Raw genomic sequence first — 72089 nt, forward strand, 5'->3', positions numbered from 1 at the left:
GGCTCCTCAGTAACCACCTGAGCCACTGGTCACGTCTTAGTTGCCCACATATACCCATACCTTATGCCCCTTCTCAATCTATACAAAGTGAACCTCCAAGTATACAGGTCTCAGCTTTGCCTCCTAGGAGAATTTCCCTTCTCCAATGGTCTGAGTTGTGCCAGAGTTCACTAATGGCTAATACCAACACAGTGTTCAATTTAGGATCTGAGAACTAAACTCAATTGTCTCCCATTCTTTTAATTCATCATAGGTTGTCATCCAGAAATAGGATATCCTTAAACCCCAGGTTGCCTGCAATATTTCTAGTATAGGCCAGGTATCCCAAAGTAACTATTAATAATTGTGGATATAATAAAACTCAAGTCATGATAAGAAACTGCAGTTGTATGGTCATTTGGTTTTCCATGGTCAGGCACTCAGTCTTTACCAAGGCCCAGTGGTATGCCAGAAGCTATTTTCAAAATGGTGAGTAGTTCTCTCCTGCAGGAGAAAAGACCTTGGTCTAGATTTCTAAAAGACTATGATGCATCTCTCTTTGGGGGATAGCTAGAGATACCACAAGCTTTCCTTCCTATCATGGAAATTCCTAATACCATAGATATTCTAGGGTACAAAACCTGTTCTCCTTACTCCGGGCCCCACTCTAACTTGGCAATCTTCTAAGTCACTGAAAAAGTGGGAATGAGCATTACTGCCAAGTGCAGTATATCCTGTCACTTTATTAGTGGAAAGTAGTAGGGATGATCTTCCAAGCTGCAGACTTCATTGTTATGACTGGTCCTTGAATCCTCATGGGGTTTATTACCCAGCCTTTCAAATGCATGCAACTTCCTAATACTTCTAGAATACTTCTAGATTACTTGCCACCTCAGGCTACCTGGTCTAATTAGCACAATGCCATCAACATAGTTTACCAGCATGATGTTCTACAGAATATCAAGATGGTAAAGGTCCCTGCAAGCTTTGTTAAGACATAAATCAGGGAGAATTAACAGCCAAAAGCAAGAGAACATGTGTCTCTCGCTTCTCTTCTCATGTAAGTGTAAATTATTCTTGATCCATCTTATGGGAATTGAGAAAAATATATTTAACACATGAATAGCACATTCCAAATGCCAGAGCATTTGCAAGTTTGTTTTAGTAAAAATATCAGGTCGAGTATAGCCTCTGGGATTGGAACTAGAACTCCTTGGATCAATTTATAGGCATCCACCATCATCTACTAGGGTTCATCTAGTATGGGGCTAGGGGGCAAGTAGGTGAATTAAAAGGGCATATATTGGGAACCACTACTCTTATATCCTTTAAGTCTTTGGAGATTAGGATAATCTCTTGAAATCCTGGGTGAAATGTGATATTGCTTCAGACAATTCTTTGAAAGGATGGAAAGTTTTCCATTTGGCCATTCTTACTTGGCCTTTATTGGCTATTACTTCTTAAGTCAGTGAAAAAATGTAAGGCTTCTTTCAGTTACTAAGTCAGTGTGTGTATCCCTATTTTCCTATACACAGGTGCTAACTAGAACCACTTTAAGATGAATTTGTCCCAAAACTCCAACACCTCCAGAGCTTCCTTTCTAATTGGAGAACCATGATGGTGTTTCAGATCTTCTGGTAGCAGTGTTAGCTCAGAAGTCATAGTTGAGAAACCCTTAACAAGCTGAATATTCCCCTTATTCCAGTGCACAGTTAACCTGGTAAATGGCTGTACATTCCTTTGGGAATGGATCAGAAGAATGTTTATCATATGTACTTGTTGTGGCTTTGCAAGGTCCTACCAGGAGGATCTTCAATCAGCAGGGTCTGGGTCAGTGAATGGCTTTGCTTTGGAAACTGAGTGAAGAACTGTGATTTTTCTATTGCAGTAGTTGACATCAGCCTTCTGCTTGCTAAGATTTCATCTAGGGGAAGAAAGGGTCATACAAGCCAAGGCACATCCAAATTAGTCATTTCTCCCTCACCATTCATTTACGTCCACTTTGCCTCAGATAGTTTTAGGCCACCACCTAGCCTCAGCTACTCCTGACCAACATCATTCTCTTCATGTACCCCTGATAGTCAACCCAGGCTGCAGAGGAAAGCCATCACCAAAGTTTTCATAGATGCTGATTTCTCAGACAGACATTCCACTGCCTAAATGAATCAAATCTGTACAATGGAAAAAATGAGAAAGATGGCGGAAGAGTAAGACGCGGAGATCACCTTCCTCCCCACAGATACATCAGAAATACAGTTACACGTGTAAATGCTCCTATAGAACACCCACTGAACGCTGGCAAAAGACCTCAGACCTCCCAAAATTCAAGAAACTCCCCACGTACCTGGGTAGGGCAAAAGAAAAAAGAATAAAGAGACAAAAGAATAGGGACTGGACCTGCACCAGTGGGAGGGAGCTGTGAAGGAGGAAAGGGTTCCACACACTAGGAAGCCCCTTCGCGGGCGGAGACCGCAGGTGGCGGAGGGGGAAGCTTCGGGGCCGCGGAGGAGAGCACAGCAACAGGGGTGCGGAGGTCAATGCGGAGAGATTCCTGCACAGAGGATGGGTGCCAACCGGCACTCACCAGACCGAGAGGCTTGTCTGCTCACCCGCCGGGGCAGGCGGGGGCTGGGGCCTGAGGCTTGGGCTTCGGTCAGATCCCAGGGAGAGGACTGGGGTTGGCAGCGTGAACACAGCCTGCAGGGGGTTAGTGCACCACGGCTAGATGAGAGGGAGTCCGGGAAAAAGTCTGGACCTGCCGAAGAGGCAAGAGACTTTTTCTTCCCTCTTTGTTTCCTGGTGCGCGAGGAGAGGGGATTAAGAGCGCTCCTTACAGGAGCTCCAGAGACGGGCACAAGCTGCAGCTAACAGCGCGGACCCCAGAGACGGGCATCAGACACTAAGGCTGCTGCTGCTGCCACCAAGAAGCCTGTGTGCGAGCACAGGTGACTATTCACACCTCCCTTCCGGGGAGCCTGTGCAGCCCGCCACTGCCAGGGTCCCAGGATCCAGGGACAACTTCCCTGGGAGAACGCACGGCGCGCCTCAGGCTGGCGCAACGTCACGCCGGCCTCTGCCGCCACAGGCTCCCCCACATCCATACCCCTCCCTCCCCCCCGGCCTGAGTGAGCCAGAGCCCCCGAATCAGTGGCTCCTTTAACCCCGTCCTGTCTGAGCGAAAAACAGACGCCCTCCGGGGACCTACACTAAGAGGCGGTGCCAAATCCAAAGCTGAGCCCCGGGAGCTGTGCGAACAAAGAAGAGAAAGGGAAATCTCTCCCAGCAGCCTCAGGAGCAGCGGATTATATCTTCACAATCAACTTGATGTACCCTGCATCTGTGGAACACCTGAATAGACAACGAATCATCCCAAATTGAGGAGGTGGACTTTGAGAGCAATATTTATTATTTTTCCCCTTTTCCTCTTTTTGTGTGTATGTGTATGCCTCTGTGTGAGATTTTGTCTGTAAAGCTTTGCTTTCAACATTTGTCCTAGGGTTCTATCCGTCCTATTTTTTTTTAACTTTAAAAAATTTTATTTTTCTTAATAATTATTTATTTTAATAACTTAATTTTATCTTCATTTTATTTTCTATTATCCTCTTTCTTTCCTTCTTTCTCTCTCTCTCTCTTTCTTTCTTTCTACTTTTTCTCCCTTTTATTCTGAGCCATGTGGATGAAAGGCTCTTGGTGCTGCAGCCAGGAGTCAGTGCTGTGCCTCTGAGGTGGGAGAGCCAACTTCAGGACATGCTCCACAAGAGACCTCCCAGCTCCACGTAATATCAAACGTCGAAAATCTCCCAGAGACCTCCATCTCAAAACCAACATCCAGCTTCACTCAACGACCAGCAAGCTACAGTGCTGGACACCCTATGCCAAACAACTAACAAGACAGGGACACAGCCCCACCCATTAACAGAGAGGCTGCCTAAAATCATAATAAGTCCACAGACACCCCAAAACACACCACCAGACGTAGACCTGCCCACCAGAAAGACAAGATCCAGCCTCATCCACCAGAACACAGGCAATAGTCCCCTCCACCAGGAAGCCTACACAACCCACTGAACCAACTTTAGACACTGGGGACAGACACCAAAAACAACGGGAACTATGAACCTGCAGCCTGCAAAAAGGAGACCCCAAACACAGTAAGATAAGCAAAATGAGAAGACAGAAAAACACACAGCAGATGAAGGAGCAAGATAAAAACCCACCAGACCTAACAAATGAAGAGGAAATAGGCAGTCTACCTGAAAAAGAATTCAGAATAATGATAGTAAAGATGACCCAAAATCTTGGAAATAGAATAGAGAAAATGCAAGTAACATTTAACAAGGACCTAGAAGAACTAAAGATGAAACAAGCAACGATGAACAATACAATAAATTAAATTAAAAATACTCTAAAAGGGATCAATAGCAGAATAACTGAGGCAGAAGAACAGATAAGTGACCTGGAAGATAAAATAGTGGAAATAACTACTGCAGAGCGGAATAAAGAAAAAAGAATGAAAAGAACTGAGGACAGTCTCAGAGAACTCTGGGACAACATTAAACGCAGCAACATTTGAATTATAGGGGTCCCAGAAGAAGAAGAGAAAAAGAAAGGGACTGAGAAAATATTTGAAGAGATTATAGTCGAAAACTTCGTTAATATGGGAAAGGAAATAGTTAATCAAGTCCAGGAAGAACAGAGAGTCCCATACAGGATAAATCCAAGGAAAAACACGCCAAGACACATATTAATCAAACTGTCAAAAATTAAATACAAAGAAAACATATTAAAAGCAGAAAGGAAAAAACAACAAATAACACACAAGGGAATCTCCATAAGGTTAACAGCTGATCTTTCAGCAGAAACCCTGCAGGCCAGAAAGGACTGGCAGGACATATTTAAAGTGATGAAGCAGAAAAAACTACAACCAAGATTACTCTAGGCAGCAAGGATCTCATTTAGATTTGATGAAGAAATTAAAACCTTTACAGACAAGCAAAAGCTGAGAGAGTTCAGCACCACCAAACCAGCTTTACAACAAATGCTAAAGGAACTTCTCTAGGCAAGAAACACAAGAGAAGGAAAAGACCTACAATAACAAACCCAAAACAATTAAGAAAATCGTAATAGGAACATACATATTGATAATTACCTTAAATGTAAATGGATTAAATGCTCCCACCAAAAGACAGACTGGCTGAATGGATACAAAAACTAGACCCATTTATATGCTGTCTACAAGAGACCCACTTCTAGACCTAGAGACACATACAGAGTGAAAGTGAGGGGATGAAAAAAGATATTCCATGCAAATGGAAACCAAAAGAAAGCTGGAGTAGCAATTCTCATATCAGACAAAATAGAGTTTAAAATAAAGACCATTAGAACAGACAAAGAAGGACACTACATAATGATCAAGGGATTGATCCAAGAAGAAGATACAACAATTGTAAATATTTATGCACCCAACCCAGGAGCACCTCAATACATAAGGCAAATACTAACAGCCATAAAAGGGGAAATCGACAGTAACACATTCATACTAGGGGACTTTAACACTCCACTTTCACCAATGGACAGATCATCCAAAATGAAAACAAATAAGGAAACAAAAGCTTTAAATGATACATTAAACAAGATGGACTTAATTGATATTTATAGGACATTCTATCCAAAAACAACAGAATACACATTTTTCTCAAGTGCTCATGGAACATTCTCCAGGATAGATCATATCTTGGGTCACAAAACAAGCCTTGGTAAATTTAAGAAAATTGAAATTGTATCAAGTATCTTTTCTGACCACAACGCTATGAGACTAGTATCAATTACAAGAAAAGATCTGTAAAAAATACAAACACATGGAGGGTAAACAATACACGACTTAATAACTAAGTGATCACTGAAGAAATCAAAGAGGAAATCAAAAAATACCTAGAAACAAATGACAATGGAGACACAATGACCCAAAACCTATGGGTTGCAGCAAAAGCAGTTCTAAGAGAGAAGTTTATAGCAATACAGTCCTACCTTAAGAAACAGGAAACATCTCGAATAAACAACCTAACCTTGCACCTAAAGCAATTAGAGAAAGAAGAACAAAAAAACCCCAAAGTTAGCAGAAGGAAAGAAATCATAAAAATCAGATCAGAAATAAATGGAAAAAAACAGGAGGAAGCGATAGGAAAGATCAATAAAACTAAAAGCCGCTCCTTTGAGAAGATAAACAAAATTGATAAACCATTAGCCAGACTCATCAAGAAAAAAGGGAGAAGTCTCAAATCAATAGAATCAGAAATGAAAAAGGAGAAGTAACAACTGATACTGCAGAAATACAAGAGATCATGAGAGATTACTACGAGCAACTCTATGTCAATAAAATGGACAACCTGGAAGAAATGGACAAATTCTTAGAAATGCACAACGTGCCAAGACTGAATCAGGAATACAAAATATGAACAGACCAACCACAAGCACTGAAATTGAAATTGTGATGAAAAATCTTCAAACAAACAAAAGCCCAGGACCAGATGGCTTCACAGGCGAATTCTATCAAACATTTAGAGAAGAGCTAACACCTAACCTTCTCAAACTCTTCCAAAATATAGCAGAGGGAGGAACACTCCCAAACTCATTCTACGAGGGCACCATCACCCTGATACCAAAACCAGACAAGGATGTCACAAAGAAAGAAAACTACAGGCCAATATCACTGATGAACACAGATGCAAAAATCCTCAACAAAATACTAGCAAACAGAATCCAACAGCACATAAAAGGATCATACACCATCATCAAGTGGGGTTTATTCCAGGAATGCAAGGATTCTTCAATATATACAAATCAATCAATGTGATACACCATATTAACAAACTGAAGGAGAAAAAACATATGGTCATCTCAATAGATGCAGAGAAAGCTTTTGACAAAATTCAACACCCATTTATGATAAAAAACCTGCAGAAAGTAGGCATAGAGGGAACTTTCCTCAACATAACAAAGGCCATATATGACAAACCCACAGACAACATCATCCTCAATGGTGAAAAACTGAAAGCATTTCCACTAAGATCAGGAACAAGACAAGGTTGCCCACTCTCACCACTCTTATTCAACATAGTTTTGGAAGTTTTAGCCACACCAATCAGAGAAGAAAAGGAAATAAAACAAATTCATATCGGAAAAGAAGTAAAGCTGTCACTGTTTGCAGATGACCTGATACTATACATAGAGAATCCTAAAGATGCTACCAGAAAACTACTAGAGCTAATCAATGAATTTGGTAAAGTAGCAGGATACACAATTAATGCACAGAAATCTCTGGCATTCCTATACACTAATGATGAAAAATCTGTAAGTGAAATCAAGAAAACACTCCCATTTACCACTGCAACAAAAAGAAAAAAATATCTAGGAATAATCTACCCTAAGGAGACAGAAGACCTGTATGCAGAAAATTATAAGACACTGATGAGGGCTTCCCTAGTGGCGCAGTGGTTGAGAGCCCGCCTGCCGATGCAGGGGACACGGGTTCGTGCCCCGGGCTGGGGAGATCCCACATGCCGCGGAGCGGCTAGGCCCGTGAGCCATGGCCGCTGAGCCTGCGCATCAGGAGCCTGTGCTCCGCAACGGGAGAGGCCACAACAGTGAGAGGCCCGCGTACCACAAAAAAAAAAAAAAAAGACACTGATGAAAGAAATTAAAGATTATACAAATAGGTGGAGAGATATACCATGTTCTTGGATTGGAAGAATCAACATTGTGAAAATGACTACTACCCAAAGCAATCTACAGATTGAATGCAATCCCTATCAAAGTACCACTGGCATTTTTCACAGAGCTAGAACAAAAAATTTCACAATTTGTATGGAAACACAAAAGACCCCGAATAGCCAAAGCAATCTTGAGAACGAAAAACGGAGCTGGAGGAATCAGGCTCCCTGACTTCAGACTATGGTACTGGCACAAAAATAGAAAGATAGATCAATGGAACAGGATAGAAAGCCCAGAGATAAACCCACACACATATGGTCACCTTATCTTTGATAAAGGAGACAGGAATGTACACTGGAGAAAGGACAGCCTCTTCAATAAGTGGTGATGGGAAAACTGGACAGCTACATGTAAAAGTATGAGATTAGAACACTCCCTAACACCATACACAAAGATAAGCTCAAAATGGATTAAAGACCTAAATGTAAGGCCAGAAACTATCAAACTCTTAGAGGAAAACATAGGCAGAACACTCTATGACATAAATCACAGCAAGATCCTTTTTGACCCGCCTCCTAGAGAAATGGAAATGAAAACAAAAATAAACAAATGGGACCTAATGAAACTTCAAATCTTTTGCAGAGCAAAGGAAACATTAACAAGACCAAAAGACAACCCTCAGAATGGGAGAAAATATTTGCACATGAAGCAACTGACAAAGGATTAATCTCCAAAATTTACAAGCAGCTCATGTAGCTCAGTAACAAAAAAACAAACAACCCAATCCAAAAATGGGCAGAAGACCTAAATAGACATTTCTCCAAAGAAGATATATAGAGTGCCAACAAACACATGAAAGAATGCTCAACATCATTAATCATTAGAGAAATGCAAATCAAAGCTACAATGAGATATCACCTCACACCAGTCAGAATGGCCATCATCAAAAAATCTAGAAACAATAAATGCTGGAGAGGGTGTGGAGAAAAGGGAACACTCTTGTACTGCTGGTGGGAATGTGAATTGGTACAGCCACTATGGAGAAGAGTATGGAGGTTCCTTAAAAAACTACAAATAGAACTACCATATGACCCAGCAATCCCACTACTGGGCATATATCCTGAGAAAACCATAATTCAGAAAGAGTCATGTACCAAAATGTTCATTGCAGCTCTACAATAGCCAGGAGATGGAAACAACCTAAGTGTCCATCATCGGATGAATAGATAAAGAAGATGTGGCACATATATACAATGGAATATTACTCAGCCATAAAAAGAAACGAAATTGAGTTATTTGTAGTGAGGTGGATGGACCTAGAGTCTGTCATACAGAGTGAAGTAAGTCCGAAAGAGAAAGACAAATACCGTATGCTAACACATATATATGGAATCTAAGAAAAAAAAAATGTCATGAAGAACTTAGGGGTAAGACAGGAATAAAGACACAGACCTACTAGAGAATGGACTTGAGGATATGGGGAGGGGGAAGGGTAAGCTGTGACAAAGCGAGAGAGAGGCATGGACATATATACACTACCAAACGTAAAATAGATAGCTAGTGGGAAGCAGCTGCATAGCACAGGGAGATCAGCTCGGTGCTTTGTGACCACCTAGAGCAGTGGGATAGGGAGGATGGGAGGGAAGGAGATGCAAGAGGGAAGAGATATGGGAACATATGTATAACTGATTCACTTTGTTATAAAGCAGAAACTAACACACCATTGTAAAGAAATTATACTCCAATAAAGATGTAAAAGAAAAAATCTGTACAATGAACTACAATGGAGGAGCTTGGGCTTTTTCATTTTATGGGGTCATGTTTCAATACTGGCTCAGGTATTAACTAACTGTGATATTAACTTTCCCAAGCTTAAGTTTTCTCAACTGCAAATATGAAGATAAAAATATCTACCTTGCACAGTTGCTTTTACAGTTGAACAAAACTCTAGCACAATGCCTATGACATATATGCACTCAATGTTTCTTAGTTTCTTCCCCTCTTCCTGGTCATAAGGGAAACCATAAAATATCCTCACTTTACATACCCACCTTTTACCACTTACACACGATTCACTCACTGTGTTCACAAGTTTTAACCATCATTTTCAAAAACAACAAAGGCATTAAGTTATGTCAGTGATTCCTTCCCTTCTTTTCCTGATGCTTTTTCTAGGTTTCCCCACCCCAATTTCCACTGAGAATACAGGCACACAGTATACCAAACTTGAAGTGAAAGCTTGGCCTACAATTTTAACAAACTAAAGTAAGGATATTAAGATACTGTTAGAATTTGCACAATTTGCACAATTTGTATATATATAATACATATTCTAGAAAATCTTATTTTTTCTAAGAAGTAGGCAAATTTTAAATTAAGAGTTTTATCTTCTTGCAAGTATTCCTTCCAATGGAGATTTTTTTCCTAAGTAATATATTCATATAGATTTTTAGAAGTCACACTAATTTAGCATCAAGAATAGAAAAGTATACAATGCGAAATATGCCTAAAACACTGAACTACCCAATTCTCTGTTTCTTTCACTTAAGTCTCTATTTAAGGTTTTAAAACATAGATCAGGGTGGGCAAACTACAATCTGCTGGGAAAATCTGGCCCACCATCTGTTTTCGTCAAGTTTATTATCACATTCATTTATTCCCTTGTCTATGGCTGCTCTTGGGCTACAACAGCAGAGGTGTGTAGTTGTGACAGAGACCACCTAGTCCATCCAGAAAGCCTAAAATATTTACTAGCTGTTTTTTTATGGAAAAAGATTGCTGATCTCTAACAAACACTGTGAAGGATGCCGTAGATGACTTTGTTCAAGTTCACATCACAAATAGTCAAAACAACAGAAGCAGAAATTAGGCACTGCTAAATAAACCTGAATTCACTCAAAGAAAGCCTAGACTTAAAATGTTCATAATTCTTATTTTCTTTTACTTGTAACATTTTGAATCTGTGTAGATGAACAGTCATCTTTCTAAAGGTGACCCAAATATTAAGTGAATTCTCTAAAATCTGTAATTACGAATGTTATAGATGATGTCTTCCAACAGACTAAGAAGTTATCTGAAACATTGCTTTGCTATCCTAAATACTGTATGTGAAAACTATAAATAAATGGCCAATTTTATGTAAAATTTCTAAAGCATACTCAACGAAAGCACCAGAACACAACTTTCTTTTTTAGGATTGTCACAAGCAAACTGTGTAACCTTACCTTAAAAAATCTACTAAGTAGGCTTCAAGGTTTCAACCTTCTGCATTCCCAGCAAAAGTCCTGTAATGGAACCTAAGACATGAGGCAAGCAGTATTAAAGTTTCGGCACTGCAAGAATAAAGCACAGAAGCTGACCACACATACTGTTTCTCTACAACAGAACTTGAGTAATTTATGGCAAATGCTTATCCCCATTCTCATCAATCATGCCTTGAAACTTACTGGTAAGATTCCCATTTTGTTAAGAATGACTAAAAATGCTGAAGCAGCACTCTGTCACTTTGATTTTCCCGGCTGAACTTGGCTTCTAGTGATTTTTTTTTTTTTTTTTTTTTTGGTAGGGAGTGGGTTTTCCTTCTTGTCACTGTCATTTGGTTGTCAATCTTTTGGAAATTCCAAGTTCCAGTTTGATTTCTATCTGCATCATCTCCCTGGTTTTAATCTCATTTTCTTAAAGTACTTTTCTTGGAACACACGCCCCTACTGAGTCCAAAACACAGCTGCTCTTGGCATGGTTTATTAGGTCTTTTCCTACCACTCTTAGTTCTTCATTCCCTCTCCTTCCTGCCTACCCTCCCTCACTTGTTCATTGAAATATTACTTGGAACAGATAGCAACTGTGAATAGAAGAAATTATTACTGAACGAGTGAAAACCCTCATCAAATACCAAGTATAGAAAATGTTCTGGTTTTCATTTGTACACTGACCAGTGAATAAACTGATTCACTGATAAACTTGCAAGCTTAAATTGTTTAGAGAATGCTCCCTCACCTGTGTGGCAGAGAGCTCTGTGTTTCAAGGGGGAATTTTTGCCCCTAGAGCCCATCCCCATTCCACCTTACAGGGTCGGTAAGAGCTTTGCCTACTGCTGTCCACTGCTAGGATTCCTGGAACACAGTGACCCACTATGACCTTCCTCCCTCCTCCAAGCCCCCACCACTCTCATCCACTGCACACAATCATCCTTCTTTTCATCCATCTAAATCCTACCTGTTCCTCAAACCTCAGCTGGCTGGCCTAACACTATCTCGAACTCCTCCCGTCTGTACATTTTCTCCACGAAAGCCCTATGGCACGATCTTTTCCACTCCCAGACACTACACGTGGTACATTATAACATTAGTTCTCTTTTTCTCTATGTTGTCCTATCTACCCCAACCAGATTAAAAGTTCTTGGAAGGAAAGGAACAGGCCTTTTATTCCCTTCCATTCATCAATTGTAGCTCATATAATTTGCTGCCCATACTCTACGCTCAGTAAGTGATGGCTGATTAATTCCTGTGTATAAATTTATCCCATGCACTTATTGTGGGATAAACACCCCCTGATTTTGTCTGTTTTCAGATGAAGGAAAGATATCTAAGCAACTTTTCCTGGATGTTTTGACACTGGGGTTGAATTACAAGTATTATAGACAATGTCTCCCAACAGACTAAGAAGCGATCTTAAACACTGGTTTGCTACCCTAAATACTATATATGAAAACTATGAATGAATGTCCAATTGTACATAAAATGTTTAAAGCATATTTACTCAAAATGCTAAAATAATGGCTATTAGAACAAAGAAAATTACAGTCTGTCTCTGCCTTGTGTAAAATTTAGGTATAGAAAAGGTGATGGTAGTATTCAAGACTTTCTCCAAAAGGCTAAAGAAAATAAGTCCTGAAAATCCAGTTTTTAGGATTAAAAATGACTTAGGAAAAATATTCCCAATTACATGCTTTTTTTTTTCAATAAAAAGACAGAATATACCTCCTATCAAACATGGAATCATAGCCCCAAACTAATAAGAATATCTGGAACTTAAGGAAACAGTGGGAGGAAAAAGGGAGGGAGGTATATAAAAATGGTAGCTTACTGGAACCAAATCTTTTATAAAGAAGGGACAAAGATATGATGACAGAAATCTGAGAAAATTAACAATTTGTGTTTTAGAAAAGGGAATTTGAGGATTATAGTGGTATTAGCTTGTTGGAGAAAATGGAGCATTATATTATCAAAAGCCTTAAACATGTCAACAGTGTTTGGTCAACAATTACAAATCTCCTAAGGAAATAAGGTATGGTAAAATTTTAAGTGTATAGGTGGTCTTAAAAATTTTTTAAATAATAGAATATTTAAAGCAATCTAAATATCCAGGAATAAGAGATTTGTGTGTTTAGTGTAAGAGAAATACTACAATGTATTTATTTTTAAGACCAGCATGAGGAAATGTTTCTGGAAACAGAAACTGCCCCAACTCTGTGCCAGCAGCGAATGAAGCACCGTTCAGGCATGATCTCATTTAATCTTCAGATTTCCACCTTGGGAGGTAGAAATCATTACCTGCTATTATAGATAAAGAGACTGTCACTAGAAGGGTTACTCAACTTGCCCAAGATAACAAAGCAACTAAATGCCAAAACTACAAAACTCTATACCAGACTTCACTACCTGTTACTCTGTACTGTTAAGTGGGGGGGGGGGGGGGGGGAGATATAAAACTGTGTAGTTATTATGTTCTCAACTGTAAAAATGCATTAAATTAGATATGAAAGAAAGAAAGCAACATATAAACAGGAATTCCTAAACAGTAGGATGGTAGGGATATCTTATTTCCTTCTTTGCACCTTTATGTAATTTCTAACACAAGCATTTTCATCTTTCATGATGCGGGAACTTCAGGTGAGGAGAAAAGAATCAATCAGAAACCTCAGTGCACTGGATATTATCACTGCGGATCTGCTCAGTTCTTCCTCTTGTTTATTTAACTACTGACTCCATTTCATTCTCATTCCCTGCTACCATTCCCCTGTCCTTCATAAACAACTATTCTAATGTGTTTATGGTGTGTCTTAGTTTCGGTGTGCTCTAAAAACTGTATTGTTTAATTAGTCTATGCTATTGGGTTATGTATTTCATACTGTTGTCCTTTTTCCCTTGAGCATCATGCTTTACGGTGCACCCATACAGCCCTGTGTGTGTATATATATTCTACTGCTTCTAACTGTTGCACAACTCTCCATTATTTACATCCACCCATTGCAGCTACCCATGCCCCCAGTGGGTCTCCAGTCTCCCACCCCAACAGGTAGCACCACATTAAACATTCTCACTCATGTTCTCTTAGGAGCCCAGGAGACAGTGTCTTTGGGACATATGCCTAGAACAGATTTGCTGACAAAGTGGTCCCAGATTTCGGTCAGAATGGCTGCCTGTTCTGTCTACACCTCCTCTAACAAAGTAGTAAGTTCCTGTATTCCACAACCACAAATTCCTTTTTTCTGTTTTCTAACATGAGCAGGTATTATTTGATAATAAGAAACATCGGCTTTAAAATAAGTGTCTCATGACATTGAGGGTTTTAATGATTTAAACTCATCTTGAATTTAAACAGTGCAAAACGTAAAAATAAGTTACAAAGAGTTAAAGTTGGTTTTTGTAAGTCTGGGAGAAAATGAAAAATGGATTCTCAAATTCTTATCAATCAAACAAGTTAGAGTGCTATGAGACTTAATATGGCTTTCTACTTACACTCTGTTTACACTCAAACATATATCATTTGTTTGGAATGATAAACAGCTGGTATTTTTCAACTACTACATATTAATAATGTAAGATACTGAAAGAGGAATATATTGGAATAACATACTACCTCAATATACTTATTCATGTGGTATCTAGGGGCTTCCGTCATGTTTTCTAGATGAACCTGAATAATAGGAAAAGAGAAGCACTGAACTTTCTCATGCCCTGAAATATCTGCCCTATAGTACCCAAAATGTTTCATTTCCCTTTGTTGCACCATCTGGTGAATCAGTCATCCACATGGTAACTTATATTAATTTGATCTGGGTAATTTACCCTCAGGTTATAGTATCTGGGAGAACACGGAAGCTTTGATCAAGTGAGGGAAGGGAAGACAGTTCACAGGAAAAGTGATTTGAAAGGCTGTGATATTTGAGAGGAGAATGTTTCTTTACTTCAGTTAAAGACATCAGTATCCATTTATTTGCACAAAGTTAGAATCCTAACAATTATTTTTGAAACCTCTTTCTCCCATCCTTCATTGCCATTCAGCCCACCACCAAATATGGTGGATTTTATCTTATAAATCTTTTGCAAATCTATCTTCTTCCCCATCTAGCCCATCTCTACCATGGCTAACATCATCCCCCTCCCCACCCCCAATCCAAGGCACCATCCACTTTTTTCCTGAACTTGTGAAAGCGTTCACTGGCTCTAGTTCTGGAGACAATGCCCATTGCGTTGTTTTTTGTTTTTGTTTCCCCTCACCACAGAGTCATCTTTTCAATATGCAAAGCGACATGTTACCCTAGAAACTTCAGCAATCTCCTTTTTTTCAAGATAAACCAAGATAAACCAAAACACTGCTCAACATGGAGTAAAACACTTCAGTCTTTCCCAGGTTCACCTGGCACCGTGAAGCACCCGCCACCGACCATCCATCCTGCCACCTTTGTATTCTTTGAGTCCCTAATATGTGAGTGTACACTTCCCTGGGTCTTTGAACACGCTCTTCTCTCTACCTCAAATACTCCTCCAGTCTCTCTTCCCCCCAATTCCTCCCATGCTTTCTTCAGTTTGCAGCCCAAGGGTTACATCCTCATAGATACCTTCCCTGCCTGTTCTCCCACATTTCTGATACTTAGAGAGCTCCTAGAGTCTCCACGATGCTTGTTGAGCTGGAATTTTATGTGTGCTTGTGTTGTGTTTCCCTATGAGACTGTTACCGCATGAGGGAAAGGTTCATATCTATTAACTACTTTATTTCTAATATGTAGCATAAAATAAGTTCTCAATAAATATGAGTTTAATAAGTGAATAGAGGGCTTCCCTGGTGGCGCAGTGGTTGAGAGTCCGCCTGCCGATGCAGGGAACACGGGTTCGAGCCCCTGTCCGGGAGGATCCCACATGCCGCGGAGCGGCTGGGCCCGTGAGCCATGGCCGCTGAGCCTGCGCGTCTGGAGCCTGTGCGCCGCAACGGGAGAGGCCACAACAGTGAGAGAGGCCCACATACCGCAAAAAAAAAAAAAAAAAAAATGAATAGAGGAATGAAAATCAGTGAATGAAGCAGTTAGAATAAAGGGTGGGTAGCATCTGAAGGTAAAACAGCAACATGAAAAAGACAGATTTACAATTTTACTTAAACAAGCCTTTAACATCCCTCTTCTGATCACAAAGAACTATCTTCTCAGCACTTATGAAGTAAAGTAACATTTCACAAAGTTTAAAAGCAGAATATTTACAAAGCAAGGAAACTACATGGTTATGCTGACACAATTATATCAAAATATCCTGGAAAATGTAAAATCACTATTTTCATGGTATTATATTTGACAAATATTTCTGACCATTTCATCTCATAAAGTCCACCTTCAATACTAAAAATGTTCACTTTCTACTTAATCTCACTCTTTTGTGTAAGTCAAAAATGCATGTGTGATTACAACAATGTGTTTTAGACTATTAAAAACAAATTAGCCTTTGAATATGAGCTTCATGCCTTAAAAATTATAAAGATGTTTGACTACATTAAACGTAATTTCTATATATCTTTGAGGACAAGGAGAACTAATAACACTTTCATTGGGTATTTCTCAGGCAGCCTGGAACACAGAATAAGAGATCTACTCATACATCCTTACCTCAGTAACCAAGATTTAATTAATTAAATTAGGGTAAGAATTCTCAGGGAATCAAATCAAATATATCTACTGTAATGAAGAAGCCAAAAACAGAAGTGTTTACTGAGATTTCCAAATGCAAAACAAATTATATTTGTCACAATTATTTCAGTTGCAAGTGACAGAAACTTGACTCAAATTTGTTAAATAAAAATTCCAATAACTTCACCAATATTTACGGCAATTCCCAAAATGACTGTGGTCTTTCCTGAGCACACCAATACTCCCCAGTCTACTGTCGTGGCATGATCATGCTGACTTATGCTCACACCCCTGTGGCAGGGGAAGTGGGACCACATGATTGACAGCCCAACAGCAATCTAGTAGAATTACAGAAACTAAACCACAAAGGGAAAAAGGATGTAGGTCAGGCAAAAATTTCAAATGCTGGGGCTTCCCTGGTGGCAGTGGTTAAGAATCTGCCTGCCAATGCAGGGGACATGGGTTCGAGCCCTGGTCCAGGAAGATCCCATATGCTGCAGAGCAACTAAGCCCGTGTGCCACAACTACTGAAGCCCGCGCACCTAGAGCCCATGCTCTGCAACAAGAGAAGCCACCGCAATGAGAAGCCTGTGCACCGCAACGAAGAGTAGCCCCCGCTTGCTGCAACTAGAGAAAGGCCGCACACAGCGACGAAGACCCAACGCAGCCAAAAATTAAAAAAATATGTATTTCAAAATGTTAACTACACAAATTAAGTTCTATGATTAAGCAGATAAATCTGTTTTTGAAATTAAGTAACTATGACCGCTGGAATTAAGAACTCAGAGAATTTTATTGCAGTTTCTTCTAAACACAAGTAAATTCTCAGACAACCATGAGATTGGTTCAAATGACTGATGGCTTTTTAAGAGATGAGCAAGTATTAAAATAACAAGATTCCTGGTTGTAAGAAGCTTGCCTGCCAAGCTGTACGTGAAGTCTTACAACCTCTGAGCCTCCACTATCCAGACTCTTTTATTACCTCCAATCCCTAGGGTGAGCAATAGGGAGAATTTGAAGGATAGAATGAGACTTAGAACTCAGTTTCATTCATTTGTCAGAAATAAAATCACCTGCAAGTGAAGTAATTTGTTTTACTAAAACTCTCTTCCTTGCTGGCTTTGATGAATCAAGAAACTATTTTGTGAGCTGTCTTCTAAAAAGACTCATAAGGAGGAAAGTGAGGGCAGCACTGGCCAATAGCCAGCAAGAAACTGAGGCTCTTGCTGCAACAGTCTTCAAGGATCTGACACCTAGCAAGATGGACATTAAAACCTTATGCAGCATAATCAAGGTGGTAACATCCTTTAACCTTTGCTGTGTTCTGCTGGTTAGATGTAAATCAGAGGTGGAGGGGATCGCACAAGAGCAAGAGTAGGGGGAGGTGGGGAGAAGTGGGAGCCACCCTACAATCTGTCTGCCAGTCAAGGGAGTGAAAACCGAAGTATAAGTACACCATTTTCTCATCTTTTACCATAATGAATGTTCATACTGTCTAACTAGTAACTCCAACCTGAACATTCTTCTAATCATTTTTCATGACCTTAAAACACGTCTTAAAAAATTAATAGGGCTTCCCTGGTGGTGCAGTGGTTGAGAGTGTGCCTGCCGATGCAGGGGACACGGGTTCGTGCCCTGGTCCAGGAAGATCCCACATGCCGCGGAGCAGCTAGGCCCGTGAGCCATGGCCGCTGAGCCTGCGTGTCCGGAGCCTGTGCTCCACAATGGGAGAGGCCACAACAGTGAGAGGCCCGCATACAGCAAAAAAAAAAAAAAAAAAAAAAAAAAAAAAAAAAAAAAAAAAAAAAAGCATTTCCTTCAATTTCAAATGTGTATTACATTTTTGTGAAATAAAATCTAAAATTTTTACTGGAAATACCACGTGCAATATAATTACATTGTTATGTTTTTATCTATTTTTCTACCCAAATATATGTAATACATCAATATTTGAAATAACTTGTTTTGCTCTTTTTTTGTACTCTTTCATTTTATTTAAAGTTTATAATGGGCATGTGTCATTTTTATAAAGCCTGTAACTCCTAAATTATGGCTGCATCACAATTAAACCATCTAGCCTTCTCATTATTATGCTACCAATAACATAACAGTATTATAAACAAAGTTATTCCACCAGAATTAATACATTTCCTTGAGCACTTGATAGCTACCAGGACTTACCAAGTTATTATTACTCAATATTACTTAAAATGAACATTTATAACATTTCATTAATAAATGACTTGGAAAGAAAGCTAAGAAAAACAAAAGAGATTAGGAACATAAATGATTATCTTGGGTTCACTAAAAACAGCCACTTTTATAACCAAGTACATAAATCCGAATTAAATATTAATTCAATGATTAGAATTAATTCTTTGATTTAAAATAAATTTGAAAAACAAACTTTTACTATTACAGAGCTTCTGAATTTTTATGTTATTAGTTTATCTACAGGGAGTAAGTTTTAGAGGTAATTTTCAGACTATGAAAACCCATGAACTATTACTTTCGAATCTTATCCAAACTCCAAGTGTTTATAGAATGGTTGGTAAACCGTAACAGCTGGCTTTCTGCAGAACTGAACAGGATGCCTCTCCTTTAGACACAGGTGACAGAACTCTAAGTTACAGTGTGTATAAATATGCTTTATGTTTTATTTTGCTGGCCAGAAAGGATTATGAAACTAAGAAGATTAATTATCACAGAACATCATGAAGTATTACTTTTTGACTTTTAAATTGTTTTCAGAATACTTTAATTTATGGCATATATATTTATATATCTCAACTCATATGTATACATATATATGTATGCCAATATATAAAATATGTACATACAGATATGCACATATACACATAATGTTACATGGCAGACAGCTTCTGGGCTGTCTACTTGAAGAATTCGAATATTCATACACCTTACTAAAGAAATCTAAAGTCCTCTTACCCCATTGTATTAGATTTTAGTTTTACTCGATTTCAAATTGAATTTCAATAAACTTAGTGGCTTAAAACAACACAAATCTATTATTTTACATTTCTGGAAGTGAGAAGTCTGACACAAGTCTCATTGAGCTAAAATCAAGGTGTCAACAAGGCCACATTCCTTTCTGGAGGCTCTAGGGGAGAATGTTGCCTTGTTTTCTTTAATTTCTAGAGGACACATACATTCCTTAGCTTGTGGCCCCTTCCTCGCAGCATCTTCAAAGCTCTGACTCCGACACCCAACCTCCTGCCTCCCTATTCCACTCGGGAGGACCATTGTGATTACACTGGGTCCACCTGGATAATTCAGGATCCTCTCCCCATCTCTAGGTCCTTAATTTAATCACATGTGCAAAATCCATTTTGCCATGTAAGGTAACATATTTTCAGGTGCCACAAATTAGGACATGGACATCTTCAGAGGGGCCATGATTCTGCCTACCACACCTTTCATTTATGTTCATTTTTTTCCTTGTGTTGTCAGGTAAATTTCCAAGTAAGGATTTTGCTTGTGCAATTGTTTTTAAAGAAAGAGGAGAGACAAAGGGATGTTTCAGTATATCCTAAGAACTGTCCTTTGAATTGAAGTGCAGAGTGTTACCTAGAATAATTCTTTCTATAGCCCTATATGAGTGAGGTTTCCAATTTGAATATTCAAGGGGAAGTTGTTTTGTGTGCACTTGAGATAAAGCTTTTTTTTTTTTAACTAGGCTATTATTTCCAGGTGCTTTTTTTTTTTAAATTAATTTATTTATTTACTTTTGGCTATGTTGGGTCTTCTTTGCTGTGCACGGGCTTTCTCTAGTTGCAGCAAACGGGGCTACTCTTCATTGTGGTGCACAGGCTTCTCATTGCAGTGGCTTCTCTTGCTGCGGAGCATAGGGTATAAGCATGAGGGCTTCAGTAGTTGTGGGTCGTGGGCTCTAGAGCGCAGGCTCAGTAGTTGTGGTTCATGGGCTTAGTTTCTCTGCAGCATGTGGGATCTTCCTGGACCAGAGCTCGAACTCATGTCCCCTGCATTGGCAGGTGGATTCTTAACCACTGCACCACCAGGGAAGTCTGATAAAGCATGTTTTTGAAATGAGCCTTCTTGGGAGGAGGGAGACATCATTTTAAGATGGAGAGATGAGCTGGGCAGATTGGTCAAGGTTAGACAGGCAATAGATATGTATGGAGCTGATGAACCAGCTTCTAAACGTACTGAGCAAAGCCTTTTGAGATTAAAATTTTGAAAATTCCCCACTGAGGGATTGGAAAACATGGTCTCAAAGGAGAGGCAGCTTTGGAATGGATATAAGGTGAAAAGGAACTGCATTAGTTTAAAAGTTTCTTTTAAGAGCATGATCTCTAATGTAAATGTGGGAAACTGGAAGAAGCTTGAAAGTCTGAAACTGAACTTTGTTTGCTAGCTGAAAGAGCTTGCACAGGGGAGCGTGATTAAGCTGGCTGGTAATAATAGGATCTACGTCCACTTTAGGCCGGGACTGTGGAAGGACAGAATCTGAAATACTACAACAAACTAGAGTAACATTTTAAAGTTAGAAACAATAAAGATAGTTCCAAGCCTGAAGGTGAGCGATACTTCTATCTTCTTAAACGACTTGCTCATTTGTGTGTTATCTGAGCCTGCAGGCTGCAATAAAGAAGAATAGTATGCATTTTGATTATTTTACTATTTTGATATAGTGCTTTCATCATGCTTTTTGCTAAAAGATGACTGTCTATTTAACAGTTTAGTATTAGGAAGAAACATATTAAGAAGCTTTTAAAATGATATAAAACATTTATGGTCTTGACTTATTGAGGTGAGAAACATCCATAAAGTAAATGGAAATGTATCTTTACAGCCACATCTTTATTATTAAACAGAGCAACTATGTACAAGTTAGAATTAGGGAAATGTGTTATCCAAGATTGATGCATTTCTAGGGACTATAGACATATACTGAAAACTTTTCTCAGCCTCCAGAAACTGGCAGTTAGGGAGGAAAATTATGTATCACAAGTACAGGGAAGGGGAGGATGAATTGCCTGTGAAATTCCATCTACTGCCCAAGGGTCCCTGTTAAGTCTGTGTGGGGTCATTCTTTGCTGAGCCTGATCAAGCATTCCCTAAAAGGACCAGGGAAGTTTCTTCTTATCAGGTCAGGAAAAAAGGAAATAACAATGTCAGTGTTTTCAAATTCAGTGCAGTCCTGTGTTTCTAAGGTGCCCAGGCAGCATTCAATATGCCACCCCACATCACTTTTTTTTTTCTTCCCTTTTTAAGTAACTTAGCTTAACAGCTACACTAAGCTCCAAGAATGGTGAAAATGTTCCTTGTAGCCAAATCTTGTTCTCTGGGAGAAGAGACCACAGGCAGGTAGCCTCAAGCTTATGAAAGGGCTGTATTTTAAATGTTCCTTGGAATATAAATAGTTTAGTACTTGGAATTTATTCTCACAAAAACTGTGCTGTAAATGAGATTCATTCCCCTTTCAAATTTTCAAAAGTCTATTTAACCTATATTGTTCTGAAACTATGGTTTCAATTGTACTATTTTAGTTACAGCTACCTACCACTTTAAACTCTGAAGAAATATCTATAACTTATTTTTTTTTAATTTCACCTAGTTACAGAGGTATACTGGGATATGAAGTTTACAGTATCTGAAATATCTTCCCCATCCTAATAGATTGCCATTGCCAAGGAAGATGATCACAGGAATAAGGAGTGAATTTACCTATAATCTATATCTATGCCTGTGCCTATCTCTTTACCTAGATATTCAGAATCTTAACTCAAGACTCCAGAAACACAAATGTACTCAAGTCCACATCCCACCCCATTTTTTTTTCTGTTCTTCCTTAGCCATTACACTCTAGTACTGGAATGGGAAAGATATTCCCAAATATTATAAACTTTGTACTGCACCGTAGCTCTACAATCACGTGAAAGAACGTAACTGTAGCTCAAACTGTAGCTCAAACAATCGTCTTGTTCAGAAGTCCCATCAAGCTGGAAGCCAGAAGATTAAGCCTTAGATGGAACTGTATTTAACTTATGTAGGATTTTTAAATATCTTGAATTACTGATTGACATTTAAAAATTGGATAGATCTCACATACAAATCTAGATGCCTACCTTCTTTTAATGAATCGGAAGACTGGTGAGACCAGGCCTATATTGTGAATGCTCTTTAATAGTTGAATGGCCGTTTAAGAATTACTGAATGGCTGCCATGTTTCTCAATGGTGGTGCCCCTTCCTAGGTTGCCACCTTCTCCACTGTTCCTCTTCATCCTACAGCAGGCCGTGTTCCCTGCATTTATATTAACAGACCTCTCTGAATGCATTTGATTTGCTAGCCTGATTCTAGTGTTCTTAATCAGGAAGTAAGTAGTAGTTCTTCTCAAAAAGGAAGAAGGAGGCTCTGGCTTCAGAGTCCTGTCCTCCCATCCACAGTCGTAGGCCACTTCATAAACCAGGAGTGTATCTATTTGGAATGTCTTATACTCCTTTACAATAGATCTGCAGGAAAACATCCTAACAGCTTTGCTTAGGCTTCTAAACAAATGAGGAACACACGTTAGAAACTAACACACTTTACTCTTGGTTGTTCTAAAAAAAAGGGCACAGATCATTGAAAAATATTTTTCCTGGATATTTGACATTCTGATTTGTATACTGTGATCTACTTTCTATTTTCATCTCTACTTAGAAAAATAAAGAAAATATACAAATGGTATATCCAACCCCCAAAAGGAGTTTCAAGGGGCTTTAGACCCCCCATGATGTCCATCACACTTCCCAAGCCATTCCTCTAAGCAATGAAATTGTGTTTGCTGTACAAACCTAACCAAAAAAGCTTTCTACCTCCCCATCTTCAAATCAGATTAGCATTCTAAGACTCCAGCATATGAAAATTCTGGAGCCTCCCTTTAAATGCTATTTAAACAATCCAAATGAAAAGTAAGTTCTCCTGAGTTAAATCCCCAGTCCTCCTTCTGTAAGGCAACAACTGCTAACATACTCCTTCTACCCTTCTCGAAGTTTTTTTTTTAATTAAAATAAGAATGAATAAATTACTGATATAAGGACTCAGACAATAAAATTATAGTTTCTATCTATAATACTATCTGTAAAACTTTACCAGCTAGGCATCAAGAAACAAAAATTTAATCCAAACTAGATTTTTACACTAAATTCCCTGATTTGAAAAATCTCTTCTGGTATCTCAGATCATTGAATTAAAAGCTTATTATTTTAGCCCTCATGCCCATGCCCTTGGCTTCCCCAAGGTATTTTCTGAGTGTTCTCAAAACTGGGAGCTAAAGGTATCTCTCATGTGTATTCTCAAACTGGAGACATTGAAATTTGACCAACCCTAGGCCCAGGTGACTACTGTCATCTGCTGCTGTGTGATTCTTTCTACAAGTTCTGATGTATTCATTGTACAGATATTCATTAAGTGAATACAACAAACCAGACACTTTTGTAGACCCTGGGACTGAAATGGTAAACAAAACTGAAAATTCTAATTTTCAGGAAGTGTACACTGTAGTGGGGGGAGCGGTCAAACAAACGAATAAAATATACAGTTTATTTAATTATTTTAAGTCCAATAGGGGAACAAAAAGTAGAGAAGGGGGTAGCAGAGAGTGCTGTTATTAGAAGGTAAGTAGGGAAGACCCCTACTGAGAAGGTAACATTACAGTAAAGATGTGAGGCAGTGAGCCATACAATGATCTAGAGAAGGGGTAACAAGCAAGGCACACAGGCCAAACCTGGCCCATCACCTACTTTTGTATATCCCATAAGCCAAGAATGATTTTCATGTCTTTTAATTACTGAAGAGAAAAAATCAAAAGAATTTTTTGTGCCACATGAAAATTATATAAAATTCCAATTTTAGTGTCCATAAGCAAACTTTTCTTTTTTTTTTTTTTTTTGCGGTACGCGGGCCTCTCACTGCTGTGGCCTCTCCTGTTGCGGAGCACGGGCTCTGGACACGCAGGCTCAGCGGCCATGGCTCACGGCCTAGCCGCTCCACGGCATGTGAGATCTTCCCGGACCGGGGCACGAACCCGTGTCCCCTGCATTGGCAGGCAGACTCTCAACCACTGTGCCACCAGAGAAGCCCAGGCAAACTTTTCTTGAAACACAATTATGCCTGTTTGTGTATTGACTATGGCAGCTTTCATACTAAAATGGCAAAGTTGAGTACTTGTAAATATCTGATCTGCAAAATTAAAAATGTTTACTGATTTTGTCCTTTACAAAAAAATCTTGCTGACTGCTAATCTAGAACTAGAGTAATCCAGGAATATCTTTTTTCATTTTTATGCCATTTTTGAATAGTGACAGATTTTTGAGGAATGATAGATTTTTGACTTAAGTCTTTATTATAAATCTTATCCTTTATTGTTCACCTATATTAACTTTGAATTAAAACTTTTCTGATATTATGATTCATACTTTAGTTTTGGTTGCATTTAACTGATATGTTTTTGCCCATCCTAACTTTCATCCTTTCTAATTCAGGTGTCAATGCCCTTTGGCCAAAGAGACTAGGAATTCATGTATAGTTGAACAAAGTTAGTTTTATAATGTGTTATAATGAAGGAGACCACACATCGGGGAACCATGGAGTGTCTCAGTAAAAGGGTGTTATAGGATTTGGGTTTGTGTTAGGTGATTTGGAAGAGGGATCAAGGAAGTATGGCTTGGTTAAGGATTAGATGATGTCATGAAGTGGAGAAAATTTTATGGTTATATCTTAAAATTTTTTTTATCTGCAAAATAGGAAGAATGAAACAAGAGTAACCTATAATTGGTGAAGCAGCAATAGTTACTCATATTAACCATGGGAGGGATATGTCTGAGCATTTTTGTGGTTTTGGCAATGTTTTCTTTTTCATCTGTGTTCAGACATGACTATAGAATAATTTTGTTTTGATCTTGATCCATATGGTGACAGAGTGACTTTGTGATGCTGGTGCTCTGTGAAATTGTTACATTCAATAGGAGAATATCATGGACTACTTGTGAGAACCAGACCAGATCCTCCTAACAACACTAAGGCCTAGATGATATAAAAAAGAAGGCAATCAAGAATTCTTTATTCAAACCATTCTTCCAAAAAGGGTAAATGAAGACATTTCCAAATAACCAGACAGATAATTCATCATTAGCAAACCTGCTTTACACAAAATACTAAAGGTAATCTTTGAGGCATAATGGAAGTGTCATCAGACAGTAAGTTAAATCCATGGAGAAATAAAGAATACTAGGAAAGGTAATTTCTTAGATAAATATAAGAGAAAGTAAGAATATTTTTTTCTTCTTTTGACTAATGTAAGGATAAAAGATTATTATAAAACTATATTTTATAACTTCTATCATATGATATTTAAGGGTAAATATATATGACAATAACATCACAAAGGATAAATGAGGGAAGGGAACTATACTAGAGCAAAATTCATTTTATTGCAATTAAGTTAGGAATAATCTGAAGCAGATTATTTTTAATTAAGATGTTATAATCCCTAGGGAAAAAGCCATTGAGAAACTAACTCAAAAAAAAAAAAAAAGTGATACTCCAGCAAAGATCTACTTAAAGCAAAATAAGGTAGTAAAGGAGGAAAACTAAATAGCAAAGTGACTGACATTAATCCAACTATATCAATAATTACTCTAAATGTAAATGGGTTAAACACTCCAATCAAAAGGCAGAGATTGGTAAATTGAGACCAAATAGATATGTAATACAACTGTACTCTATCCACAAGAGATAAACTTTAGATTGAATGGCACAAAGTGACTTAAAGTGAAAGAATGGGGAAAGCTGTACCAGGCAAACAGTAATCATAAGAGGGTTCGAATGACCATATCAGTGTCAGAAGAAAATATACACTAGACCAAAGAATGATAAAATGGTCAATTCAACAGAAAAATAAGGAATATCAAAACATGAGTACCGAACATCATAGCCCCAAAATACATCTAGTAAAAAAAATGACAAAATTGAAGGGAGAAATACAGATCTCAACAATAAAAATCGGACATTTCAATACTACATTCTCAATAATGAAAAGAGAAACTAGACAGAAAATCAGCAAAGATACAGAAGATTTGAATAACACTATCAACCAACCTGACATAACTGACATCTCTAGAATACTCCATCCACCACAAAAAACACACATCCTTCTCAGGTGTAGATACAACATTCTCCAGAACAAACTATACACCAAGCCATAAAACATGCTTCAGTAAATTTAAAAGAATTAAAATCATGCAAAGTACATGATTATAAATCAATAACAGAAAGAAATTCAGGAAATTCACAAATATTAGAAATTAAACAACATACCTCTAAATGACCCAGTATGTTTCTGTTGATACAAAATACACAGAAAAGGCAACTTTATAAAGATAGAATGTAGATTAGTGATTGTCAGGAGCTGGGAATAAAAACCAGTATTTACTGCAAATGGACATCAGGAAACTTTTTAGGTGATGGAAACGTCAAACTAGATTGTGGCTATGGTTGCATACCTAGATAAAAGTACAAAACAAGCCATTGAATTCTAAGACTTAAATGGGACCATTTTATGGTATGTGAGCCCATATAGTATATAACACTTCTAAATAGTTGATAGGTCAGAGAAGAAATCAAAAGGGCAATTACAAAGTATTTTTCTCTGAATGAAAATGAAAAGACAACATACCAAAATTGGTGACATGCTGCTAAAGCTGTTTTTCATGAAAACTTTATAGCAGTAAATGCTTATGTTAGATAAGAAAAGGTCTTAAATATCAATGACTTAAGCTTCCAACTGAAGACTAGAAGAAGTCAATTAAACCCAAATTAGGAAGATAAAAAATTATCAGAGGGGAAAAAAAAATCAATGAAATAGAAAACAAAGAAAAAATAGAGAAAAATCAACTAAACCAAAAGCTGGTTTTTTGAAAAGTTCAATAAAATTTATAAACATTTGACCAGACTGAGCAAGAAAGGCATTTACCAATATCAGAAATGAGATATGGCATCAATATAGATTTACAGATATTAAGAACAAAGGAAAAGTTTATGAAAAACTTCATGGAAATAAACTCAAAAACTTAGATGAAACGGACATATTCCTTGAAATATATAGGCAAACAAAGCTCACTAAAGATGAAACAGATAACTTGAATAGCCTTATATATACTGAAGAAATGTAACTTGTAATTAAAAACCTTCCTACATTGAAAATTCCACATCCGGTTTGCTTCAAAGGTGAATTCTACTAAACATTTAGGAAATAATTAATTCCAATTCTACACAAGAATATTTCAAAAAATTGAAGAGGAGAGAATGCTTTCCAACTTATTCTGTGAGGTCCTGATACTAACATCAGAAAAAGACACTGAAAAAAAAAAGAAGACTAATATCCCTCATGAACATATGTGCAAAGGTTCTAAAATTTTCAACAAATCAAGCTATATGAAAAAGGTTAAGAATCATGACCAAGGGAAGTTTTTCTCAGGAACATCAGGTTGATTTAACATTCCAAAAAAAAAGAAAAAAAATCAATGAATGCAATTCATAGTATTTGTTAATTAAAAAGAAAAAATCATATGATCACCTCAATCGATGCACAAAAACTATTTTCCCAACTCCAACATCTATTCTAAACTTTTTAAGTCTCAGAAAATTAGAAATAGAGGCAAACTTTTACAAAGTGATAAAGCACATCTATAAAACATCTATATCCAACATTGTAATTAACGATGAAAGAGTGAATGTATTCTCATAAGTGAAAGAGTCCCCAGCTGCCAAAGCTGGGAAAATGTGAGCAATCAAATACATAATGTAGTATTACAATGATAACCCAAATTATAAAATAAAAACATGAGTCTATACTGATAAAATAAAGGCTTATATAAATAAATAAATAGGGGACAAGAGACAAATCTCCTTTACAGGAGATTTCCAAGTAATTTATATAGACACTCCCCGCTTAAAGAAGGTGAAGCATAAACCCACACTTAAGTACAGGCTATACTTGGTGACTTGCTTCTAGAGTACAGAATGGAAAGAGGGAAAAAGTGACTTTTCAGGGCAGAAAAACTAGCCAGATGATCAGAATCATTACCGTAAGTGATAAATCATTTTGATATTATAAATTTAAAACTACTTCACTTCTTGGTTATACTCTGAAAAACCTTTAACCCTAGTCTAACCATGAGAAAACCACCAGACAAACCAAAACAAGATACTGTTTAAAATATCCAACTAGTACTCCTCAAAAAAGTCCAGGTTATCATAAACAAGAAAAGTTTGAGGAACAGTTATAGCCCAAGAGTGTAAAGAGACATAACAACTAAATGTAATGTGATATTCTGGATTGGATCCTAGAAACATATATTATGGAAAAACTAATGAATTTCAAATAAAGTATGAAGTTCAGTCAATAACGAAAAACAAGGCACAAATTACTGATAGAGGCAACAATAAACTGAAGTGTAAAAGTAAGATGCTAAGAGAAAGAAATCAGATACAGAAGAATATATCCTGCATCATTCTGTTTATATGAAATCTTAGAAAAGTTATAGCTACAGAGACAGAAAGCACAATATTGATTGCCAGTGGCCAGAAGTGAGGAGAGGATTGACTGCAAAGGGACACTAAAGAATTTTTAGTGTCATGGAAATGTTCTACACAGGAACCACTACCATAGTGGTTACTAGAATGCATACATTTTGCAAAATTGGTGACTTTTTATAAATTAGATCTTAATAGTGCTATTTTCAATAGCTTTTTTATTGTCTTTAAGGCCTTTGGTTTTACTCAAGGTCACAGCCACCTCTAAAATGATAATACCAACACAGTGTTGTAAGCATGCTGGTAAAAGTAAGTGTGGCATATAACTCTGATATTGAGGATAATTGCCCAAAACAGCTATGGGGATAGGATCTTAGAGAAGTCTTCCCAGAGCCTCTGGAAGGAATTTTACTGTTTCATCTTTTTGCATGTTTTATGGGTGGTCAACTTGTTCCAGAGAGACATTCCATTCTCTTTACAAGGAAAACCTGGGGAAACTAAGTTTTTCTAAAGAACACAATAATTTAACAGAAAATGAGGTACCTGCTATTTGACATTACTGTACATGCCTCAGCCAGATACTAAATTAGTTATAATGTGTTAGTATCCGAATTATTAGTCAACTCATGTTGACTATGGGCCTGGGCAAAAGTTCTGCACAGGAAGGGGAAATTCCTCTTCCACGTTCATGTAAACAGAATTTGGCTTGCTGTGATGCTTATAAGTTTATCACTTTCCCAAATGTTCTATCAGATCCAAGGATAGTCTTTCTTAGCATATACTTATGTGATTTTTCTTTTTCCTTTTTTTTCTACTACCTTCAATCACCCTATAGCAGCTGGTTTCAATGAACACTTTCAAAGTCAGCAGACGATTCCCAACTGAAATGTTCAGCCTTGATCTTGGACCCTTCTGCTTGTTGTTGTGTGTTTTCTTACAGCCTCTTTCTCATGAGAATAAATATATTTGCTTTCCTCACACATAAAGAAACTGTCTCTTATTTTTGCCAAAGATACAACCATCCCCCTAGTTCCCTAGGCTCAAGTTATTGGAATAACTTTTTAATCCTCTCTCTCCCTTGATCTCACCAAGTCTTTCCAAATGCTTTACTCAAATGTAACCTCATATAACCTCATATCCACACTCTTCAGATGACCTTCCTTCTGTTGCCTCCACCCCTTCTCTGTTCTAAAACACCTATACAAACTCCTATAACACCTTTTAAGTATCTTTTCACGGACATCTCTTTCTAAACAAGAATCTACACTTCCCTTTGTCCGCTATAATAAATACAAACTTAAGTGTCCAGCATGCAGCGCCTTATATCAACTGCTCTTCTATATATTTTACACATCTCAAAAAACTCTGTTTGCTTCCCCATTTAGAGTTTACTGTACACTAATTTCCACATAGATTCTCACAATAACTCTATGAAACAGATGCACTATTATCACCTACATTTTACAGATGAAGAATCAAAAACTCAGAGTACCTTGCCAAAGGTCACTCAGTTTGTAAGTGGTAGAGTTATTACTTTATGTCAGATCATTCTGACCCAAAGACTATAGTCTTAACTATTATACCCTATCACCTTCACATCAAATACCTGTCTCTGTAAGTATCATTTACGTCCACCTAGACTCTCTTCTCTCCTTCAATCTTGCCCAGGTTGGCTTTAATCTAAACCACCACCCAGTCGTGCATTTCCTTTCATGGTTCGTCTCCTGCCTTGTACTATATCTGTTTACTCTTGCTGATAGGTGATCTTCAACTCAACTATAGAAATTTCAACTTTGAGAATTATGTATGTCTTATACAGCCTGGATCCCCAGCATCTAGTAAATTTCCTTGTCTACTGATGGAGATCAGTAAGCATCTGTTGAAAAAAAAAAAAAAAGTTCTTCATTTTTGGAAGTCTCTGGATTCTGTAATCCTTTCAGTGGTTAGTACACTTCTCTGCACACAGTAAAGGTAAGTGCTGGCTCATTATGCTCCTTATACTTTAAATATGTTAACACATATTTCCTTGAAGTTATTTGCGTTCTCTTGGACTTTTCCTCTTTAGTTCACGCATTTACAAAGGTTAGGAAAGCAGTGGGTGTGCAAAGAAGGATTCAGAGGCTAGAGCTACTCTTCCTCAGACCCAACAAAATGGGTTTTGAGATCTTATACCACATGGAAATGAACAGAAAAATGGTCAAAAAATAGTTGAACATATGACCAATGGGAAATCATTTTACATTCATGTTGGACCTTTTTAGGACTACCTTTGTTACTAGTAAGAACACATCTTAAAATTAATGCCTGGAAAATAAAGAAAAAACAGACAAAAAAATGAGAAATGATATTTGCATTTACACAGCATCCTACCTTTCCCTTAATGATTTTTACAATCAGTTTCTATTCCTAACCTTAAAACAGCAGAAGCCAAGGCAGTTGTTATTATACTAATTTTATTTATAGTGTTATTTAAACACTATGAGATTTATTTTTGCAAAGTGATGAGGCCAATAAGTAATACCACTGGGACCAGGACTTGGATTTTCTGGATCACAATCCACTATTCTGACATATTTGAATTTTGCTGCATTCGCAGCCAATAATTCAGTCACTTCGTGATCAGGGGTATATTTGTTAAACAGTGCTACCACCTGCTGGTAAGTTTTCCAATAATTCACAGTATAGCAAACCTAAAACAGGAAACAAATAAAAGGATAACCAATATAGCAATAGTTTACAATTACATTTACCTGCCACATTCTAACTGTACTTTGTAACTGTGCTATCATATCTGCTTAGGCGTTCCTTTACAGGTAGCCAATGAATCTTCCAACCTTAAATGTCCAAACATTTCTTTTCTCAAGATCTTATAATTACATTAATTTTGTCTACTTCTTAGAATATGCATATTTGGGAGAACATTTTACTAAACTTTTATACAATACGATAACAAACTTGGTGCCTACCAATAATGTAAGTCAGTAATACCCAAATCTGTGTACATAAAATCATCATCTGGTGAGGAGTGAGGGCTATTATGGTAGCAAAGGCCTGTCTCCCTACATAAAAAAATAGTAAGCCAAAAAATACCACCGCATTCCTGAAGGGATTGCGGAGATCAGTGCCATTATTGAGGACTTGAAAGATGCAGGAGTGGTGATTCCCACCACATCCCCACTCAACAGTCCTATTTTGGCCTGTGCAAAAGAAAGATGGATTTTGAAAAATGACAGTGGATTACCGTAAGCTTAACTGTGACAGTGAATCCAATTGCAGCTGCTGTACCAGATGTGGTTTCATTGCTTGAACAAATTAACACATTCCTTGGTATCAAGTATTCAGCTATTGACCTGGCAAATACCCTTTTCTCCATAAGATCCACCAGGAGCAGACTTTTTTTTTCAGCTGGCAAGGCTGGCATTATACCTTGACTGTCATATCTCAAGAGTATATCACAACTCTCTAGGCCTATATAATAACTTAGCCCAGAGATGTTGATCACTTTTCCTTCTATAAGATATCATACTGGTCCATTACATCAATGACATTATGCTGACTGGAACTAGTGAGCAAGAAATAACTAGTTTAGCCTAGGCATTATCTGATCCACCAAGCTACACAGTTGGGCATGCATAGAAACACTCCATAATCAAATGAAAGTGGTATATACTTGATTGGCCTCAAGCAGGCACACGGTTTTTCACTTTGCTTGGAAGGAGAAATGGCCAGATGTATGATTATAAACTGGCTCATGGGTTGTGGTCAACGGTTTGGCTAGTCAGTCAGGGATTTGGAAGAAACATGATTGGAAAATTTATGAGGAGGAAATCTGGGGAAGAAGTACAGGGGTTGACCCCTCTGATTGGGCCAAAACATGAAGATATTTGTATCCCATGTAATTGTTCAGCAAAGGGTGACCTCAGCAGAGGAGAATTTTAATATTCAAGTGGATAAGATGAACTGTTTTGTGAATACCAGGCAGTCTCTTTCCCCAGCCACCCCTGTCATTGCCAAATGGGCTCATGAACAAAATGGCCATGATGACAGGGACAGAGCTTATGCATGGGCTCAGCAATATGGCCTTCCACACACTGAGGCCAATCTGGCTATGACTACCACTGAGTGCCTCATCTGCTAGCAATAGAGACCAATTCTGAGTCCCTAATATGGCACCAACTCCCTAGTAGTAGGTGGATTACACTGGACCACTTCCATTATGCAAGGGGCGGTGTTTTATGCTTATGGGAATAGACACTTACTCTGGGTACGAATTTGCCTTCCCTGCACTCAATGTTTCTTCCAAAACTACCATCCATAGACTTAAAGAATGGTTTATCCATCATCATGGTATTCCACACAGCATTGTTTCAGATCAAGAAAATCACTTCACAGCAAAAGAAGGGCAGCAATGGGCCAGTGCTCATGGAATTTATTGGTCTTACCATATTTCTCACCACACTGAAGCAGCTGGCTTGATCGAATGGTGTAATGGTCTTTTGAAGACTTAGTTACAGTGCCAGTAAGGTGGTGATACCTCACAGGGCTGTAGCAAGGTTCTGCAGAAGGCTGTACATGCTCTAAATCAACATCCTGTATATGGTGCTCTTTCTCCCGAAGCCAGGATTCACAGGTCCAGGAGTCAAGGAGTAGAAATGGCAATGGATCCACTCAATATTACCCCTGGTACCTCTAGCAAAATTTTTGCTTTGTGTTCTTCAGGCTATATACTCTGCTGGACTGGGGATTTTAGTTCCAGAGGAAGGAATGCTTACACCAGGAGATGATTCCACTGACCTTGAAGTTAATAATGCCAACATCCCACTGGCCACTTTGGGCTCCTCATGCTTCCAAATCACCAAAGAAGGGCGTTTCAGTGTAAGCTCGGGTAACTGATCTCATACCAAGAGGAAATTGGACTACTACTTTACAATGGCAGCAAGGAAGAGTAAGTCTTGAATATAGGCAATCTCTTAGGGTGTTACTTAATATTATCATATCGTGTGATTAAAGTCAATAGAAAACTACACTAACCAAATCCAGGCAGGACTACTAATGGTCCAGACCCTTCAGGAATGAAGGTTTGGGTCACTCCACCGGTTAAAGAACCATGACCAACTGAGGTGCTTGGTGAAGAAAAGGGGATAGAGAATGGATAGTGGATAAAGGTAGTTATAATTACTAGCTAAAACCATGTGGCCAGTTGCAGAAATTAGGCCTGTTTCTATACCACTCAGATATACACACACATAGGCATGCTTGTTCTCTTTCCCCTCTTATTTTCTTATAATGTAAGGTAAAATATATTGACTTTACAACATATATTTAAGTATTGTTAATTTAACATCATAGTATAAGTTATAGACTATCAAAGAGAAGACTAACCATCACTCAAGAACTCTACCTCCTTTACCGGAAAAGCAGTCAGTGCATTTTCAATTGTACACAGGAGAGTTGTAGCACAACAGGCAAAATTATGATCTTATTTTCATGAATTGCATCTTAAGTATGGTTTAAGGAGATGAGTATGGGTGCGAAGTTAACAAAAGGTGTAGTTGGGTTGGGTAATTTTATGTGTCAACATGAGTGAGGCATGGATGCCTGGATTATATCTTACTGGGGGAGTGTTTTGAGTAGATTTCTGGTTGACATTGGTACCTGAATCAGTGAACCCAATGAAGTAGAAGGCCCTGTACAATATGGTTGGGCATCATCCAATCTGCTGAGGGCTGACTAAAACAGAATGTGGAGGAAGGAGAAATTTGCCTCTTTGTTTCCTGCCTCACAAGTTGAGCTGGGACAGCTCATCTCATCTTCTCCAGCATCAGTCTGAATTCACATCATCATCTCCTCTTGTTCTCAGGCTTTCAGACTTCGACTCAATCACACTACCAGCTTCCCTGGTGCTCCATCTTGCAGATGGCATCTCGTGGTACTTCTCAGCCTCCATAACCATGTGAGCCAATTTCTCATAATAAATCACCACGTACCCATATATATATACCTATCCTATTGGTTCTGTTTCTCTGGAGAACCCTAACACTAGGTTTATCTCCTGAACATTCTAATTCATTTCTGGATTAGAATCAGGAAAAAATGTCTTTTAATGAGCACCCCAAGTGATTGTCATGATGAGGAAAGTTGCAAAGCTCTGACTTAAGCAAACAATTCATCTTGGGCTCTAACCATAATTGGCTCAGAGAGTCTAATAAGGTGAAATAACCCTTCTAAAACTCAGCTCTTCATAAGAGAAATATGCAGACTGTAGTAAATTCCAACCACTAGATAGAACCTTCCTTTGTGGACAAAATCTTTGCAGAATAAAATATTCTGGATAGCCATAAAATTGATCTACGGAAGGCACGCCCATGTGATAACTGAATTTTCACATATTGGATAATTTGTTTTATTTAGTCAGCAATATTGAACTTACAATTAATTATCCGACTAGACCATGAAGAGTTGTGAAATAAATATGTTAACCTTAAAAAATAATTGGAGAAAAGAAAAAAAGACTGTCAACATCAGTAGGTTTGGGAAAGTAAGAATTAAAAGTGTTTTCCAACTGCTAGATGTTTTGTCATAATCCTTTACCTGCTCACAGAGTGTAACTGCACAATGTCAGAGGAGAAAGATAATAACCAGGAGAAACTCAAGAGATTCTTGGCTGTAACTGGATTAGTTAACAGCCTCCATATGCTGCAAATCAAATGCCCCACAACTATCAGGAGAAAAATCAGTGAAAAATTAGCCTTACTAGGAAAATGTTGGACGTTTAAATGAACAATGTTAGAAGGAAGTAGAGGCTGGTGTAGGACAGGCTGACTTGGGAAAAGCTTGTGAAGCCATTAGGTGACTTACATATTCTTTATCTCATCATTAACTTGTAAAACCAATTCAGTCAGCCCTCCATATCCATGGGTTCTGCATCCTTGGATTCAAACAACCATGGATTGAAAATTGTGAGATACAGATCAAGACAGAAGGATGGACTGCACTGGCAAAACACAAAATCCTTGCAAGTGAAAACATCTGTGACTCATTCAATGAAAGGACAATACAGAAGCTCTGAGAATTTTGCTCCACACACCTTTATCCTCAGACTCACCAGCACTTAGTGTTACAAGGAGAGCTAAACCTTCCAAGTGGTAAACAGGCAGACTGTCCAGGAATGGGCTGCTTAGGACTGAGGTAGGTAGTTAGGGCTTTTGCCAGCTCATGTTTGAGGTCTTTTGATTCATAGGTATGTTTTCATCTGGTCATTTAAAAAAATCCTCTTCTTCAATCCTCCCTTATGTTGGATATTTCTAGCTGGTGTTATAAGACTGCAAAGCTGCCTTCAGTCTAATCACGTTTACCTATGAAAGAATGTGAGCTGTGAGTAACAAACCAGAACTGGTAGTCTCACATAGCAAATAATCCAATAATTTTTCCTGCTTACTGAAACTCCACTGATTTGCTCTATCCAAATTGACAACAGAGTGTGTACTCCACATTGAAAACTAGCTATGTTACAGCTAGAACATCAAACTATCTGCCCTGTCTGGATGGGATTTGTTCCTTGGGTGTATCACACCAAATTCATTAAAATTCAAGAAAAATAGTTTCTAGTGGAACCACAGGAAAAAAAAATCTCTTGATCTTTTATTTTATACACCTTCCACAGGTGCCCTATATCACATTGAATAGTGATAAATTTGACTGGATCAGAAACCTAGGTATCTTTCTTTATTCTTCTATTTTCTCCTTCAACTCCAAAGTGCAATCTATTTCCAAGATTCTCATTTTTTGCTCCCAAATATTTTTGAATCTGCTCAGTTTTCTCCATATCCATGACATCAACTAGCCTAAAGTGCTGTTACAGTAGACTATGATTAATAAAATAGCCTACAAAATCTTCCTGCATCTAAACTTGCCCTTCTGTAGTTAATCCTCTATTCTGTAGTCAAAGTGATCTTTCTAGAAGACAAACAAATATCGATCATATTTTATGTTCTGCTTGAACTCCCTCATACCTTTACTATTTCCCTTAGGAGCTTGTTATTTAAAGTGTGGTCCATGAGCCTGCAGTGTCAGCAATACCTAAGAGCTTAGGAGAAATGCAGAGTAGCAAGGTCCATTACAAACCTAGTGAATAAGGCTCTCTACACTGTAAAATTTCTGTATGGTTTAAATGCACGTTAAAGTTTAAGAACCACTATGTTAGGATAAAATCCAAACTCATGGCTCACAAAGCTTTTGATGAACTACCCAGAAATTAGCTTTCCTGACACTTCTCTTGACAACCCCCATCCATCCAGCCTATAAAGATGCTATGTGGTCTCTTGCATCTAGATTTTCAAATGTTGGTTTACTTTTCCTGAATACTCTTTTCCACACTGCCCCAACTTCTTCCTTGCTAACTCCTATTCATTTTAATTATTCTCCCAATAAATTTTTCCTTATAAACTGAGATATGTATTTCAACTAGGTATTTTAATGACACTCTATACTTCCTTACAATAGAACTTCTCTCACTATTTTAATAGACTATATCCTCCAGAATACTGTAAGCACTCTAGAAATAGAAAACTAGCTTAATATGTCAGTTGTTGTATATCCAACACCAAAAGTTAGCACATACTAAGTGTACAATATTTAGTAAATAAATGTTGACAAAAAATATACCTGATAGCTTAGTTGTTTTTTCTCCCTATGCAGAACTATGCAGAAAAACTATGATTTTTTTTTTTTAACTCCCAGGAAAACTAATTCTAGAAACCTAGGCTGAATGTAGTAGAAGGATGTCTTCAGGTAGTCACTCGCATGCAGTTAGGGAAGAGGAGGCAATCTGGGAGGCAGTATCTCAGACGATAAATTCAAAGCCAGGTAACCTGTCAGGGAAGTTGTTAAGCTGAAAGTGGCAGTGAATACAGGAGATTCCGGTATGCATGAATGGGGAAGACACTAAGTAAATCAGATGGGAGCAAGATGGTTTGAAGTGGGGCAGAGATATTGAAAAATTCACTGAGTCGTAGAATATACAACACAGGTTTAAACTGTATGAGTCCACTCATATCAGATTTTTTTCCCCACTAAATACGTACTACAGTGCTATACAATCCATAGTTGGTTGAGTTTGAATTTGCAGGTGCAGAATCATGGATAGAGAGGGCTAACTGTAAAGTATGCAGAGGGTCAGCACCCCTAACCTCCTCACTGTTCAAGGATCAACTGTAGCTTGTGAGGAGAAGTCTGCAACCTTAGCAATAAATGCATGGTTCAAAGAGTAAAAAACCCAACTGTTCATAATGTTATGTTTTGTTCTCTTTCAAGGATATTTCTTCCTCATCCCCCCTGCTCAATCCTTTCATCTATAAGTAAATTCCACTACTAAATGCAGAGGAGGATTTCACACTCCAAGTGGTGACATTTTCCTTTTTAAAATCCTGTTATACTCTCTATAACTTCTATGTGGAAAATGAATTATTGGGTTTCCAGAGTAGAGGCTAGGAGACCAGTAAACCAGACAAGCAATTACAGGAGGCTGCACAGAGATTGTGGTAGTGAAGGTAGAGAGGATGGGTACACTTGAGTGATATTAAAGAGACAGGGTTGATTAAATGGATTATAAACTGAAATGTAACCTCATTAGCTGCCTTTTTAATAACTTAGTATCTGATTATATCTCACACATTGCTGAGGAAATTGTAAAAATAAAGTATTCTCTTCCTAGGTCAGTGCTCAATAAGGAGAACATGTTTATTAGTTAGAGTGTGAAGATAGTGAAGCCCAATGGTGAAAAGTGGGATGAGTTTTAGTCCAGCATCTCTCAGGGTCTCCTTGAGCTGAAAATGAATTCAGACCTTAAGTCCCAGATAAGAGAGCTGAATATAACAGCAGCCAGGGAAAGTAAGTTGATAGCAGTCAGAAAGCTATTATGATCATTGTTCCTGTTCCTCAACTGAAATCTTTCGAGAAAAACCAAGTCTGGTAAGTACTTGAATTGGAGAAAATGTTCAGTGAGAAATACATTATCTTTAAAGCCCAGAGGAGAATTCTGCCTAAGCCAACTCAAAACGGCTGTACAAAAAAATAAGCAAAAGCATCCTAGAAACCATACTCTGACAACCATGCACATGTGATCCTAGAGGACTTAGTCTTTCCAAGTGAAAGTGTAGGCAAGAGAACCCAGGTGAAACTGGATGCCAACTAACTCAAAGATTCATTTGGATAAAACACAGCAGAATAATGTGGAACACAAGGTTGAAACTTTTTCTGTTGTCTAAAAGGGCAACACAGGCAAGGATGTTAATTTTAAATACCCAGAGTCTCAGTTCTCAGTTGTAAACAAAAATGACTAAAATATTATTACAAAATATTTTAAAATAATGTAAATTTCATAGTTTAATTTAAAAGACATTCTAGAAATAAGAGAAGCTCCTTTTCAGAGGATGACTAAACTCCCAACAAGCTAAAGCAAAGCCACCCTATATAGGTTCTTATTCCAGAAGGTACCATCAAGTTCTTGTTATCTGAAACTACTTATTATCTAAGAGAATGAGTTGATAATACTTAGGTTACATCACTTTGCTTTACTGTTTTTAATATTGCCAAGAAGGCAGCAGTAGAGAGCAATAGAGAGATCTTATTAACACCTTCTTAACACCTCATTAATACCCTGTGCATTCAGCACAGACCAAAATCCAACTTTGGAAATAAGGAACAAGCCCTAAGTTAAGGCCTACTTTAAATCTACCCTAAAACAAATTAAAACCAAGTCTTGAAAGATCAGCAAGAAAGAAATATTTTGAAGATTGATGCCACAAGTAAGAGGAGATTAAGAAACACCCTGAGCTTTCCAGAGATTCTAACAATGCATAAAGTCAAACCTACACAAGTCCAATGTGATGAGTTAGTAAGTTACCTGCAGGTTAAAAGAAAAAAATATTCAAAATTTCTACAATGCTTTATGAATAATGTGCAGTACACATGAAAATTATACATACAAAGCCAGAAATATTGTTATACATAGTTAAGGAAAAAAGCAGTCAATAGACACCAACCCTAAAACGGCTAAGCTGGTGAATTCAGCAGACAAAAATTGAATACAGGTATAATAAATATGTTCAAAACACAAAAGGAAAATACAGTCAATATATGAACAGATAGGATATATGAGCTGAAAAATGAAAATTATAAATAGTATTATATCCATGAATGATTAAATATGACAGGAATTTCACTTCCTGCATAGCAGAAAACCCCACAAGATACATGGAACAAATGATTTAAACATTATACAAAAGACAGAAAATGATTCTTATTCCCTTAGAGAAAGGAAACAAAGTTAGGCATATAATTGCCAGAGTCTGCTGTTTGGAGGCATTTCTGTGTCACACCTCAGAGAGGGGCAACCCTGTCAAAGTCTTATTTTCACTGAGTATAGGGACAAAAATGAGAGTTCAGGGAGGCAAAACAACTAGACTGTGTGAGATAGAGTAGTGGAGAAAGGGAAATTACAGAGAAAGAGAGCACACACTCCAGAGATGCACAGAGAGAGGGGTTCCCTCAAATATTTGGCTGAATACTGATTTTCTCATGTATGAGACAAACTATCCAAGATTAGAAAAGTATGAAAAGCAATAAGTCAAACAATTTCTACAATACACACAGGGCTAAGTATAATTTATGATCCCAATAGTCAGAGTTTAAATAGCCAATGAGGCATTGGATATCCAATGGGGCTTCAATGACCTAAGTCTACACTAAATAATCTTAAAAGCAAGCCCCAGAAGTCTGAAATTCATATAAAACTTAATTTCAACATTCTTTAAAGGAATACAATTCAATTCAACCTTTAACAATATCCAGCATCCATTCAAAAATAACAAGATAAGCAAAAAAGCAGGAAAATATTACGTATACCTATAGAAAAAACATCCATAGACACAGAACATTAAGTGCCAGAAGTGATTGATATAGCAGTAAACATGTTTAAAAAAAGTTATGATGAAGATTATAAATCATCAAGGATTTAAAGGAAAACATGAACATAATGATTCAAGAACTGGAAGAGACTAAAATCAAACTTCTAAAGATGAAAAATAAAATACTTGACATAAAAAATACAATACATGGAATTAAGAACAGATTAGAAGACAGTAAAGAAAATATCGGTGAATGAAAGAAATAAGATAGGAAGTAAAACTGATCTTGATCTCAAATAACATGCTTGTCCACACAGAAAATCCTAATGAAACTATAAGAAAACCAACGAAATTACAAAGTGAATTTAACAACGTTATGGGATCCAAGATAAATATATATTAGCTACAAAATTAAGAAATAATTTTTAAAATGCAAAAATAACATCTAAAAGCATAAAATATTTAGGAATAAAATTAATGAAAGATGTGGAAGAACTGTACACTAAAAAGCTACAAAACACCATTCAGAGAAATTAAAGATCTTAAGAATTAGGAAAATGTACATTTTTTATTGGAAGATTAAATTTTGTTAAGGTATCAATTCTACTCAAATTTATCTGTGGATTTAATACAGTCCCCCCTCCAAACCCCTAATAAATGTAGCTCTAGACTAATGGAACAGAATTGAGAGTCCAGAAATAGATTCACAAACATTTATGCTCAACTGATTTTTGACATTTGTACTAACATAATTCCAAAGGGAAAAGCCATTCTTTTTCAGCAAATCATGTTGCAAAAACTATATTAAAAAAAAAAAAAAGAAAAAGAACCACCTTGGCTTCTACCTCATGCCATAATACAACTTAATTTGAAATAGCTTAGAGACCAAACAAAAATTAAAACTATAATATTTTTAGAATCATGTATTAGAGGAAGTATTAGTGAACAGTGGTAAAGATTTCTTAGACAAGATACAAAAAAAATTAGCAATAAAATAAAAATAAAAAATTTGACTTCATCAAGATCCAAACCTTCAGCTCTTCAAAAAACACCATTAGAAAAACCATACACTAGAAGAAAATGTTTACAAGATATAGTCCACAACTCAAAAATAAGACAACCACCCTACTATTTAAAAATGGGTAACGGACTCTTAGATAGACTCTTCATGAATATATATGCATATGAAAGATGTTCAACATTGACAGTCATCAAGGAAATACAAATTAAAACCACATTGAGACAGCAGAAGATATTACCAGAAAGGCTAAAAACCCTAAGACTGATTATACCAAGTTTTGGAGGGAATGTAGAACAACCTGAAATCTCTTTGAATCAACCTGAATCTTATACTTTGTCAGAGTATAAAATGATAAAACCACTTTGGAAATTCATTTGAGGGTTTCTTTTAAACATACACTTACCATATGACCCAGAAATTCCATTCAGATAGATATTTACTTAAAAGAAATAAAAACACGTGACCACACCAGGAGTTATATACACAAATAGTCATAGATATTTCCTGTCTCCAAACTGAAAACAATCTATATGCCCATGAGCATGTGAATGGATGAACTGAAAAGTTTGTATGAGTATTACTCAGTAACAAAACCAAAACATTCAACTATAAATCATGCAAAAATACAAATTTAAAAAGCATATTAGGCAAACAAAGCCAGATATAAAACAACATGTACTATATTATTCCAGTTATATGAATTTCTAAAACTAACAGTATTATATTAGTGATTGCTTGATGCTTGGGGCAGCAGGGAGAAAGACTAACTGCAAAGGAGATTGAGGAAACTTTCTGGAGGTAATGAAAATGTTGCCTTGATTGGAATGATGGTTACATTGGATACATATATTTTTCAAGACTCAACAAACTACACACATGTAATAGAATTCCTCAATGAAGTTTATTTGTAAGGAACTCTTAGTTTTTCTACTTTTACTGAAAATTGGCAAAAACATACACATATGGTACCAGGCCAACTTGGGTAGGTATCCATTTCCAAAAAGGAAAAGTTAAACAATTAGTCTGAAAGAGCAGTTACTTTATTGACTAACCACATCTTTCTTTCCAATCTTTTATTTCATTTAGAGTCCTCTGATGTAAATCACTATGTTCCCTAATAAATAAACATAATCAAGCGAAAAGAAGAAAAATTAACACATAAGAAATATTAACCATGTCTGTTATACTGCCTGAAATTGATACCCAATGATCTTATCTCATAATCAGCAATGCCACTGCTACAGTCTGAGTGTTTTTGTCCCTCCAAAATTTCTATAATGAAACCTTAATTCCCAACGTGCTCGGCATTAGAAGATGAGGCCTTTGGGAGGTGATTAGGTCACAAGGGGAGACCCCTTATGAATGGAATTAGTGCCCTTATAAAAGAGGTCACAGAAATCTTCCTTGACCCTTCCACCACGTGGGGTTACAGCAAAGCAGGCCCTCACTAGATACCAAACCTGCTGCTGCCATAACCTTGGACTTCCCAGCCTCCAGAACTGTGAGAAAATGTTTATTATAAATCACCCTGTTCATAGTATTTTTTGTTTTAGGAGCCAAAATGAACACAGTCACAGACCTAATGTCACTTGGTTTCCAGTTAGGTGAACCTTAGCTTCTTCATATTGCCAGTTGTCATCAGAACTGACTAAAACATAATGTGGTTTATAGTAGCAAAAGGCAATAGTTCTAAAATAAATTCACCTTTTTTATGTAACCAGAGCATAACAATTCATAGTATCTCTTTATAGATTGAACATATTATAGTTTAAAACAGTACATTATTAACCATCATTGTAATTTCAAGAGCACCACTTGAAGCAGCCTTCCTCAAAGAAGATTGTGTCAAGAATTTTAGATTAAAAATATCAATATTGGCTAGGAAGTTTCCTTTGTGTGAATATTATTAAATTTCTTATTTTTCTCTAGAGCAGTGTACCTTATAGTTAGTGAAATTTCTCTTGATCCTGTCAAGTGTAAGCATTTATTTCCAGAAAAATACAATTCATATCTTTAATAGAAACACTCTGGGGGCTTTAAAGTAGGAAACAAAGTATTTGACTGAGGTCAATAAAAATATCACTGTTGAGTGAAAAATGAAGTCTATGAATTATCAATTCTGTATCATAAATCCATTTTTCTTATTAGCATGAAATATAAAGGAGCCAATATTATGTCACAAAAAATTACAGAATACTTAAATATTTATACTAGAATAGTAAAGTATAAATTTACGTAAGTATTTTAATAAGTCAAGTTACCATAGTGTTTTAAGTCTATGCCTAAGAAATTTTAAAGAAAAGTAACAGTCAAGAATGATGATGGGATTTTTTTCTTCAAAAAGCATTATCGTTATTAATGTATTCATTCAACAGATATCTGTTGATTGAACACCTACAATGCTCTAGGCACTGGTGTAGATGCTTAGGATTCAGCAGTGAAAAATACAGATAACGATCACTAACTGCATGGAGTTTATATGCTAGCATGGAGAGAAAGATGTGAATAACATGATAAATTAGTAAACTATCTGATATAATAGAAATTAATAAGTGCCTTGGAGAAAAAGAAAAAAAACAGAGTAAGAGATATCAAGAGTGACAGGGTTGTATGTATGAAATCCTCATACCCATCAACTAAATGTATTTTTCCATCACGCCAATATTTTAATAAGGTATTTTTAGTGCAAAACAGATTCTATGTTAAGAATGCAATATCCATAGGTGGCCTCTAACCCAAGATTTGTTACAGAATAAACATTCCTTTAAATTGCAAATTCCCTTGGAATTCCAATTGAATTAAATTTCATTGAGTTCTTCATACCTTGTATATCATGTGAAGTAGTCACAAAAACAGTTCAATTCAAAAATTACTGAACATCTATAATTTTTAGTTTTGTGAGCTTTTTTCATGTGAAACAGTTGAGTTAAAATTTTACCATCATTTATTTCTTTGCTCAAGAAATGAGAAAATCATCAGGACTTCCCTGGCAGTCCAGTGGTTAAGACTTCGCCTTCCAATGCAGGGGGTGTGGGTTCAATCCCTGGTCGGGGGGCTAAGTTCCCACATGCCTCACAGCCAAAAAAACGAATCATAAAACAGAAGCAATATTGTAACCAATTCAATAAAGACTTTAAAAATGGTCCACATCAAAAAAGAAAAAAAAAAAAGAAATGAGAAAATCATAAGATATTATCCAGTGCAAGGTTAAAAGAAAAAGATTAACCTTGCACTAGATAATACCTTATGATTATGATTTATAATGACTTAATGAGTATAATTTTTCTGATAATTATGATTTATCTCATGACACATTAGTTAATTCTTGCAAATTCAGAATGTCAAGAGATATAAAAGTTTATTACTTTAATCTTAACAGTACTTAGAACTTTTCTTCCTGCTTTGGTGAGATGTAATTGACATATAGCACTATATAAGTTTAAGGTGTACAGCATAACGATTTGACTTAAATACATCGTAAAATGACTACAGTAAGTTTAGTGAACATCCACTTTCTTATACAAACACAAAATTTAGTAGAAAATTTTTCCCTATGATGAGAATTCTTAGTATTTCTTTTAACTTTCATATATGATATACAGCAGTATCATATATATCATGTTGTACATTACAGCCCTATTACTTATTTGTCTTATAACTGGAGGTTTGTACCTCTTGACTACCTTCATCCAATTATCCCTCCCCAGCCCCTTGCCTCTGGTAACCACAAGCTGACCTCTTTTTCTATGTTTATTTTTGAACTATAATTGAGCTACAACACTATGTTAGTTCCTAGTACACAACAGAGCGATTTGATATTTCTAAACACTTCAAAATGATCACCACAGTAAATCTAGTTACCAACTGTCATCATACAAATATATTACATAATTATTGACTATATTCCACATAATATACATTTCATACCCATGACTCACTTAATTTGTAACTGAAAGTTTGTACATTTTAATTTCCCTCACCCATTTCTCTCCTCCCCCAACTCCTCGCCTCTGACAACTTATTTGTACTATATATCTGTGAGAATTTCTGTTTAGTTATGTTTGTTCATTTGTTTTGTTTTTCACGTTCTACATATTAGTGAAATAATACAGTATTTGTCTTTCTCTGACTTATTTTATTTAGCATATACCCTCTAGGTCCATCCACATTGTTGCAAATGGCAAGATTCCATTCTCTTTTACGGCTGAGTAATATAACATTGCATATATATATATATATATATATATATATATGCAACCATATTTTCTTTATCAATTCATCCATTGATAGATGCTTAGGTTGCCTCCATATCTTAGCAACTGTAAATAATGCTGCTATGAAAACTGAGGTGCCCCTATCTTTTTGAATAAATGTTTTCTTTGGATAAATACCCAGGAGTGAAACTGACGGATCATATGGTAGTTCTATTTTTAATTTTTTGAGGAAATTCCATACTGTTTTCCATAGTGGTTGCACCAATTTACATTCGAACCAACAGTATACTAGGGTTCCCTTTTCTCTACACCCTTGTAAACCCTTGTCTTTTTGATAATAGCCATTTGCATTCTCCCTGATAATTAATGAGGTTGAACATCTTTTCACGTTCCTGTTGGCTTTTTGTATGTCTTCTTTGGGAAAATGTCTATTTAGGTCCAATGCTCATTTTTTAATCAAATTGTTTTTTTGATGTTGAGCTGTACAAGTTCGTTGTATATTTTGGATATTAACCCCTTATCAGATATAGCGTTTGCAAGTATCTTCTTGCATTCAGTTTTATTTTTATAATTTTTTATTTAAAAATATTTTTATTTATTTATTTAGTTTTGGCTGCGTTGGGTTTTCATTGCTACACACGGGTTTTCTCTAGTTGTGGTGAGCCAGAGCTACTCTTTGTTGCGGTGTGCAGGCTTCTCATTGCGGTGGCTTCTCTTGTTGCAGAGCACAGGCTCTGAGGTGCGCAGGCTTCAGTAACTGTGACATGTGGGGGGCTGAGCAGTTGTGGCTCGTGGGTTTAGTTGCTCCATAGCATGTGGGATCTTCCCGGACCAGGGATCAAACCCATGTGCCCTGTATTGGCAGGCGGATTCTTAACAACTGCGCCACCAGGGAAGTCCCTTGCATTCAGTTTCAAAGCCTAAGTTATAAAGACTAAGTAAGCTTAATAAAATTAAAATGTTTCTAATATTTAATAATAGAAACATTTGGGAGAACAAAAAAAGGTCATGATTATATAAGACACACAGAACTTAAAGCTAGAGGCTTGGCATCTCCAAAAATAACCAGCTGAAAATGTGGCCCCCTCCCCCTTTGCTGCACCCAAACCTCCAACTCCACCCCACTCCAGGTCTTTATGCTTTTTGGTTTTAATTTTGCCTTCTTTTATACCTCTAGGTAATAGTCAAACAGGAGAGTAATGACGGCAAATAGGCGATCAAAGTAAAGGACAATGAATTATAACAGGGCAGAAAGTTCTGTGTACCTACCAAACTTAGGGTCTACCTTTTGGAGTGAGGATCAAAATGTTATCATTCTTGAGAACTCAGTCACAGTAACACACTCATGTTCACCACACTTATATCACTTTTAACTTCACTGTAAATGGATATGAGGTTAACTTGTCAATTCATGTTAAATTTATTTTTTATACAGCAGGTTATTAGTTATCTATTTTATACATATTAGTGTATATATGTCAATCCCAATCTACCAATTCATCCCACCACCACCACAGCCCCCCCACCCTGCTTTCCCCCTTTGGTGTCCATACGTTTGTTCTCTACATCTGTGTCTCTATTTCTGCCCTGCAAACCGGTTCATCTGTACCATTTTTCTAGATTCCACATATATGCCTTAATATATGATATTTATTTTTCTCTTTCTGACTTACTTCACTCTGTATGACAGCTTCTTGATCCATCCACATCTCCACAAATGACCCAATTTCGTTCCTTTTCGTGGCTGAGTAATATTCCATTGTATATATGTACTACATCTTCTTTATCCATTCGTCTGTCGATGGGCATTTAGGTTGCTTCCATGACCTGGCTATTGTAAATAGTGCTGCAATGAACACTGGGGTGCATGTGTCTTTTTGAATTATGGTTTCCTATGGGAATATGCCCAGTAGTGGGATTGCTAGGTCATATGGCAATTCTATTTTTAATTTTTTAAGGAATTCAAGTTAATTCAAGTTAAAAATGAGGTTTTTTTGCCAAAATAATGAGTTTTAACTATCCTTATGTTTATTTCAAGAATTTCTTTAAAAAAATATGATGTACTCTTGGCTGAACAGCAGACATTCATTGTCTTGTGCATGAAGTACAGAAGGTTTAAGACCACTGTATCCTCTACATCCTATGTCCAGTTTAGTAAGGAATTCCTGATGTACAAAATTAGTTCTTTACACTTGTACTAGGCAAGAAACTTAGGACAGAAACAAGACTAGTAATTGGTTGGGTGAAGACAGTAAGAAATATGGTACTCTCCTTTCCTACTTCCCTAAGTTAGAGATGTCTGCTAAGAGATGGGCACAAATTTAGCTCAGATACAGGCTGCTGGTAGCTTTGGGTACCACTGCAAATGGATTTAACTGCACCTCTCTCACTATTTCCATGGAAATTTGTACCTCTGTAGTCTTTCTGTTGTACTTCATGGTTAGTTCTTCCTGTTTCTTCTACTAAAGTGTACTCAGCTTGAGCTCAAGGAGTCAAAATTGAGAGTGAGGTACAGAGACTTACCATATACCCCCTGCCCACACACATGCAGAGCCTCCCCCATTATCATCATCATTTATCAGAATGGTACTTTTTTTTAACCAAGGACAAATGTACAGTAACACATCATAATTGCAGAGTTGTAATTTACCTTAAGTTTCCCTCTTGGTGTTGTCTCTTTTATGGGTTTGCTAAGTAAATTACATGTATCTTAAATTACATATATCTATCATTATTATACCATACAGAGTATTTTCACAGCTCAAAAAATCCTCTGGTGCCAGAATGAAGACTACTTCTGGGATATCCACACCCACACAGTACTATTGCTTTCTCTAGGCAGCTCTTCACAGACTTTTAGGAGAGCTAAAATGTGTCTTATAATGGGAAGAGGGAGGAAGGTACAATTTGTATGTGCATCCATGTAAGTGCTCTGTATTTTGCTCTTTTCACTTCTGTGCTCTATGCTTGCACATACTGAGCTCAGCCCATTCTGGGGTTCTGTCGGGGAGTTTGGCTTTCACCTCCATTTCAATTTTCTCGTGGTCTTAGTCATTAGCAGACTTCCAGGTATGTACTTTCAGATTTTCAGAAAATCCTTACTCTCTAATTTCCCCATGATCAGCTACAATTCTCTTCACTTTTAAGATTTCATTCATTTTTGTGTTCCTTTATTGTCTCAGGAAGGAGAGAGGCAGGCATACGTGCACATTTTTGAATGAGCACCAAGGAGCTCCCTCTGAAATCATAACTTCCCACTGCTGATCTCAGGCTAGCTCGTTAGCCTCATGTTTCCATAGTTCTTTTTCTGTTGACCCACGTATGGCCGGTGTTTTCATATGCAGGGGTTTCTTAATGGTAGCAGTTGCGGGGTCAGATTCTTGGTTTCACACTTGGCTCTGGAACTATCTGATGCATCACTTCAGGAGAGTTGCTTCCAGTGTGTGCCTGAGCCAGGGCACAATCAAGATTATTACTGTCGTCTACCTCTCAGAGAAACCTGAGAATGATTTCATGCATTTTCACTGCCATAGCATTTCTAAAACAGTCTTCTGATTTTAAAATAACCTTCTCTGTCATAAAAACCATAAGCAGACACAGAAAAATGCCAGCAGGAAAAGGTAAACTGAGTACATTCCAATGTTCCATCAACACATCTTGAAAATTCTTCATCCTCACTGGTGAGTGATTCCTGAACGGCATCCAGAACGCTAGGCTTAGGGGCCAGTAAGGAAGAAAAACAGCAATATAACTTTCTAAATCCTGCCCCTTGGTAGAACTTATCCTCAGTGTTGATTTCATTATGATTTCTCTTTTTCTACCTCTCTGACTAAATGAGAACTTGATGAATCATTGCATAATTAAATAACCATGAAACAGCAGGATGTATACTCTGGGCGCTCTCAACAGGCAGGATGTGTTTTCACTTCATTTCGTTCATAGAGGAAAGGTGACTCAAAGGGGAAATTTTTTCTTCTTAATACATTTTTTTTTAAACACAGGATACATATATAGGGAGAAACAAAGGACTTGCTTCACAAACATCAACACTTATATTAACTTTCTAAACTTTTACAGACAACTAACCAAAGAAGTCCAGCCTTTAAACATCCCCTTATGTGTTTCCAGGATTTGGATTAACTAAATGAATCATTTCCATCTGGGTCTGGCCTCTGTCTCTGGCAGAGACACCAAAGGACTATTGCAGAAGGGATTGGTTATTGTCTTTGCTATTAGTCTCAGAAAATTAGTCAGAGCCAAAATATACTGATTTCCTTAATTCCCATGAGGATACTAACGTATACATACACACACACACACACACACAACACACGATCTAAAACTTTGTATTTTTTCAGTAGTTAATATTTTTAGGTAAAAAGTCTAGAATCCTATTATTCCTTATAATTCTTAAGCATTGTAAAAGGCACAGACCAGGTGCTCTGACAATTCTTGTCCCTGTTCCTTTCATGTGTGTCTCTAACTTCCACGACAAACGTCCTGCGTTGGATTCAGCGTGTTAAGAACCATGGACGTGAACCCCTTGATGGCTCTGTATTTGGAGTCCCTGCCCTCTCAATGTGTTACTATACACACTAACATGACCTTACCTGCAGTGTTTGTCCCTATAAGCGTTTAGAGTTTAGTTTACTTCAATGTCCAGAGAGGCTTACTCTGGTCATCTGCAAGCTTAAATAATAAATGAGACCATATCTGACATGAATTCTGAAGAGGCCCTCCTTTTTATGCTACTTCACCTGGAGATGTGCCTGCCTGGTTTTTTCAAATTATCTTTGTGGCAGTTATTTATAACAAATGGCTTCCCATTCTGCACTTTGAGTTTTTAAGAGCCATTATGGGTAGAATCTTGTTGATTTCTGAAGACAGATTACCACCACTGCTTCCTCACATTGCCCCTACTTCCTTTCTATTGAACTAGTTTATAAAATCACTTGTTTCCCTGGTAGTTTACTTTTACCAAAACCGTTTAAATTCTTCACTAATTAATGAAAAGATAGGACCAGAAACTGGCAATACAAGGACAGAAATAGAAGTCAATCTGGTTCTAAAAGTTATTTTAAGAAGGGTTTTCCTTAAAAAACTTAATTTCTCATTAACCCTGAAAAATTAGGAGCCTTGGATTGTCATTTAAACATTTTTCTGACATTGAATAAAGTAGGAAGACCTATTCCAACTTATTAAGAAAGTACATGCACTTACATACCTAAGCAATTCATTCCAGTGACTGGAATTTTGTTTATATAGAGTGAAAGAATACATAATTTCTAATAGCTTTATTTTAAATTTGCCTTCAGTTAAACAACTGATTAGACAAAAAGTCTGTCTATATGTAAGTTATGAGTTATAAGCACATATTTGAGATGGGTACCTTTAGAATACTACTAGTGATCAATACATTTTTAGAATGACCTGTAATTTTAAAACATTTAAATGCTGTATATTATTTGATATCTTATACCTAGGCAAGGTGCTGAAATTATATTTCTACATGAAAACAATTGGCTTTAATCGATTCTGCAGAAGATAAGCATCAGTCTTCTTAAAAGCAATAAGGAAACATAATTTTGGGGTTAAATTCAAAGAGTACTCCAAGCCTAAGTCAAAATTTTCCTACAAAATAGAAAAAAAGGTATGGAGACTTAGGAATGGCACTAAAGTGTACGATTAGCAGGATGAATGAGTCTGATGTACCCTGAACCTATGCATCAAATAGGCCTAAATTTCATGTGGTATTTTCGGTTTAAAAAATTCCAGTAAACACATTTTTATATGTGTTTATATATATATATATATTTTTTTTTAATATTTATTTTTGGCTGCGTTGGGTCTTCGTTGCTGCGTGGGGGCTTTCTCTAGTTGCGGTGAGGAGGGGCTACTCTTCGTTGTGGTGCACAGGCTTCTCATTGCAATGGCTTCTCTTGTTGCGGAGCACGGGCTGTAGGCGCGCGGGCTTCAGTAGTTGTGGCTAAGGGCTCTAGAGCGCAGGCTCAGTAGTTGTGGTGCATGGGCTCAATTGCTCTGTGGCATGTGGGATCTTCCAGGACCAGGGATTGAACCTGTGTCCCTTGCATTGGCAGGCAGATTCCTATCCACTGAGCCACCAGGGAAGCCCTCATTCAATTTTTATTATGGTTGATGAGAAGTTTATAACTTCTATAATAACATGATTTCATCTATATGTTACTGCCTTCCAATCGATAACCAAGTTTCTCAAAAAACACACAATATTCGTGTGATCTAACAGTGAAGCAAGTTGCCAAAATACCTCTTCTGTTTAGAAGAATAGCAATTCCTTTCGTCCTTCAGTGGTTTAGAAGTGATTCTCCTTTCTTGGATAAATAGACCACGGAGACTATCCTGTATGTAAGTGTGTCCCTCAAATTTCTCCCATTTGGTTTACAATCTGGAAGAGTGCTTTTGCAGGCATTCTGCTAAAATCACCCTAAAATAATCACATCGTTGGTTCACGAATTGGCGCCCCTACATGGAGGGCAAGGAGAGACCACTCCAGATTGGTAGGTGGCAGATCTAATAAGCAACTTACTTACGAGGCTTGCTTCTACAAGCGCTCACCCACCAGGACCTTAGAAGTTTCTATATGGACCTTACCTGGGTTTAGCCTGGATGGTCTCCACACCTTACTCTCTCATGGTTACCTCCTAGTGACAGCTCTGCCTACGGGAACAGTGGGTTCAAGATTTCATAGGTTCAGCTCTCCGGTCAACTCAACTGGTGGTCACATCCTCTCAATGACCTAAAGCTGGCTTCTTAGCAATCTTTATTTTCCAGGTTTCTATCAGAGCGCATCTTGTTCTGACAACTACAAATAGCTTCTGTGACCTGATTGATTGTATATCCGTGGTCTTTGGCAGAAATGCAGCTTTGTCCATTGTGCACATATCCCATATGAAATTATTCCAGATGTGTTTACTGTCTACTTACTATCTTTTCAATGAATATAGTTTATTTTAGTAACAGAGGTCCAGGAAGGGAGCAAGGAAAGCAGGGTTTTGGCTCTGGCTTGGCACCTGTATTTGAAAGCTCAAACAAGGCACCTCACCTCCCTAAATTTGTTCCTCAACAGTAAAATACGAGTATTGACTAAACACTCTCCCTTTCTTAGTATAAATGCCATGGAATTTTTTCATTATGAAGGGTGGAACGTGTCTTCTTTGGTACATGTAATCAGCTTAAGCCCTACTATTGATGGAATACAAATTTTTTTATTACCATAGTATCTGTTCTACCTCATGGTGGCTGGATCTCCCCCTTCCCGAGACATCTAGCTACTTCTAGACTTTTTTCCACTGAGGTCTGTAGTCCAACAGTATATCTTTTGGAGAGAGAGAATATTACATTAAGGTGAGAATTAGCCTCACTTAAGAAACGACTTCCCTTGAACACTTCGGGCTATCAAATTTGGCCTGTAATTTGAAGACTTTCCTTTTCATTCTTTCAAGCAATCTATTTTAACTTTAAAAAATTACATCAACCGATCAGCTCTTTGTCAAAAAAACCCCACACATCACACTGATTGACAGTTTGAGATTATACTCCAAAATGTAAGACGTCAGGTAAAAAAAATTCCAGAATAGTAAATCCTACTTGTTAAAGAGTGGAAATATACGTGTTTGTACCTAAACTCTTTTGTCTAGTTGACTGGCTTTAATTAAACAACTCGCAAGTTTCAGAACGAGATGGAGGCTCACTTTATTTTTAAAGGATTAGAAGAGAAATCCTAACATTTCCAAGAAAGGCAACCTTTACAGTAGCTCAGGTTAGAGACCCAGGAACACTGCCACTCAAGAGGCAATACCATCAAGAGCAAAAGGGAGAGTACTTGTACTCCTACAAAACCTACATCCTAAAATGACTCACTTAACTTCTCTAACCCTCAGTTCTCACATCTGTCAAGTGGGGATATTATTAAATTCCATCCACGCATAGTTACTGAGAGGATAAAATGTGAACTTAGAACTATTAGACTCATGTTACACTCTATATAAATGCAAGGGCTGTAGTTAAAGCATACAGTTAAGAGCTGGGATGAGAATCAGGACATAGTTTTGATCTTGTTTAAGGCAAATCATCGACCCATCTGGGCCTCAGATTCCTCATCTGTAAAAGAGGGAGCTACAATAGACGATGTGATTTCTCTATCAACTATGAAATTTTATGACAGAAGAATTGAAAGCTGGGTAAGTTTGTCATTTGATAAGTGTGTGAGGCGGGGTGAAATGAGTGTCTTAGTCTTACATAGCCTGCCAAAGTCAGGACTTAATCCAGTGGGCCTATTACATGCCAAGCAACATGCTAAGCTCTGAATTAAAAACATATTTAAAAACTTGTTAAAAGTGGCCTTCTCTTCCATTGCTCTTTCATCAATAAAGCTTAATAAAACAAACAAAACTCTTCGAGGGATAAAAAAAACAGTACATTTAAGTACACCAATATGTGACGAGTTTACATAACCAGTCTCTAGTGTTTCATTAGCGAATGCAGCTGTTTTCTTGCTTTTTTACCCCAGCACATTTTTTCAACATGATATGTATGTCTCCACTGTCCTATGTTTCCATGACACAAGACAACAAACACAATTCTGGCACAATAATTTAAATAGTCCATGCAAAAAGCCATTACTTGAAAGTAATCTCTATTTTTATAGCAATTTATAGGAAATACGAGAATGCTTATATATACATATTATCTACTCATGAATTTATATAAATTCATATTCATGTGTTTAATTTGCTTTAAGAAACTCTTAAGGGAAAATAGAACATGTACTCATACGAGACACATTTTAGTGTCTATGGTTAGTATGGTATTTTTATGACTCACATTAACAAAATGCTAAGCAAGAAGTATCAAAGGTCAAGGTGCTTTCACAGGGGGAAAGAAGACTATCATGGATTTTCATCTCAGGGCAAAACCCTTAGGCCCTGACAAATGTTTTCTGAACTCCTGCTAATATTCAACATCCTTCCTGAATTGTGTTTACTCGATGAAAACTTCTTTGCTGAAGTCCCAGGAAGAAGTAGAACATCTACTTCTATTTGAGAACTTAATGTCAGCAGCTAAGAAAGGCAAATTTGAGAGCACATGGCAGAGCTTTGGTGGCCCTGGTACCAGAGGACAGGAGAAACAGACACTTCCCTAAACAGAACAATCAGGAAGCAGAGATGAGGGACCACTTCAGTCTACTTCACAATGTAATCCAACGTTAGGTCATGACCATGCTTTACGTATCATCATTTAAAGAAATTTTAAACACGTATCTTAAATTGGCAACGAAGGATCATTTGCATATATATTTAGGAGTCCCTCAACACTGAGAATTTTTTAATTTTCATGTATTCATTTTGATGCTAAATAAAAGGAAAATTTGTTTTGCTATTGAAAAGCCAAAAATTCTCTTTTGCAATAATACTTCCAATTGGAAGACATTTTCAGAGAATAATGTAACAGTTCCTCAGGTTAGTATTTGTCAAACAGAGGTATTTGGAAGCCTATTAACTCTGAAAGATTTTTCCCCTTGAGCATGGAGAGCTCAAGTCTGACTTGACAAAGACTAAATAGGGAGACCTACAGATAACAACTGTTGATGCTGAAGGTGACCTTGCCATTTCTATTCAGTCTGAAATAGATTCAGGGAAAAAACAAAACCCTCTGCAGGTAGACCTTCAAGAAATGCTCAGTGGACTTCCCTGGTGGCGCAGTGGTTGAGAGTCCGCCTGCCGATGCAGGCGACGCGGGTTCTTTCCGCGGTCCGGGAGGATCCCACGTGCCGCGGAGTGGCTGGGCCCGTGAGCCATGGCCGCTGAGCCTGTGTGTCCGGAGCCTGTGCTCCGCAATGGGAGAGGCCACAACAGTGAGAGGCCCGCGTACCGCAAAAAAAAAAAAAAAAAAAAAAGAAATGCTCAGCGTAAAATTGTGCAGAGGACTTAGAAAGCCACTACAGTAATGGGAATATCAGAGAGTTAAGCTAAGGGGAAAAGCTTTTTTGGAGACAATAATTAAACATCCTAAAACTTACTGGGATACATGCTTCAAGCCCTATGGCACTTACTCTCAGTGTTTTCCTGTATGTGGCTACTGCCATCAGAACCACTTGATAAAAAAAAAAAAACAGATGCTTGGCCCAGACCCAGACCTACTGAATCACAATTTCTTGGGCAGGGGCCTGAAAACCTGATTTATATTAAGCTCCCCAGGTCATTCTGATGCACAAAGAGACTAAGAACTACCACTCAGTTTTAAAAGGTACTTAGGAAATACCACCTACCCCTGCATAATCCCATTTCTTCCTCCCCACTATGGCTAAGACATAGAATATACTGAAAATGGCAACAATGTCAGATACAACTCAGGACTATGTAATGATCCAGGGGCATCAGTGATGAGAGAAATGTCTCTGTAGCTTCTTCATTAGTTTTCTCATTCTTGAAATTCTCAAAATGCTTTATTGTCAGAAGAAGTTTGGGAAAATGATGTTTAGAGAGCCTAATATTAGCTTGACAATGATGGTTGTAAATAAACTTAATACGCAGTCATACATTCTTGTATACAGCTAAGGCCTCTGTGGCCCAGTTCAATACATAACATCTCAAAACACTTAAGACAGCAGAAAATTGTTTAGCCAAAATATTTGAACCTGATATTTAAAAAGAACAGATGTTCATCTTTTAACTAGAATGAATTAAGTAACATGTATTTCTGATTAAGTACATTCACTGAAGAAATTTGGAGAACACTGAAAAGCATAAAAAACAAATCAAAATTCATTAAATATCAGCCTCAACTAGAATGTAAGTTCTATAAGCAGAAATTTTTGTTTCAGGCATTGCTGTATATACAGTACTTTGACTAGGTCCTGGCACTCAAACTGACTATTCAGTATTTTATATGGTTCAAAAGAAAATAACTATTGATATTTTGACAAATATCCATCCATGTCTCTTCTCTCATAAGCAAACATCCATTTATGTATCCCTCAATGTTTCACTCCCTAGAACTTACTAAAATTTAAAGAACATGTCTATACATATATTTTTAAATTTACCATCTTCCCTCTGGAAAGTTTTTATTAATTACATACAAAACTGTACCAGACTGTCTTTCTGTTTGTTTGCTTCCTTTTCCAAGTACTGTGGATAGTAATTTCCTATTTTCACTTACTTTTTTTTTTTTTTTTTTTGCGGTACGCGGGCCTCTCACTGTGTGGCCTCTCCCGTTGCGGAGCACAGGCTCCGGACGCACAGGCTCAGCGGCCATGGCTCACGGGCCCAGCCGCTCCGCGGCATGTGGGATCCTCCCGGACCAGGGCACGAACCTGCGTCGCCTGCATCGGCAGGCGGACTCTCAACCACTGTACCACCAGAGAAGCCCCACTTACATTTTTGATGATAATTTTTCATGCTGTGGTCATCTGCATTCTTTTTTGGTAAACACCTGGCAATTTCCTATTTGCCCATATTTCTAATATAAAAAAAAGAGCTAAAAAGAAGAGCTGCCAGTTTAAAAAAAAATTGCTAACAAGTCTTTACGTTAAAAAGTGTAAGTTCTTTTTAATTATGTGCTGCAGAATTTTCCAAAGTTGATGTTTGCTTTTTAATATTATAGAGTTGTAAGATTTCACTTATTTTGTGGTTACATTTCTTAGTATTTTATTACTTTTTTCAATGCTGAGATAAGCTTAAAGTAATAAAATGTGCCTATCTGCTCATTATGTATGGGGGATCATTAGTTTAGAGTTCAATTTGGTGAAGCTGTCTTTATTCTGGGAAATGGGACCTGACTTATGGTATCAAACTATGAATAAATGAGTAAAGTATGCTGCAACTTCAAAATTATGAGAAATTTGTGAAGAGTTGGTCATGTAGTGAGTTAATAATTGATGCAAGAAATACAAGTTATAAGCATGCATATTTGGAATACTTTTTACAATGTGGTACTTAAATGAGCTTATTATTATCATTCTCTCTTCCTTAAGATTGAATGAGGTAAGCTTAGAAAATGAGCATTGATCCTCTGGCCTTAGTGGGCATCTTTTCGGATCTCCCTTGTTAATGGATATTCTCAGTCTCTGACTCCTTTCTGACATTATGGATGACCTTTCCATGTAAGCCCAGGCTACCCTGTCAATTAGCTTCTGAGTGTGTTTCCTTGAGAGAATACAAACAGTATATTTAGAGGCTATAGGTATAACCTTATATTTCCCTGAACTTACCAGCTTACCTTTGTCCTCATTTTAGGACTGACAGTAAAATCGGCTATGAGAATGCAAATGAATTTAGTTAAATTTTATTTTTAAAGTACAAAAAGAATTCTCTCTGTGTTGCTTTGAAAATGACCTAGAAAGTAGGTCCAATTCAGGATAGTGAAAATTCACTTTGGTTTTAATATTTAGGTGAAATAATGCATACAAACTAATGATTTGTAATAAAATTTAAATAATTCTCTCAATATTACTCCTAAATTTCATATAAAGTTTGTTTTTAATAATCTGAGATCACAGAAATCACTAGAAATCACTGGGAAAAAATGCACTGTTGTATTATGACTTTGCCAAAAGTCTTTATCTGATTAAATTTATTATGTTTCCTAGCATTCCCTAAACTGACACAGTGTCTAACTCCATTTTTTTAAAAAGTAACATTTCTGAACACCTAAACCTAAAAATTGATTACTAGCAGGAATTACAGGTCTCACTTTTGAATTCTTTGATGAATTAGAAATTACCTTACGAGTAGATAAGTGCCTTAAGATGGGGCAGTTTCATATTATGTCTTTGTATCCTCAGAGTTCATCTGACATGCAGAACATACATACACATACAAATCATTGTTGAAAAATTAAATCTGCGGAGAGAAGGATGGCTGGAGACAGAACGCAACCAGGAGAAAGAAATATTAGCTCTGCCAGCCCTGTTTCAGTCATATTTTTGACTATTTATAATAAAGGAAAGTAAACAGATTGGAAAGCGCCACCAAATACCAACAATTAGGTCTGCAAAACTCTCAGCAAAGCTGTGGAGTTTTACTCAAGTCACTCACGTCCTCTCCCCTACACAACTGCCTTATTCAGGCCTCACTGCTTTCACGGTGCACAAGGAAGCACTGAATCCAAATATTCAAATGGATGCATTTATACAGAACACAAATAAGTAGTTCAAAATCCTCTCAGGAATTTGTATCAAATACTGTATACTTCTTATAGCTAAAGACAGTAGGCACACCAATTAAAAAATGATTTTCTTTTATAAATTTGTATTTAACTAAACAGTAAGTAGTGAGTCCTCATTTTTCATACCTTGGATCAGCTTTTCTTTATGTGAAGTCACCAGGTCTTTGAGCTTTGGTTAGCAAATAAACAATATCCCCTCAAAGCTCTGAGGAAATGTGAACAGCCTTGATGTGGCCTGGTTAGGAAGACATGAAAACCCACTGAACAAATCACTGGCGGAGGAGATGAGTTTGCATTTCAGTATCTCATCCGTAAAGGAAATTCGATGAGTTAATTTCTAAGGCTGGATTTATTGAAAAATTCTTAATTTCTAATTAAGGATTCACTATTTCTCAGTGTATTTCACCAACTAGGTTCCTAACAAATCACATACAAGATACATGCCTTTCCACAAACAAGAATAGAACAGAAAGCCGGGGGGAAATACTAAGAAACTTATTATCAAAACAGACTCCAAAAGGAATGTCTGAAAATACTGGATCTCCTTTCACTGAGCTATTACCACTTTCTTCAAGTGATATTTAGATTACATGATCCATTTTTATAAAATGAAAGCCGAGATACCATCATAAGTTACATCCCACAAAGGCAGGGACTTCACTTTTCTGTAAGTGAAGATTTATATGGAAGATAAATAATAAAACATGAGAGATGAGCTGCTCTGGATGAAGCAGTGTTGAGAGCCCTATTCCCATATCATGCCCCGAAGGGGCACCATAGAGCTTCTAGTGCACATGTTCCCGGACTAGGATCCAAGCGTGCTTGTACTGAGATATGGATGTTTCCAGCCCTCTGAGCAGCCAGAGCATTTCAGTACGTTGCCTCTCCTGATCCAGCTTTATCAGTTTACCCTAAAGTACTCTAGAAATGTTAGTTTTCTTTTTTACTTGCACTGTGATAGAAAGATTGAAAACCACTGTAGCACGACAGATAAATTAGCCAGTTAAACTTGAGTTAACAGGTGTGACCTGTTGCCACTGACAGAACACTAATATGGCTCTTAAAGTACCTGTGATTGGGATTGCAGGCCCACCCACCTGAATTTGCTTGCCAGCCTGCCCCACAAGGCTGAATAAACTGAATCGCTCAATTCAACTGCTTACTTGGGCGGGGGGCGGGGGCGGGCACTTAATTTTTCTCAGAAGATCATTTGACTTCTTGGGGTACCTCTAGCTCTTTATGATAAGCCATGCCATCTGCATAAGAAAAGGTAGCTATTTTTCTATTTTGTGATTGGAAGGCATGCAACTAGTTCATTAAGGGGGAAAAACATGCCTTAATTTGGGTAGAAGTTAAAGAAATTTGAGCCAAGGTCTTTGATATACACCACTTGAGGTGAATATCTTCCATCAGAAGACCTGCCCTGTCAGATTAGACTTTCAGAAGTATTCAGAGTTGAGACTGTGTTAAATGCTTTATAAACATTACATGAAGTTCTCATAAGTAACAAGATCTTCTTTTTTAACAGTTGAAAAATCTGGAGTTCACAGGAGTGATGATAAAATTCGATTTATTCCAGGTGATCTCTAAGTCCTAACAGATAAGACAACCTGGTTGGTTGAACCGTTCCAGTAGCTTACTGTGGGCCTGTGTGTGGGTGACTAAAAGCTCGTGCCCTTCACCCCGTCAGAATCCTGAGCTCTGTGAAAGTACATTAAATGTGGATGCAAGGTCTCCAGATGATTCTTGCTGTATAGACAGACTGAAAACCAAAGTGAAGGGCTGCCTAGTTTACCAATGAAGGCAGACTAATTCTTAAGTCCATCTTCAAGAGTGGCAGATGAAGAGTTACTTAATATCAATGATCAGAAAACATTCAGACCTAGTTCAACTAACAGCTAACATTCAGCTAACAGTTTTGGAAGCAGGCAAAATTCTCCCAGTGCCTTTTTCAATATGAAGTAATTATCAGATGACTCCATACAAGAAAGATGTATTGGGTGAAGACAGTTTCATAGAATTTCAAAGTGGGAAAAAAAAACTGAATTACAGGTGTTTTTTTTTCTAACCCTGGCGTATTAGATTCACTTTGGGACAATTTTTTAAAATACTGATTCCAGGATTTTAACCAGAGATCAACTGAAACAGAATTTCCAATGACAGACGTGAATATTAGTACCTTTTTGAAACTCCCTGCTGATTTTTATGCGTAGCCGTGATTTAAGAACCACTGTTCTAAGGCTTTAGAGTGAGGTTCAACCTGTCACTTGATTATTAGGCAATGCTTCTCTAACTTTAGCCTGCATAGAATCACCTGGAATTTTGGTAAACCACAGATTATGTCCTGGTAGTACTAGCATGGGGCTTGAGATTCTCTATTTCCCACAGGTATGATGGTGATGACTTGAGGGGCTCGTTGAGTAGCGAAGTCTCAGAGCACTGGTTCTCAAACTTGGCTGCACACGTATCAGGCCTACCTGTCCCATTTCATTTATTTGTATTGCTTGCCTCACCCCGTGGGCAATCAGGTTTGAGCGCTCTGGGTTCCGCAATGCCTACTGCACATTAACCCCAGGTCACCCAGCACGACTAGCAACACCCCAGCAGAGCTGTCTTTAATCGATACATACCACAAATAATTGGTCTACTCAACAGAATTTTTTTAGACATTGCCCTGGTGTATGTATCGTGAGCTGTCCTTCCCCATAGCTGATATTTAAGAATATTCAAGGCTACGCAGTTAGTGGGAGAGCCCATAAAACAGGGTTCATTCATACCAACTCCTAGCTCAAGGCTCTTAACCCCTCCGTGTAAGGATAACAGAAACAACCTGACAAGGTTATGAGTATTAGGGAAGTCACAGCATCTAAGTACCTGGCTCAGAGTAAGTGGTATCAAGCTCCTATTACTGCCCATTTTGTACGAAGCCCTTCACCTGTGTTGGGCATGGCCAGTGCAGGTTGTGCAGCTCCTTTTAGACAACTAGATTGTAAGCTCCTTTAAGGAGTAAAATGTCCTAACCTGTTAAGGCAGGAAATGTTACAAATATTAAAACAAACCATAATATAGATTATATATTACAATATAATTGTATCTATTAAACCAAACTAACCAGCCAAAAGCCAAAGAAACAAACCCTGCCAGAAAGAATTAAAATGAAAAGGCTCCAGGCCCTGGATTTAAAAAGCCGTAACCCATCTGGGGAGAATTTGTTTTCCAGCATTCCCCAATTATGTCCAGGACCTCATCTTTGTACTAACCACCCTGTGTGACCTGTTTTGTCTCTCATTAGACTGAACTTCTTCAGAACAGCTCTCTCTTCTGGAGACATTCCCCGGCAGGGAGGCTTTCACTGGGTAGGTATTCAATAAAGCAGTACTGAAAGAACAGACAAACCCATATATATTCACTCCAGAAAACTCTTGGTAGCCAAGGTTTGCTTGCAGTCTATTTCTTATGTGTTAAAATACTTCAAAACCTGTGCTGCTGGTCTATCAGTGACAGAACGTGTTTGCTGGATGATGTTAATATAAATAAATCCCATGTACCGGAACATCTTTCCAAATTCTAAGTAGCCAAAACAGAGTTTTGTGTACAATCTATATTTTAACAGTGATAGCATGATTGGATTTTCCAGAACTATTTTTTGCTATTTTGCAAGTTAATGTGGACTCAAATCATTTAACATCTTCCCAAGTATCTTTCATTTAAAAATTTAGTAGTTCTTTCGAGTAGAATTTTTCAAGGGGTGAAAAGTAGATGCTTACCCTATTTTTGAGAAGTTTCGACCAACAAAGCTGATCTTAATGTAGTAATCTTCAGCAAAATTTGTGAATTCACAGAATTTATTCCAAAATCTAAAATAAAAAATCTATAAAATGTGTTTCACAAGATTAAGTAATGAGCTCTCATTCATCTGTTCTTGAAAAAAAATCTCAAACAATGCATTCAATCTAAAATCTCTAAGCTGGTCCAGACATTCCATAAAGATGATAATTTTTTTAATGAATGCCGTTATGCCTTATATAATCATTGGAATTTTTTTGTTTATCAAAGAAAATGAGGTAACATTTCTTGTTCACGCTTTTATAATTGCGTTTGCGTTAAGGTATGTCTCTTAAAATTATAAAGGGCATCCTTGTTTGAACCAATACAATGATTCATCTTCTCTCCTAAGAATCCATTTAACACTTGAGGGGAATCAGCCATTCTGTGCTTGTGTTGCTTGATTTTGTAAAAATTCTGAGGCTTATTTTTTGCCTTAGGCAACCTGTTCACTCTTATTTTAAATGAAGGTTTTCAGAAAAGTATAACCCTAATATCTAGATGAAGGAGTAGATATTTTTTGTCATCTCATCCAACTCCATTTCCTATACAAGAGAACCTAGAGATGTCTCAGAAAGGCTTGTTGAAGGCTGCTGCAGAGAGCTAGGACAAGAACCAGAGCCCTGCCTCACTACCCTTTCCACTAAAGTTCACCACACCTGTCTGCTGCGAGGTAAGTCCTCCTTAGAGCTCTTGTACTCCTCCAGGTCTTGCTGGGTGTGCCATGTCTTCAAGGCCCTGAACACTTCTACCCAGCCCACTTCTCAGTCTTGTTTATGCAGCCAGTAACCTTGAGTAATGAGGTAACAGCTTTTTATGGACAAAGAACAGGCTTGCTTACTGTTTGCTATAAAAGTTCAGTGTAAACCCACTGAGTGCATGGCATCCATCTGGTACATACTGCATTGCCCCTGTGGGACTTAGGTGTAAAGGGAACCAATGCACACACGCTACTGCTCACACTGCTTGCATAATTAAGTCCTTTGTCTCTGATCCAGGAATGTCATGTCTTCTGCTAGCATCCATGAAACAGTAGCATGGTCATTATCTTGTAAGAAGTGTACAATCAAATCCCAAGCCTGCCACTGATTTTAGCTTGAAAATTCATGTCTACAGGTTAGTATAGCAAATGATTTAACTAGATTTATTCAGAACACATGAGATTGGTCAACATGGAAAGAGAACAAGGGCGACCATATAAGTGTGTTCCCATTCCTCTTAATTCTAAAAAGCTTTTATGCTAATTTTGGTTCTAATCATGTCACTGAAGACTTTTTACTCAAAGCTAACTAAAATATTCAGGTATTTAAAAGAGATGGATTTAGTTTTAGCTAAGTATAGTTATTTTGTAATTAAAATATGCAGAAAGTGATTTGTCAAAGTCAATATTCGCCATAGACAAATTAAGCTTCTATTTATCGCTGGAAGATTTGAATACAGAGGTTGGGCAAACTGACAAAATTTCTGACTAATTACTTTTTTGAATGCATAGCTAAATCAATTTAGTTAATATTTAAAGGAAGACTAAAGACAGCAAGATGGTTGGCATATAATGGAACTCACCTTTCTCAATGAGCTCTCTAAAGAATATTTTAAAATGTTTAGTCTTCAAAAAAAGCTATTTATAGCAAACAGAGCATAAAGTTGTCTATATAGAAATTTTTTAAAAACTTGGAAATAAAGAATCCCCACTTGCCACCCATGCCTCACACATCATTACTTGCTCACAGAGGCTTCCCTCGCACAATGACTGGCTCTCGTGATGGCCAGAGGGAGTACAGCATAGTAGTTCTGGCAGTTACAGCAGTTTCTAAATTCTAGGTTAAAATCTCAGCCTTCTCACTTCCAACCAGATGGATGACCTTGGGCAAGTTACTTATTCACTTAGTTCTTCAGTTACATTATATGGTTGTTATGAGGATCGAGTTACTTAATATGACAGATGCTCAAATGTTAAATTTGATTCACTTTAAAAATCTGAAGTATACAATTCAGAACTGCAATGAACCTTACACATGGTACAGTTCAGTCCAATCTCTTCATTGTACAAATGAGACATTTGCCCCCAGTGTTAAAGCTATTAAGAATGAAGCTGGGTCTACCATTTCAAAGCTTTCCATTACACAATGCCTCACATAACCAGTGGCTCTTTCTCCAGTATTTAAAGGCAATCCCCCATTCTTCTCTTTCCTGCCAATTCCCTCCACCAACAACTCCAACCATTTTTTTTTAATACGAAAAGAAAGGTATGTGATAGATAAACACACACAATGTTACATCTACACCGCGCTGTCTACCTGCAGGAATGAATTGCTGGAATCCAATATGGACATCATAGGACACAGTATTTAAGTTTTGCCAAATTCTCCAAAAGAAAAAAGCACTTATTGGCATACAAACAATACAACCAAAAAGATGCTAACATTTGGGTAACGGCTAACAATTTACACCTGCCTTCTTTGTATGTTTCACGTATTATTTCTAGGTCTTAATTTCTTGGAAAAATTCCCACATTTCCAACATTTAAAAGCATTCCACATTTTTAGTTGGGGCTGCCAAACAGGCTATTTTGTGAAAGCACAATATGCATCTTCCAGAAGTCCAATTCAAAGCTGCATGTATTCAAAATACGTTAATAGTGAGCACTTGTGTATTAACCATAGGTTCTGAGACACATCACCTTTCATTTCTTGCATTTACTGTCTCAAGTGGGAGGAACAATTCAGCAAGGAAACAGCTGTGAGAACAATGAACAAATCTGAAGACAACGGACTTCTACAGTTTAGTGAAATATACTGTGCAACTAACAATTATATCAAGAAACGAAGCCTCATCTATGACAGGTATGCTCTAAGTTGACTATTTTCTGCAATAAAAATGACAAAAAGCTAACCTTACAATGAAAAATGCTACATAATTAATACAACAGACATACACTTTCCCTCCCATCCCACTTTTCTGGAAATAAATTACTAGAAGCTAGATTTATTGTCTTGATGGCATCCCACTTATTTTCTTCCTCTTTTTCTTCATATAAACATGATTGCAAATCATAAAAAACCACACAAACAAAAAAAGCAAGTACATTAATTTTCTATTGCTGTGTAATGAATTATCACTAATTTAGCCGCTTAAGAGACGTTTACTACCTCATAGTTCTGGAGGTCAGAAGTCCCGGCACAGCATGGGGGCCATCTCGGCTCAGGGTCTCACAAGGCAGAAATCAAGGCATTGGGGGTCCCGCCCGCATTCTTACCTGGGGGCTCTGGGGGAAAACTTGCTTCCAGACTCACTGAGGTTCTTTGCTAAATTGAGTTCCTTGTGCTTGTACAACTTAGGAGCCTGTTTCCTTGCTGGCCTCCCAAATCCTCAGCCTTGTAGTAAGCAACAGAGAATCTTCTAAGTCAGCAACAGGGAATCTCCCGCCCATGAAATCCCTCCCACAGACTGAATCTCTTTTGCCAGGAACAGCCCAGTCCCTTTTAAGAGCTCACCTGGTTCAATCAAGAACACAAAGGCAGTCTCCCTATCTTAAGGTGAACTGATGTGAAGCCTTAATTACTTGAGCAAATCCTTTACAGCTGAACAGAGATTAGTATTTGCCTGTCAGGGGCAAAGTGTGTGTACACCAGAGTGGGAACCTTGGGGCCCAGTTCAAAATTCTGTTTCCTACAACAGGGAAATCAAGATTACAGTCTCCTTAACCGGAATTAATAGGCTATTTTACTTGACCACCATTTTGGACTTTAATCTCTTCTAAAAATAAATTTTCAATAAGATGTCTGCTATTCAGGCTTAAAAGATAAAGAAAAGCAACATGGTAATAAGAATTCTAAAAGCCAACTGCAATTATTTCATAACCATATCAAAGTAATCGATGTATCTCATTATGGTAGCCTAGTGATTTTTAAATTTTTTAATCATGGGTTAAACAGCGACAATAATGCTCCATGGAGGATCAAGGAAGCATGAGTGATGTAAGAATATTGATTTGTAGTTATCTGAGGATAAAAATAATGGTAATTTTCGTATTATCAGCCATTCTCCCGAATTAGTTCAAAACCATCTGGAAAGAAGTAAGGCTAGACTGAAGATGGGGCACAGGGAAAGTTCTCGGCGCTGGAAGCAGCCCTTTAGCTTTGCGAATGTAAACAGTGTACTGTTTTATAGATTCTAAAATGGATCCTTTTTACTGTTCTCCCTCCTTTCCTTCTGATAATCTCTAGCGTTATCAACTAATGTAAGGAAGCCCAGGGCAACGTGTTACGTAATGTAGTTGTCATCTTGCTGAGCCTTTCCTCACCTCTGCAACTAGAAACATCTATCTCTGGGTCTCACTAGCCACACTTGTGAAAGAAAACCGTTGTAGAATTTTACAGCTGAAATGGACCTGAGATCGTGATCTTTAAAGTTCCACCCAGATCTAAAGTCATATTTACCCAAATATCAACTTTTAAAAAGAGAAAATATTCTTCCTAATTAGAGAAATGTGGTAATTAAATGGATGTTATAGGGTATTTGCTTTCCTGTTTAGAGTAACTTTTATTACTTTTAATTTCAGATAAAGTTTCTGCATATGTTTTAGCATTTCAATAAACGATGTGTCTTGATCTTGTTTCTAACCCCCTTGCAATTCAAGACACTGGACTATTCTTTTGCTTATGTTCTCAAGGTCTTTATTTACATCAGTTAAAAGAATTTTGTTACCTTACAAAATTGGAGACACTTCCAATTCAAAGACTAATGTATTAAAATCAATTCAGGTTTCCTATAATTAGGCCTCATCACCTTGCTTGCATGATCTGCAAAAAAGAAGGGAGAACGCAGAATTCACAAGTATATTACTCTAAACTTTGTTGTACTGACATTCCTGAACCTTTGACATAATTCAATTCACTTTTACTGAAAGGTTATGATATATCTGATTTTGTACCAGACCCTAAGCTTCCTTGGGGCATCTTTCTATCCTCAGCACATGTTTAGAACTTAGTAGGTTCTCAAAATGAGTTTCCAGAATGAGTATAGAATAAATGCACAGGTCCTGCTTTCAAGAAGCTTAGAATCTAGTGGGAAAGACAGATTTTAGCCCAGTGAAACCCATTTCAGATTTCTAACCTACTGAACTGGAAGATAATAAATTTGCGTTGTTTTAAACCTCAGAGTTTGTGGTAATTTAATATGGTAGCCATAGGAAACTGACTCAAGTTCACAGAATTGTTTCAGCTGTGAAAAGGCTTCATTGGGGTGGTGTTTCATGAGAGGAAGGGCCAGGACTCAGTGGAGGAAAACAGGTGATGTTAGTTAAATCCTTGCTACTCATAAAGTATGGTTGGTCTCTTCTGAGCAGGGCTGGTAGAAACTGGCTTTTTTTTTTTTTTTTTGGAAATGCAAAATGTCAGGCACAGAAGCCAGACCTATTGAACCAGAGTCAGCATTTTAACAAGATCCCCCAGGTGATGTGTATTCATATTAGAGTTTGAGAAGCACTAGGTTAAATTTATTAAAAACTATTTTAAAATGTGTAGAAATCTTTGATTCTTCTTTTTTGACACACAAGTTTGCTGGGAAAAAAATTTAAACATAACCCTAAGAAGAATGCTAGATTGCTGTTTGTTACACTGACCAGAAAAAAAAAAAAAAAAAAATTTCTACTGCTCTTAAATAAGAAGGCCCTTCAATAAAATCCATTTACCCCCATGGACAAAACATTTTCATTCTTCGAAAATTTCCATGAGTTGAAAGATTACAAATGTCAAAAATTTTACACCTTTAAATAAATATTAGAATCCCTGGAAGAGTACTCATAGAGCCATGCTGTGGCAGACAAAAGAACTTCATTCACATAATACGTTTTCTTTAATTACTTTAATATAAAAGACACCAATGTTTCATATTTCACATAATATTTTTTAAAAAGTTTTAAAACCCTATAGTAAGTATTTAATGAAAATAAATTTATTGAATGGTAGTAATGACTGCAAAAGCAATACTACCAAATGATTACTGAGGCCTTTTGCATTAACAGTAATTGGAAGGTAGGTGGAAAAAATTTCAAACAAGAATATGGATGTTTTAAAACTACGTTTTATCCAGCCTTTACCTTTTTGCTAAATCTTGTGCTTATTAGATGTATTCAAGATGGTTATAAAGCTATTCAGCTAAAGTAATACTTCAAAGATGTTAAAACAGCCCTCCATTAATGATATGGTGTTGCAAATCCTCCCATCTGTTTACAAAATTAAAACAAGCAATGAGCGAATGAGTCTTTCTGGGTAAAAGATTCAGTTAAAAAAGAGAACATTAACAGAGAATTAGTGATGGTGAGCAGAATAAGAAAATTAGCATAATTAAGAAAGATATGTAATTATTCAACGTAAGTTTGTCTGGTTAAACCAGTGCAACATAATAAATAACTTGACTGCATCGTGAAAGGGGTAACAAGATCCAGAGTCCTGTTTTTAAATTCTCGTTTAATAATCCTATTTCAATCAACCTGTAAAGTAAAAGCACTGAATCCACATTAACATTGTAACATACATCTTACAATAAGACAAAAGTCAAACTATTACTGGGAGATCTTTGTCTTTAACTGTGCACAATTTAAGAAAATTTCACAAGAGTGTGCACTTTTGAAAGTATGATCAGTGTATATGGTATAGAGAAAACAGGCACCTCCATTATAATTTTTTTAATAAATAAAAGCACATTAACATAAGAAGAAGGTAAGCAGCACCTAAAACCTTTGACATCTGTAACTAAATGCTGGTACCCAAACGGTCTAATTGGTTAAGTTTTACTAAGAGGCGCAAAAAAGAGCCAATTTTTGACTTAACGTTTTAATTCTTTCTACTAGAGACATGAGCTTGTCCGGGCTTACAGTCCTGTCACCTGATGGTGAGTAGCACACCCGTTCTTCACATGTCTTATACTTTGGAAAGCAGACCCGACTCTGGAGCACTCGCCTTAATTAGATTCTGAATTTCCTTGAATTTTGGATGATCTTTATCAGCCACCAGCTGTAGCAGAACAGCTTCACTTGTAGTCACTATGATCCCAGTTCGAGCAAGACGCTTTAAAAAAAAAAAAAAAGACAAATCAAGAAATTAAGCATGAGAATGAACACTGTATTAAAACAGCAAAAAGCATGCCAGGACACAACGATTAGTGTCCTCTATCAAAACCATGGCCCTTAGCCATACCATCAAATTCAGACATGAGGAGAGATTTCAAACTAGCCACACCACAAACCCTTTATGATGGTTCTCAATATTAGTAATAAGGACTAGGAACAAGTAAAAGAGAATAGGCAGCCAATATTCTCACTTGCCAATATTCTCACTTATATGCACCAGGGACAGAGGGAAATCAAGGCTAAGGACTGTAAAACAATGATTCTTAAGTTCTTTTTTTCCTCTCTCCAAATATCTGACATTAAACTGCATGCCCTTCCCGTAAGTAAGAAATGCTGGTGGTAGAGGAGCCTCATGTGAGGTTTAAGAATGTGCCACTGGACGACAACAGAACCACTACCATTGCCACCATTGTAAGCTTTTTAGAATCATAAACAGGAGTATAAAATTTAAGGTTGTATAGAGTTTCATTGACAGGTGAAAGAACATCCTTGCCAAATTGTTCCAGTGGAATCATAATAAAGAGCTAAGGACAGAAATCTCAAGGAAGGGAGGAGGGAAAGGGAAGGAGGAGGGCAAAGAAGAGAAAGTGGAGAAAAGGGTGGGAGAGGGGAATGGGAGGAGAATTCTAGAGCAGAGATCCATTTTCTGGATGTATTTATCAGAAACCTCAGGGAAAAAAACAGACCAACTGTTTGTTACTCCAAGCAACATTCACTGTAAGAGCCTTAGAAGATGAGGTGGTTAGACACGATTCCTATGCAAGTTAGAGGAAAAGACGTGGATCAGTGTCTCGTCATAAAGGGAGTCACCTGAATAAACAGGACATCCCAATGGAGCCAAAGTAAACCCTTCAAATGGCTGCAGATCCAGAGACCCAACCTTCCCACTGGCAGACTCTTCCTTTTTATCCCCAAGGATGCAGAAGGGAGTGTAAGCCATAGCCTACTTATCAGATAGCAAGCTTGGACCTCAAACACCAGCACAGGAGTGTGCAGAGCAGGCTGACCACAGCTCTGGAGAAATGAAAAAACAGCAGAAGGTTACATAGGAAAGAGGAAGAAATAAGTGAGGCTGCTAGTGTCCTGTACGTTGGGACAAATCCCAGAGGATGAGTCATCACTGAGTTCTTTAAAGACGTCTGGAGACTAATTTCCTCCTCCTTGCTTTTCAGTCAACTCCTGACTATCGTATCAAACCCTCAGAAATCTCAAAGGACTGTGTGCTTGCTTCAGACAGCAGGGCGGGGAATAAGACTAGCTGCAGCTCGGTGCCGTGAATGTCCAGCCATCCAAATGCAGCTCTCTCCCTGGCTGCCTGCCTTCCTTACTGCTCCCTGTTGAATCAACGGACTTTCAATCAGTCAGTCTGAATCTGAATCATACTTTCAATGTCTGTGAAAGTGCCTTCTATATTCCAAAGTGCAAACAAAGGTCAGTTCTCAGTAATCTTTCTAGTTCCTTCATGAGGCAGGAAGGACAGAAAACTGTTTCCAGGTCTGAGGAAGAAATGTGATGACCCAGGAAGAAGGCAGCTTTTTTCCATAGTGCTTTCCTGACCAGACTAGAGCAGCACCGGATCCACCCTAAGCCAGCAACCCTCAGGGATGCTGTGAGTCCGTACACTGTGGCAGGGGCAAGCT

At 37.4% G+C, this 72089-nt stretch overlaps 1 protein-coding gene and 1 pseudogene across 3 annotated transcripts in view; one reads left to right on the forward strand and one right to left on the reverse strand.

Annotated features, from left to right (window-relative positions):
- The first annotated feature begins 29442 nt into the window (after positions 1-29442).
- LOC113617634 (40S ribosomal protein S7-like) lies at positions 29443-39485 on the forward strand (annotated as a pseudogene).
- A 29678-nt stretch (positions 39486-69163) lies between these two features.
- The window catches only part of ISOC1 (isochorismatase domain containing 1), a 19261-nt gene continuing 16335 nt past the window's right edge, over positions 69164-72089 (reverse strand). For 2 of the 3 annotated variants that reach the window (XM_027098661.1, XM_027098654.1), the window contains exon 5: positions 69164-70387. In XM_027098661.1, the coding sequence (XP_026954462.1) occupies positions 70241-70387 (147 nt within the window). In that variant the 3' untranslated portion in view covers positions 69164-70240. The remainder of the gene's footprint in view (positions 70388-72089) is intronic. The other variant, XM_027098672.1, reaches the window with a different exon arrangement.

The sequence above is a fragment of the Aethalodelphis obliquidens genome, unplaced genomic scaffold (assembly GCF_003676395.1).
Source record: "Aethalodelphis obliquidens isolate GAN/ISIS:26980383/991018 unplaced genomic scaffold, ASM367639v1 scaffold4, whole genome shotgun sequence".
NCBI classification, from domain to species: domain Eukaryota; kingdom Metazoa; phylum Chordata; class Mammalia; order Artiodactyla; family Delphinidae; genus Aethalodelphis; species Aethalodelphis obliquidens.